Here is a 58,283-nt window from a genome sequence, read left to right as displayed (position 1 = left end):
ATATTTGCCCAAAATCAACCGGGATAGGCTCCAACTCACCTAAGCTCAGTAGTAAATGCAAATAGTGTTCCTTGGCAGCAGACCATGCAGCGATATCGCCCCAAAGCGCCAAAATCCTCCGCCTTGATTGATAAGAACTAAAGACTGCGGTGCATTTGATATGATTGCGTTGGTGTATTCCCATTCGGCAACTGGATAAATGGGAAAAAAAATAAATAAATCCAGATAAGCGTACCCCCCAAGTGGCAGTCACAAACACCGCAGAAGGAACATGTGCGGCTAACGCGGTGACGGCTTCACATTTCATGAAGTGTGGTTATTCATTTTCATGCCTGCGCTATGCGTTGCAGCACCCGTGTCCAAAACTAACATGGATCCAGACGGTTCTGTAGGAGGGAGCTTACAGACCACACAGAACATAATATTTTCACGAGATGATGATCTCAAATATAATAGAGTGGACAGACCACTGTCAATTTAAAAAAAAATAATAATAATTTCCCATTGGAAATCAACTGTGAGATGTTTTATTTTTATTTTGTGTGCATCTGATAAAAATATGCTTCTGTCCTTTAGAAATAAATATAGTATCCCTCAGACTATTTTCCTTCATTCCCTTACTAATTTTGAACAAGATTCCATAGCTGTTACTAAAAAAAAAAAAAAAAAGATCAGACGGACTAATTGGTGAGTGCATCGTTTGTGAGTCTACAATTATGGTCTGTGACCGTTGGAACGCTCGCTCTGACTTTCCAATCTTGAGGGATGAACAGCAGATTCCTTAAATGTGATGTCATTATTGCAAGCGTGGGATTTGTGCGCGCGTGTCTGTTTGTGTGTGTGTGTGTGTGTGTGTCTGCCAAAACTGCTGGCTACTAGCGGTTTCTCGGCTTGAGCTTCATTTTCCTCTACCTATTTAGCCTCTGTTTCTTTCCTGTGCTCTTTAGGACATTATATTAGTATCTGACATCAACAACGGGTAATAAGAAGAATGAAGAAGACAAGAAAATGCATTAAGAATATGGAAGCTGTGTGTTGCAAGCAGTAAGACTTCATCTTAATTTCATTTTAAATACTTAATCATAGATATTATTTGTTATAAAAGTTACCTTTTTTATGTATTTTTTTTTTACATGTCACAGGTTTGGCATACTGGAGTTTCACAAGTATGTTTTCATCAATATCACACACACACATACACACCATTAGTAATAACACATTTATAAAGGTTATCTCTATGTTTCTCACAGGTATTGAGCTAATGCTCCAACATTTTCGACTGATGTGCTTGGTCATGTTTAGGTTGTGATAGCCTGCTGTTCTTCCCCACCAAAGACTTAAAGCATTTCACCCCCTTCGGCGGCTCTTCATGCTCCTGTGTAAACCTGCAGCAGAGATGACAGCCAAGTATGTGTGCACACCCCCCCCCGATAATGGGAGTGTGCAACAGCGAAGGCAGAACACCTTCCACCTCCCGCCTTGTTTACCTCCGGGAATCACAGCAGCTGCTGCCTACCGCCTGCACTCTCGCAGCTCGCTATCCACCAGGGAGGAACACTTAGCACCGCAACCATGGGGAAGCAGGTAAGATCTGATAGAGAGCGAGAGGGAACGAGTGAGGGAGTGAGCACGAGCGAGAGAGCGAGAGCGAAATACCCACTGGCAGCAAGTTTATACAAATTAAGAGCAGGTCTTTTATCTCCACTTTACAGACTAACCAAGCTAGTGAGGCTGAGGTGACTGTGAGGACATAAATCCTCATGCATAAACCCAAATACAGCTGCAGCCACACTTCAACTCTTTTTATATCCCCTAATGCTTGAATGCTAATTTATGGAAATGATGACAGCCTACATATAAACACTTTGGATGCACAAATGCATTGATGCACAGTTCTGGCTCTGCTCTGGCTTGAAAATGTTCTGCAAAGTATTAATCGTAAGTGTTGTGTGAGGAGGGGAGGAATCGATTTGAAGTGAAGGAAACAGGATGTGGAGGGGGGGGAAAAAAACAAGCTCAGTCTTGTTTGTACCTTTACTGACTTCTGCTTTGCAGTAACAAATTTGCAGCATTAGTGAAGAAGTTTTGCTTTGGTCAGATCTATACAAAATAGCATTGGAATACAAGTATTAATACTGGATTATCACGGGATTTCAAACAGATTATGACTTCAACTGTTTGAATTGTCTGAAATGAGTTGTGGAAGAGTTAAAGCATAAATAGAAAAATCCCCACGGGAATTTGAAATTGGCCCGCAACCTGTTGGTAAAGCGATTTCTCAACAACCCCCCCCCCCCCCCCCCCCCCAAAAAAAACAAGGATTACCTTGCGCGAAACAATGAGAAACGAGATTTTGGTGGACTGCCGCTAAATCCAAGTGCGGGAAATCCGGTAAAGCGAAATGGAAAGAAAATGGCAGGCTGTTATCTAGATTTAGTTCCATACCTACATTAGTCAAGAAGCTTTGTTCTGGGCACATGCAGTTAGTATAATGTCGTAAGAAATTCAGTATTATGCAAAGTAACCGAACTATTGTGCGCGTCACTTCTTTACTCCAGCATCTGCTTTTGCAGTTGCTCGGACTCACCCTCCTATACTTCTGTTTTTTTTTTTTTTTTTTTTTTTTTTTTTTACGACATCACAATTCTTGGCAACACCGTTTGTAGCTCTGGAATGATATTTATAAGCTATATGCACTCACGACTTACTCCATTGGTTACACCTGCGCAGTGTAGTGCAGACCTACATTAAAGCTGGAAAAGATTGTGGTGTGCGTATCAATACAGAATATTTTTGTACAAATGTATAAAAGTGCAAATGTATTCATGATGAAAACTCTCATAAGCTAAGGTAACACAAGCTGACCCAGTATGAAGTGACTTCAATGTGAGCACTTTATAAGAAAAAACATTTCTACATGTTTGAGTGATTGTATTTACATGCTATAATGATGAAGCTGTCAATTTGAAATGGGAGGATTATTATCAGTTATCGTTTACGCAATGTTTTCAACTATTTTGTCAGTAATGTAAAAAAAATAGATATAATATCATTGGCAATGATATTGTTTCATCTTCTTTTACTCAACATGTATTTGTATTGATACTAGTATTGATATCAGCAACATCAGCCTCTATTTGACTTGGTATCATCGCTAGTCATGTTCGATACCAGCGATTTCCTTTCCTATTTGATACTCAGTAAAACTCGAGATGGTTCTCGACGATACAGATCCCATACCGACACTTTGTCCAAATACACCTAATTATTACATGCGTACGCATTATACACACTTCCCCAAGCGGATAGAAATGTAGTCACCATCAACTGCGCAGATCATTTAGATAAGATCTCAATAGTTTAGTTCCTTTCCACTGTGTTCTTGTTAATGATACACTGCGCAATACTGTGTTGACATTTTGACTAGAGAATCGATTCTGGTATCAGAGGCATCGATAATTCAGTATTGAGCCGCACATCACTAATCATAGCGTTTAGGGAATTGCCCAACACAGTTTTAATAAATATGTAAGTATTGGTATCTATATCTGTATCTTCAACACCAGCCACCATTTGGTTTGTATCGTATCGGTAAGGAGACTGACCAGTCCTAGTTTAAAAAGGTTTACTTCATTATTTATTGATCTCAGTATTGGTATTGATATTTATTTGGGTGACAACAGCCTGCAGTATGTTTTACTTGGTTTCTAATGGGTAAGGAAAACAGATTTTTTAAAATATCAATAGTAGTATTTACATCTAGATCAGCGTCTGTTATTAGTTAGTTTTTTTTTTCTTTTTTTTTAAAAAGTATAGTTAGTGAGATCAGTATTTTTATCTACATCATTTTTGTTGATTCAAGTCTTTTTTAGTTGGTTTCGTATCGGTAAGTGAAATGTCAATGACTAATTAAAATGTAAGTATCAGTATTGGTACCGAGAGCAGTATCAACGATACTTGCCTCTATTTTACTTGATATCATCTCGCTAAGAAAACCGCCTAATTGTAGTGTTTTGGTTTCGTATGTAATTATTGGTATCAATATCGGCAATATCAGACCCTTGTTTTACATGGTATCGTATCGTTGAGGAAACTTGTGGTGCCGCCCGTCATGAGGCAGTAGCCCGATAGTGTACATTCGTGTATATTGTACGATGAAATAGAGTCCTGAAGTACTATACCTAATTGTCGGTACAGTAGAGTGAAGACGTTCCATTTGAATACACAAACATTTGCGTGAGTGTGTCATTTTTCATTTAACGTCTCCACCTCTCGCTCCTAAATTCCAATTAATGGACAAAGAGCATCTCCGTCAGCAGCTGTCGGCTCTCCGGGAGCGGATGTTCGCTCGCCCTCATTGTCGAAGCCAAGAAGCGTGGATGGAAACGGGCCGCCCGTGTGCGTGTGTGTTTGCCGAATCGCCAGCTGTCCTCCTCGAGAACATTCTTTTATCAATAACACCGCTGCTGCAAGCGCTCATGCTTAATCCATTTGAAATGCCAGATAATTCCTCACAAGCCGAGGCCAAGGTGTCCTGAACCGCCTTGACGGAATAGTTTGTCGCCACGGAGACGGTCTTTGTTTATGTTTATACATGCAGGGATAATCCACAACACAACATAGATCAGCTCGACGGCCATTTCACCTTCAAGGAGCCATTTTTAGTCACCACCACGCTCCCATATAAGGCTTTCTCCAAACTCACTGATGTCGCCCGCTCTATATGGCAACATCTGGAATTGTGCTTTCGTACACGACTGCTCTGTTTTGATGTTTTTGCGCCTGACGACGGCAGAACACAACAGATGGTCGCGCCGCTTTCTTTTGGTTGTCGGAGGTTCGGCGTAGGTCACACGCAAAAGCAACAACAGCAGCGGTTCACATAGGGAACCGCATTTGGCACCGTTCACATCATAAGATGCCATACTTGGTACAATTGCCATCATAAAGGAATCATGTTTAGTACCATTCAGTCAAATGGCTAGTGGAGTCACCGTCATGTATTTGTTAGCACTATAGTGATGTACATTTTTATATAATGTATTGCGATGATATGCTGGGGTTTCAATGAACACCAGTGATTTATCACTAATAGAACCATAAGGCAGTAGAAGAATTTCTCTAAAGTGTCTCTGAATAGAGCGCAGACCTCGTCCAATTCTAAACTTTTAGCAAAAGTGGGGAAGAAAAAAAATGTCACTGATAAATAAAATATAAAGTGAAAACAGCCTGCAAAGGTTTGCTTGCATACACAGCTTATAAATATGCCGTGTACAGTATATGAATGTACTGTATAAATGTTTAATTATATAAATTATTATATATATAAACAATTTAATAATTTGAAGAAGTGATAGAAAGAAAGAGAGAAATGATAGAAATGATGATATTAAATCATTGGATAAAATAAAATAAACTTAAAAAAAAAAACAGCAACAGTATTATAAAATGTATCATTGTATAAATTAAAATAAGTTAAAGTAAATAAAAATCTTTGAAAAAGTTATTGGAAAAATTAACAAGTCTATAATTATATAAAATAGCAAATAAAAAACAGTTTAAAGTAAAATGTAACACAGTTTTCGGTTTAACATGATATAAATAAAAAAAATGAAATACAATTGGAATACGAACTTTGGAAAAGTCTGAAAGGCCACCAAAATCTTGTGATTTACTTTTGGAAGGTTGAGATTTAGAAATGTCCTTGCATTTTAATGAGAGCCCTGTAACCATTTCAAGTCTACTGTAATTTGCTATAATCACAAGTAATTGTGGATGCATTTATCGCACTGCTTCGCCTTCCCTACCAACTCGTGCGATGAGTTCATCTCGCTCGTGGGAAGAGTTCCGATAAAGGCATCACTCTTCTTCTTCTTCTTCTTCTCTTTTAAACACCCCTGAGAAGCTGCTGGAACCAATTAGAAAGTTCTCCAAGCAGCAAAGAATGCGGCAGGCGCCTTTCAAAAAGAACACGTCTTCTTTCCCCCCCCCCTCGCTGTGTTGTCAAGCAGTGTAATAATACACCCGAGTCGCTTTCACTCTAATTAGGCGTACAACTGCTTTTCTTTGTCCATACAAACAAATGAGGAAATTTGGCTTTGTTTGTTTCTCTTTGCTCTCTGCTCCTCAATCTGACCTTGAAGGCTGACAGTAAAACTAAATGCGTCTGCTACACTGCCCTTTTTAAGGCAAATTCCCCACATAAATGGATTTATTAACACTCCCGGGCAACTCTATAAGATTTATACATGGGTTTTCTGTGTGCCAGCAGTAGTTCATAAAAACTAATGTACTGAGTGGGATGACACAAAAACGACTTAACTTTGTGATGCATGGACAGGAGCAACCCATTTAATTTTAGAGCAGATTTAGGAGGTTGTTTCCCCCATTTTTTATTTTTTTTTTTAAGACTGAATTACTCATGAGTCCTAATGAAAAAAGTATGTACTTCAGGCATATGTGGAAGATTCGATTGGTAGCCATCCTACGAGATGACTTCTCAGTTGTTCTAATTTCAAAACAAATTTCTCATTGGGGCTAATGTAAAGTAAATTAATTTGGCTTTCAGGCTTCAACATTTTAGCATTCCTATAACTTTTATACAAGTATAAAGAGGAGAATTTTGAATATACAACCCCAATTCCAATGAAGATGGGACGTTGTGTTAAACATGAATAAAAACAGAATACGATTTGCAAATCATGTTCAACCTATATTTAATTGAATACACTACAAAGACAAGATATTTAATGTTCAAACTGATAAACTTGATTGTTTTTAGCAAAAAAAACATTCACTTAGAATTTTATGGCTGCAACACGTTCCAAAAAAGCTGGGACAGGTGGCAAAAAAGACAAAGAAAGAAAGTTGAGGAATGCTCATCAAACACCTGTTTGGAACATCCCACAGGTGAACAGGCTAATTGGGATCAGGTGGGTGCCATGATTGGTTATAAAAGGAGCTTCCCTGAATTGCTCAGTCATTCACAAGCGAAGATGGTGCGAGGTTCACCTCTTTGTGAACAAGTGTGTGAGAAAATAGTCGAACAGTTTAAGGACAATGTTCCTCAATGTGCAATTGCAAGGAATTGAAGGATTTCATCATCTCCGGTCCATAATATCATCAAAAGGTTCAGAGAATCTGGAGAAAATTGTAAGTGGCAAGGCCGAAAACCAACATTGAATGCCCGTGACATTCGATCCCTCAGCTGCATCAAAAACTGACATCATTGTGTCAAGGGTATCATCACGTGGGCTCAGGGACACTTCAAAAAACCAATGTCAGTAAATACAGTTGGGCGCTACATCCGTAAGTGCAACTTGAAACTCTACTATGCAAAGCTATGATTCATTGTAACTAAATACATTTGAAAGAAAATACAATTTTGAAAATCTTGAGTTATTTTTTTTTTTTTTAATTACACATTTAAACTTTGACAAAGAATTGGTTGAATATGGAATTAGAATTCAATTATTATATATGCTACTGTTCAGAAAATGAGATACATTTATTTTAGATTTTTTTAAATTAACTTTAGTTAAATTTAATATGAATAATGCAATTTAAGAATGAGAACAAATGAAAAGAAACACTATTCTGATATGAAAACTATGGAGCTCCTCCGTACAGAAGCCCTTCAGAAGAAACGTGCTTTAGATGCCCACCGAGCTGAAGTCTCGAGTGACCTCTTACATGATGAGGCTTTGAACTCCAAAGTTGGGGCATATTTTTCCAGAACATTTTGGTTCAACTCCCTATAGTGTGAAATTCGGGGCCTTTGACTTTAGAGGTTCCAATGTATCACACCCAGCACACGTCACTAAGACTCGCTGTCGCGTCTCCTCTCTCCTCTCTCTCTGGCTAACGGCACCTTTAATGTCATCAAAGCGTCTCGCTTCTGCTCGCTGCAGGCGAAAAGTCAATTACGGTGTGTGTAAATTGGCTCGGCTTTGATCACCCTCATTTATTTGGGATTGTTTGCTTTGATTGCATCTTGTTGATGCCGAACCCCACCTTTCCTCCGGAGGCAAGAAAGCAATTAAAATGTTGAACCTCAGTTACAGAGGAGGAGGAGAGGAAGAAGGGCGCGTCTTCTTCTCATTACTTAATATCAAGAGGAGGGGGCGGCTCTTGTTAAACACCCGGCGTCTGGGCTTAAAAGGACATCCTTGATAGCTAAAAGTCAATTAGGCTTCTGAGCATGTGCGAGATTCTGCCCCCCCCCCCCCCCCCCATGCTCTGATGATGATGATGATGATGGCGTTTCCCATATGATGCACACATGCGACAGCGCATCCCGAGCCCTGGAGACCGAGCCCATCTGTTTGTGAGGCTTATGCATCCCCCACCCCCCTTCTTCCCCCCTCCCTGCAATAGCATTATGTTCCCATTTGCTACCTCTTTGTCTTACCCCTGCGAAGAGGGCGTGGGGGGTTACGGGTGCAGAATCCGTGAAGCTAGCCCCACGGAAGTGACGCTTCCAAGGCCACATTTTCCGCTTGCGTGAGCCTCCGGCTGTGGCCCGGGTCAGGTTCAGGGTGGGGCATCGGTGGCGTACGTGTGTGCGTGTTTTGTTTAGTCTGTCATCCATGTGCTCTTGGAGTCGATGCTGAAGCTGAGCCCGCACATCACTTCCTCTGTGGATCACACCCATTACAGTAAGTCGGGCTTGCTTTTTGGCTCAAGAACAATGATGGCTTTTATGTGTGGGTGCAATTCTGCTCAATTGAATGTGACTCTTGCGATGGTGATTGTGAGGCCTGCGCCGTGTAATGTGAACTGTTTATACAAGGACGGTGCAAAAGTCAAGCTATGTTGTTTTAATGAGCATGGCTGGAGGGCTTTATTTGCATTTTGGGGAATAATATTAAAGACAGCTATGGGTATATTACAATGTATGTCAAGTGAAAGTGGAGTTCCCAACAAAATATAATTCACGCTTATGCAGAATTACAGAGAAACGGTGAAGAACCCACGCAGAGTGGGCAGAATAGAAAACTCTCACAGCTCCTCGGAACAGAAACAACGGCGCGCACAACGTTGTGGAGCGACCACGTCAGAGTGTTCTGGAACGCTAATCTCCATTAAAGACGCGTCTACGGCTGTGGCTAGCGAACATTTTTCGAATCGAATATTCCACTGATTATCCCATTGATTAATCAAGTAATCGAATAAAAATGTAGTTTGCATAATTAAACGCAATAATGTGCTTGTGATTCAAAGATATTATTTTCCCATTATTATTCATCGTGTAGCTATCAGAAGCCGGTCTGATCCCTTGTGATATCTTTATTTCTCCTTAACCCACATGGATCAAAGTTCACGTAGTTTTGTATTTTCTTTTTAAAAACATATTTTTCTTCTTCTCCTTCTTATCAGCTCCTTTCTAGGCAAATTTTCTGGCTTCTTTCCATTCTTGGTGTGCCAACTGGCAAGCGCAGCGTTTTGCTTGAGGCTGCGAATGGCCTTATTTAAGCTCTATGAATATTCATTTGTTTTCAACACTTTGACAGCCATGTTACTTATTGATTAGGGAGTATTTTTTTTTAATTTCTGTTTCTCCGTCTTTATAGGGATTATGATAACAAGCGTGTCAGCGCCCGTGATTGCGGCTCTTATGAATAAAAGACAGAATTGTTTTTGTCAGCTTTGCAACCTCTGGACTTGATTAGGAGTGAAAGTATGAGGCCTGAGCTCGCTCACGGTGACTCAAGCAAGAAAAAAAAACTATTTCTTCTGTGTCAAGACTTGATCGAATGTGACACAGTCAATGTCAAATGTTTGGTTTTACGGAGTATATCATATTTGTTTTGGTTTGGACATGTAATTGCTGCCTGGGCGCAGGAATGCACAAGAATAAAAGTTCTCTAGCCAGAGAAACCTGGCGTCGGACCACGTCGGGTTTCTACAGGGTGAGGTGGGGACAGCTCCCAAAACCGCAAAATGTAGGCGATCCCTTTTCCTTTTTTGAAAGTAGAAGCAGACATTTTTTTATGTTAGTCCAAAGACCTCCCCAGATACCCCTCGGGCGTCAAAGGCCACCGTGGTCCAATTGTAAATGTCAGCGGTCCAATTGCACTTTATTGCACTAAGATGAATCTGCCAATGAGATTCTGCTAGTCAATTCTTCACAGACAATTTATGGATGTTTATAGCTGCAGGGCGGCAATAGTGACACTTTCAAGGCAATTTCCTGGCTGTAAATTATTGGTGGTGACATGAATGAGAAGTGACTAACGTGTGTGGGGTTGTTTTTATATTGGCAAATTAGTGGGGCATCGACCACTTAGGAAGGAAAAACTACAGCACTCTTTCCACTGAGCATCTTGGTTCAGTTTGGTACAGTATGCATTTTTTTTTTTTTTTTTTTTTTTTTTGTATTTCCATTGGAAAATATCCAACCTGTACCATTTCACTTTTCAGGACGGCTCTCCTGGCTCCTATGGCTCAGAAGACGCCATAGCCCATCACTAGCCTATGCTAATGCATCATTACAGTAATTATTTGTATGAAAAACACTTTCAGGCCATAAATTTAAAACAATCAAATTGGAAAACCAGTAAGTATGGCTGATTTTCTTTCACCGCAACATAAAGTAGTTAATTCTGCGCCATTCCAAACCTCATTTGTCAGATCCTTCTGCACCACACAGCGGACGGCAACTCAGTCAGACACAAGCGGGTAGAACTCGGACTTGCCCTCTAAATCCCATCCACTGTAAAGAAAAACTTCTGAATCAGAATCAAATGGGTACACCTTGTACTATTCCAAAATAAATATGTCATAGTCCAACAAATTAAACACGCAATTCGATCATTTGAAAACTATCTATTGTACCAGAATGAGTACATTGGCGTGTTTTGGCTGCCGTTTTTCACTCTCCAAAAATGTTCTTTCTCGTTTAAAATGGCTTACTTTAACCAGGATCCCTCGCTCTACCATGGCCAAAGGTAGAACTGCGCCCGTCTCTGTGCCCTAAAATGTATAAATCCACACAGCTACCTCCTTTCTAGCTAGCTAGCCTGCTAACTCTCGTCATCTGACACGCTGTGTTGGATCAACTTTTTCCCATTCGTTCTGACGGGATCCCCCCTCCAGCGATGGCTCCTTTCCGGTTTTGGTTGTAGAGCTGCCAGGAATATCCGTGCAGCTCCTCATGCTTGGCAATCGGACGTCTAATTCCGCAGAGATCATCGTCTCGGTGGACCCGCGATAGACTTCGTCGTCGTCCCTACTGCGTACATGCGTAGAAACTATGCGCAGTAAGTCAAAATGTCGTCGGCCGAAAAAAACAGGCAAATAATTGTGAATTTTTTTTTTTTTTTTAAATAAATGTGGTGCGGCAGCAGCTAAAAAAAAAGGCCTCAGATTGATACTCTCACATGTTGGCACTACTTTTCCGAAAAAGGATTTTTCTCGACCGTGCCATCTGCTCGATGTGGAGGTGCACTGCACCATTTGTCCCCCCAACCGGGATATTTGGATGTTTTTGCTACTCCTGCTGCTTAAAAATCCACAAACGTGCTAGGATGTTTAAGGAGTCACATCACCGGAGGCCCTTCCTTAATTCATTCATTGTTTCCACAGGGGGAATTTCACTGCGGTCACTGGGAGCCGAGTGACCCCTCTTCAGGTATTGTGCTCCCCCTCCTAAAAGTGTCTTTGCAAACGTGTTTTAGCGAGCTCAAATTGGCCTGGTATGCTGCAAGGAGCCTGCCAGTGACAGACAGCAGGAGGCTGCGCCGAGAAACAAACAGCCCGCCGCGACGGAGCGCAAAGGTCCGCCAGTGAAAAGATCAGAGTGGCGTTTGGCTGCGGCTCCGAGATGCGTCGTCGCTCTCGCGGCGACACCATGGCAACGGGAGCTTTATGCGCTCTGCTCTCGCTCCCCCCGCTGAGTGTCCAGACTGCACTCAAAACCACTAAAAGAAGATGAATTCTTTAAAAAGGCACATTTGACATTTTTACTCACTAGTCCCTCTTTAGTGCATACAAGGCTATTATAAATGTTGGCGCAGGAGGCTCAGCTGTGTGTGTGTGTCCCCCACACACAACCCCGTGCCCACCCATCCCATTTATCATGTCGGGTCCCTCAGTGGCCAATCCCTGCTCCTCATCTTCACGTGTGATTGACAGCCTCCCACGGGAAGGAGGTTCTTTTAACACGTTCTCATGGGACAAAGTTAATGATCCCGGCCACCAAAATAATAGCAAAAAAAGAAAAAAAGCCTGAGAAGTCTGGTTGAAGCATTTGGAGCGGCCCTGGCTTCCTTGAGAGAGGATTAGAGGCAGTGTGAGGAGGCTTTTTTTTTTGGGGGGGGGGGGAGATAGAGCTGAGACTGAGGAAGCAGTTTGCGCAAAGAGGAAGCTTCGAAAGGCAATCTGGTGTCTTGTGAGGAGGAATCTCACTTTTCTGTGCTCATCTGTGGCCTGGCTACACGACTGACTCACAGAGAGGTAAGGGACCGTCTCACTTTTCCTCTGTGTGTCACAGTTAGAGTGCATTGTAAAGACTTTGCGGTCACCTTTTGCACTCTGCCGTCGTCGTTATGGTGCCAGCCGTTTTTGTGCAAAAACTGACACACTGCCATAGCATTCCACGAAATCGCACTTGTTTTGAGTGCACTCGCATATGTTTTCATACTTCGCTCGACCCCGCAGGCTACGGCAGGGTTTTTATTACACGTCACTCGCAGTGCACGGATGCAGTCGGCTGACATGACAAGGTCATTCTGAGTTGTTCCGTCCTAACTCCAAAAGTTACACAGAGAGCGAGTGAGCGAGAGAGAGAGAGAGAGTTATGCACGGGCTTCAAGCCAGAGTTGAGAAACCTCTCCAAAAACTATCTCCGTGCCAGTCTTGTTTGATTTGGGTACTTCTTTCCACGCCGCCAAGACATGGTGAACGGCTGCCAATGACTGGAGACAACTTTCAGACAGTGTGTCTGCTGTAATGGATTGCTGCGTGCAGTGATTACAGTGGGAACATGCACGGTTGCTGGATAAGTTCTATTCTATCCTCTATTGCTTTGTCACTCGTGATATACTGTAGCTTGTGCTCGCTCTATAGCGGAGGCCTGTTCACATGTGAATGTCATATTTTACATTAATGTACATCAGATTGCACTTTTCTGGGTTCATTTCTTTATTTTTTTTTCAATGCAATTATAATGGCCGTCAATTATCTGTGGATTTTCCCTATTCGCCGCGGTCCTTCATGGGCCTGTCATCACTAATGGTAATACAACAGCAAGCATAAAACAGCTGTTATGGCTATTCTATCCATCAGTAATGAATACGGGTCACCCCGCGCAAGGTCACATTGCGCTCAGGCCACTTGACGATTGGCCGAGAGGCGGGGCTCACCCTGGACACCGATCAATCACAGAGCTGACGCTTCTAATCAATAATACGTTAATCAACGTCAACAGCGTCCAGTGGCTTTTATAGAACAGACTGAGCTAGAATTTAAATGCGACGCTAGTCAGACCTATCAATGTTATTGTCGCAGTCACACGAATGTCTGTGCGTGTCTGAAATATTTTCTTGGATGATTTTTCTGATGAAATAATTGTTTTACGGGCGCGTCAGTGTGTCTGAAAACTCACCATCTTTTGTCGGCGTATGTATTTTTGTGAAAAGTTATGTATTTTGCGGGTCCCGAACGCGACCCCCAAAACTCACTCGTAACACACTGTAAAAAGTTAGTTTAGTTTAGTAGTTTGCGTACCGTGTCTAATGTGGGCAGAGCATGACGTCAAAGTTTGGTAGTCAGTCGGAGGATTTGCCATGAAGAAGTGGTGTGAGGGCCCGTTCGTAGCTGCTTGCGGCTTTCATTCTACTCATGTTTCCATCACATTTAAAAACTTTTAATATTCCAAATATGCAGCTCCATCCAGGATAAACAAATGCTTCTCACTTTCAAAATATTTGACCTTTTCTGTTCTGGCGACCACGGACAGAAAAGTACTGTAGCCTACTTAGGGATGGTCCAATCAGATTGTTGTGATGTCATCCCGACACTACTCACATCCAAGGGTGGGGGCGAGTGGTTACCAAGTCTGCCACCCAGTTGAGAGGTCCCGGGTTCCAATTCCCCCCATGCTCGCGTGGGTTTTCTGCGGGTGCTCCTGCTTCCTCCCACACTCCAAGAAACATCGCATGAGGTTCATTGAAGATTCAATTGTTCAGAAGGGTGAACGTAAGTGTGAATGGTTCTTTGTCTATACGAGCCCTGCAATTGGCCCCGCCCAAATAGAGCAGGATTAATCTTACAGCAACAATCAAACGTGACCATAAAAACAGTTGAGGTGGTTAAACCGATAGATGACATTACGCATGCCAACACGTCAAGCTCTATTACTGAAAATGATCAAATACTCGCGTCTGCTGATCAGGCTCAGTGCACAGCCATTGACTCAAGTACCCTATAATTTCCAAGCGCAACGATCAAGGCGATAAATACTTTGCAATTTAAAGTCTATCATCAGTGTCATCGTACACGTCTAGACAAATGTGCCCCCTAATGCACTCAACGGTGATGTCGATTTGGTTTATTTGAATATGACATAAGCATGCTCGTGGAGAGTTATGGCCTCCTTCCATGCTCTGCCCCCTCCTCTCTACTATTGGCCGGCGCTCCGATTCTCAGGCCCGCGTGCCTAAAAGCGGGCTGACAAGATCGAGAGGACTGAGAAGGCTGGCTGGAAACTTTCGATCCTCCTGCTTGTCACGGGAAGAGGAGTGGACAAAGTTCACTCAGTCGTCACTCATCTTGGCTCTGCGTGTGCGAGACCCTTTTGCAGCTGCTCTTCCTCGCTTATTGATGGATGCAATCATGAGTCGGGTAAGTCGTTTGTGTGCATTCATGCGTGATTTAAAGAAGAAAGAAAAAACATTGAGTCATCATCAGCTTGTGTTTAACCACGGGAGGGCCAGGTGGTGTTTACTGATTCCTCTGTGTTTTTGATCGGAACGCTTCCCAAAGGGGATGCGATGATTAAGCAGGAAGGCCGACGGGGGAGTTTTGGAGCATCAAAGCGAGGTGGAACTTTTCCACACAGTCAAAGCATCTATTTCTGGAGCAGCCTGCTTGTTAAAAAGAGCACATGCAGTCCCTTCCCATACGCAATGGAGCTTGTAAATATGTGAAGGCTTCCCCTTCTGTTGGTGACCGCCATAAAAGTTGCTTTATTGCCTTTTACTCCAAAAGCCACAAAGCAACCTTTCATGCATTATCTGCTGACCCACTAAATGCCGCTCGCTGATAAGACACCTTTGATTGGCACAGTGCCAGGGAGGAACGTCTTAATTTATTGACGATGACTTATAAGCTTGACGTGAACACAAGTGGGACGCATCGGTTGGTGCGCGCACTTTGTCCTGCTAATTGGTTACTTATCTCGTTTCTGTAAGGAGGAATGTTTGACCACAAGAGTGTGTTGTTCCCTTTGGTCGCCTCCGGGACAGGCGTTGCCATGGAAATGCACAAGGGGGTTGGTTTCTTTAAGGGTTATAATTAGGGTTAGGTCCGAATCTGTGAGAGCTGCAGGATTGGGATTTTTGTGCTGTTCAGATGCAATAGGTTAACACGTCTGCCTCACAGTTCTGATGTTCTGGGTTGGAATCTCAGCTCAGGCCCTCGTGTGTGTAGTTTGCATGTTCTCGCTGTGCTCGCGTGGGTTTTCTCCAGCTACTCCGGCTTCCTCTTAGGTTCCAAAAATCATTGAAAATCATCCACAGGTGTGCGTGCGAACGTGGATATGTGTTTGCATGTGCCCTGACGTTGGCCGGTGACGAGTCCAGGGTGTGCGCCGCTTTTCTCCCAAAAATCGGATGACTCCAGCTCACCCGCCACCCTAATGTGACAAGCGCCATAAATAATCGATGGAAATCGACCAGACTGCTATGTTGTCAGATACTAATGTATTTGTCTTTAGGCACTGTCAAGTAGCATATGGCTCATTTATCCGAGCTTATTTTGAATGCCCTGTTCCCACAATTGTATGTTTGTGATCAAGAGGCAGCTCAAGGTTTCGTACATCTAATCCAATTTCTTTTTTATTTCTGCTGTGTCATCTCCCTTCTTTATCATAAAAAAAATTGGTTAGGACAACTCTTGCTGTTTCCAACATTTATGACACTACGATACATTTGAAAACTATCGCAGCCTATTTTCAGGAGCATAAATGTCGCGAGTCGCGATCAAGTCAACACGCCAAAGAAATGGATGAATCGAGGACTGCAATGTGGTTTTAACCTGCAGTTGTTTTACTCGCGTATCCTAACCATCCACAGATGCCGCGCAAATGTGCGCCCAGTGCTAGTGGATGAGATCAGAGCGATGTATTTGGATGTTTAATAAGTACTGCTCTCATCTGATCTATCCCAGCTGAGTTTGGGCGGGAGGCGGTTTCCACCACCTGGTCTTCAGCCAATCGAAGGTCACATGTAGACAAACAATCATTCACACCCACATTCGCACCTATGGGCAATTTAAAAGTCTTCGATGAATCTAGCATGCGTGGTTTTTGAAATGTGAGAGGAAGTGGGAGAAAACCTACAAAAGCACACAGAGAACGGGCAAACGTTTGCAAATGTTTTAATTCAAACCCGGATCTCCTGACTGTGAGGCAGAAGTTCTAGTCACAGTTTCATCCAAATAATAAAAGTAATGGTCATATTTGCACCCCTCTAATAGTTGCTGTGCCCTTGGAATGGCAATCTGGAAAATAAATGCTTCCCTCAAATAAACTTTGAGGCCGAGGTGCTCGCCACTAAACCACAATTACAGTCACAATAATCATTTTATTTATTATTCTAAGCATTATTATTGGAATCTTTGTTAAATTACTTCTATTCATGTACATGTAAGTTATTGGTTTATTTCTATTAATTCAACATTTTATGGAATTAAATGTAGTATTTTATTGGATAATATTTGAAATTAAAGTACTTTTTATTTTACTTGTAACTGAAGTTTATAATAATAATAATAATAATAATGATTTATTATTATTGTTATTCAATAAACTCACAAGTGTAGTTGGGCTATACAATAGTTGCAGTTATTAAATGAGCCACATAGTGGCGCACTTTGATTATTTTCCTTTGCTCGCCGATGTTTGCCTTGTCCAAATTTCAGTGTGTTGCTCTTACAACAACTACACGTTGGAAGTCTCATTGTTGAGAGAAAGAGAAAAAAAAAAAAAAAGAAAAAGTTCCTTATGGTCTGGTGCACACGTGGTGTTTTCACATTGCTGGCACGTGCCAGGTCACGCAGAGGAAGTTTATGCAGTTGACCTCAACGACTCACAAAGAAGGCAGAACAAAGAATATGAAAGCTGTGTTTGGACATCAAATATTAACTACTGTATAATAGTTTTCAGATGAGGTGTTGTGGCTTGTTTTAGTTTTGTTCTTTCAATTGTACAGAGCATACACACAGTGTGCACTGAGTGCACTTTTGTCTTCTTCCTAACAAGCGCTGAGCTGACTCGTCATCACAAACATACAATTGTTTACAGTTACTTGGAACTGGGCCTTCAAAAATGACGAGTCACATGCTGCTTCACCAAGTCTAAAGACTTTGTTATCGGATCACCTGTTCTGGTAAATTTCCATTACAAGATCGTAAACATATTTAACGGTGAAGTATACTGTTTATCTTTTGCATCATTTCAAACCAGGACGCTTTGGTACAATGTGCATTTTATTGTGTTTCCTTTGTAAAGAGTCCAAAAATGTGTGAGGAAGCCAGAGTACCCGCAGAAAACCCACACAAGCACGAGGAGAACATGCAAACTCCACACAGGAAGGTAAGAACGCAGATTCGAACCTCAGAACTGTGAGGTACACGCGCTAACCACTAGACCACCGTGCCGCCTTGTTATTTTCACAGTCCTTCTTTTGTTCTATTCCCATATCGCAGCTTCCACAGAAGTTTAGTGGAAAGCAGGAAAGTGGTTTCTAAGTTATGCTTGCAATTTGAAAAACATAATCCCCTACGTACGTCTCGTTTTGAGTTTGGTGGAGGTATAAATTCCTGATATGCACCCATACCCACTTTTAAAGTTGTTTTTACACCATCTTTCTCGTCCAGCTACAAAAGGTTAGTGGCAACTGGTTAAGACGTTTTGGAGGTTTTGCTTTCCCACAACGTTTAATGCTGATCCACTTGATCCACAATTGTATGTTTTGCCCCTACTTTTCTTGTCCGTGGTCCGTATCACAACCATATTTGTTTTTTTGAGGTGCTTGCAACTCAGAACCTTTGTCCAGATAATCACCACATTTTTATGGGGGTTTTTTTTCTTCTCATTTTTGGTCCACAGCAAAATCTTCCAAAAGGTTTTGTGGAAATTGCCGTTGTTTAATTTTGATCGATGCGTGTTACTTACTGTTTTTCTTATCCTTGGTACAAATTGCAACCCTCCAAAACGTTTTGGGGAAATGGTAGATGTTTTTTTTTTTTTTTTTAAGAGCTATGTGTAACATCTAATCCTTGCATAAATCTTCATCCTGATCTACAGCACAATTGTATATTTTTCTCTCAGTTTCCTTGTCCTTAGTCCATACCACAGCCTTTCAAAGGGTTTTGTGGAAATGTAATTGCTATATTTTTCTAGCTATGCTTGTAACTTCTAATCCTTGGATGAACCTTTATCCAGACATGCATCACAATTTTATGTTTCCCCCTTACTTTTCTCACCATTGGTTTCAGATCAACCTTCCAATTTCTTTATTTTTTGGGTGGAAATTGTAGTTGTTTTCTTGAGGATTGTAACGTGTAATCATCGTTTGCACCTCTATCGCCCTTTGTCTGTGTCACAATTGTATGTCCTTCCCCTACTTTTCTCATCTTTGGTCAACATCGCCAGCCTCCAAAAGGTTTAATGGAAATTGCGGTTGTTTTTTTTTCGTATGCACGTTTATCTAGAGCTCGGTCACAATTGTATGTTTCCCCCCCCCATTTTGCTCATCGTTGGCCCGTATCGCAATCTTCCAAAAGGTTTTGTGCAAATCATAGTTGCTTTTTGAACGACGCTCGTAACTAATAATCATATTCATCTTTATCCAGATGGCACAATTTTATGTTTTTCCCCTACTTCTTGTTCGGGTAACCTTTTTTTTTTTTTTTTTTTTTTCTTCTTCTTCTTCCAGATATCCTCCCACTGTGTTTAGGTTGAACAGATTTTGCAAAATGTAGCAAATAACCAAACTGCAATGCAAGCATAGGATCCTCGGTGGCGGTAACAATGAGGCACGCCGGTCAGGAAGCAGGAAGCGCTCGTCTAATCTCAGCATTGCGTCGGGCTGCAGATCAGCGTACATTTGTCGGTCTAATGAAGCGCTGTGCCGGGCTAAAGCCGTAAATCACATTACAGGCCTGAGCGGGCTGCGGCGGAGCGTGGCGGCTTCACGACGTACCAGCAGGCCGGCGCGTTGGTCACGGCCGCGCTCATTACCCATTACATTAATGACGTTAGGTGTCTTCCCCAGGAAAAAAAAAAAAAAAAAAAGCAGCAGTGGAGCCCCTTCACTCTATGCTTTGCGGCCGTCATTAAAGCCTGATAAAAGGCCGCGTCCAAGCGGATTACGAAGTGCTTGAGCGAGAAATTGTCCCCCTATCTTTTGACATTGCCGTCGTTTCATCTCTAAACGAGCCATTACTTGCTAATCAAATCAACGTGCTAGAGATAAAGTTCATTTCTTGACAAAGCCCCCGCGCATTTGCAGCGAGCACTGCGTCACCACTGCAATGGCAGTCACGCTTAATTATATGCCAAAACATGTTAGCGCTACGGCTGCACGTTATATCCTCATTAAACAACGATGTAATAATTGTGTTGCTACAATGGCAATACGGAGGGCAAGTGTTTAGCCAGCCTGTCTCACTGTTGAGAGGTCCAGGGTTCGAGTCTTGGCTCAGGCATTCCTGTCTGTATGTTCTTTACACACATAAAGACAAGCGGGCTTTTTTTTGTCCTGATTTTGCTCCTTTTCGACCAAGGGCATCAAATGCCAGACTACTTATGTCTCATAACATTATCCTGTAAGATTATCCGGAGATCTGAGGTGCGTTAAGAGTGGATTTGTCGGGTCAGGCCAACCATCATAAATATTGAACGCGTGCAGTATTTACGAGCAAAAATCTTCATGTGTTTGGGGGAAGCTGACGTTCCACCGAGTCATGACGCCGTCAATTGTGATGTGAAAACAGAATGTAACCAATCAAAGAAGTGACCTTATTGACTGACAATAAAGCTGTCATAAATAAAAACAAACATATCTTACCCAGTGTTGTCTTTTTCTTGTACGTATAAAATTGGGCTCCCCAGATGGCAAGAAGTATTTTCCGCTTCCGAATAGTCAACTGGGATAGACTCCAGCTCACAAATGAGGACAAGTGCTTTTGAAAATGAATAAATCACAGATGTCTTTTCTTCCTTATCCACTGAGCGCTTCCTAAAAAAGAGGTACCATTTCTAGTACCGAGTCGGCCAGAGTTCCAAGCATTACCGAGCGAGATACCATATGGTTGTCGTAAAGTAGCGGTCTCTCTTTGGTCGAGCAAGTTTGTCATCACGGCGACACTGTAACGCTTCAAAATATACGGATATGAGCGTTCACTTTCACGCTTGCTGTGCCTTAGCTCTGGAGAGTGCAGTATTGTACTCCACAGTCTCCACTTGGTTGCGCCTCTTGAATAAAGTATGTCTGCTTACCAACAGCCACATGCTAAGAAGTTAAAACAGGAGAGCCTCATTCGCTTCCTTTGTTGTTGTTATTTGTTAGCTCGTCTCTTCCAAATGATGTGTTTAATGCAGTGGGTTTTTTTTTTTTCAAATTTACTGTGGTGGAAAACCGACTGCTGCCCCAAACTGAGGTGATGATAGCTAAGTGGGTACTGAAAAGTGGAAAACTGGCATTTTTCTGCTTCCGCATCCTCCTGTTTGAAGGCTGTTAGACATTATATACTTTTTATTTGGTACCTTTCTTTGTCTTTGGATTGAACATTTGTTAATAATTGTAACTATCTAACAGTCAATGTCTTTTCATGATTAAAGAACTTCACCTTGGCAAGCTTGCCATTCAGGCTGCAAAAGGGGCAGAAGATTTGATGTATATTTCCAGACATTTTCTGCACTTTATCCTCTACTGCGCAGACATTTTATTTAAAAAAAAAAAAAAAAAAAAAAAGTCTGGAAAACATTACAACCCTCATAGGGAAACAGGAGTTGATAACAACCATCCATTTTTGAAAGCACTCGTCCTCACTAGGATGGCGAGTGAGCTGGAGCCCAATCCCAGCTGACTTTAAGTGAGAGGTCGACCCTGGACTGGTCGTTAGTCAATTACAGGGCGCACCGAACAACCATTGGCTCTCACAGTCGCACCTACGGACAATTTAGTCTTCCATTAACCTAACATGCGTGCTTTTGGAATGTGGGAGGAAGCCCCACCGAGTTTCAAACCCAGAACCTCTCGACCGTAGAACTGTGGATCAAGGAAATTTAGTCAAGGGCTCATCCGTAGTTCCTATGGAATGGCAGTAACAACATTCACACGTTGGTCTCTCAGAATTGCTCACGTTTTGTTGAAAAAGAGAGTAGTTTTTAATATTGACTGTGACTGCGAGAGAGAGCGTGTGTGTGTGTTTCACGCCGGAAGAGGAGTCACTCAGAGGACCCCCGATGAGTGACGGCGGGCCGCGGGACACGGAAAGCTGACGGCACCTCCACTGGCGGGCCGACTGGGATGTGGCAGACGATGTCATGTCGTGTCAGCTTTGGCTCGGTGTCGATCACGGGGGAGAGCAGCTGGCTGGAGCTCGATGTTCCAATGTTGTGTTTTCAAGCCGTTTGTTTCGGTTGTTACGCTGCTCCAGATTGTGTTTTGGATTTGTCGGACATCGCTGTGTTTGCTGTGTGGATCCCGAGGGCGTTTTGTCCTACTTTAGACGTGACTCAGGTCCTTGTCTAAGCCTCCCTGGTGAGTCACGCGACATTGCGTTGGGTGGTATGCGGACCATTTACAGACACCAGCAAAAACATGGGACCTCCAGTGTCTCGTTTTGTACTTGTAATGCACAGTCTCCACTTTGCTGCAGTGGCACTTAGTCTCCTCTTGAGTACTAATCCAAAATAACAAAAATGAACACATGTGCTAACATTAGTTTACCCTGTAGCTGTGCCTTAGCTTCTGGACACTGGCGTATTGTAGTCTACGTTTCTGTTGAAGCCCATATTCTCCTCTTGAATAAAATCCAAAATAAAAATAAACACACATGCTAATGTTAGCGTACTCTGTTGCTGTGCCTTAGGTCTGGACAGTGCGGTAGCGTAACTCCATAGTCTCCACTTTGCTGCTGGAGTAGCCCTTAATGTCCTTTTGAATAACATCCCAAATAACAAAATAAACACACATGCCAACGTTAGCTTACTGTGTGGCTATGCCTTAGCTCTAGACTCGCAGTATTGTAATCCACAGTCTCCTATTTGCTGCTGCAACGACACTTAGTCTCTTGAGTAAAATCCCAAATAACAAAAATAAGCACACATGCTAGCATTAGCTTACCCTTGCCGCTGTGCCTTAGCTCTGGACGCTGTAATATTGTAGACTATGGTGTTCACTTGGTTGCAGCAGCCCACAGTCTCCTCTTGAATGTCACCCAAAATTAAACAAATAAATCAACATGCTAAGGTGAGCTTACCCTCTGGCTGTGCCTGTCACCACAATTCCACCACAAGTTTTTCCTCTACTTTTCTCAGGACTGGTCTGCAGCAAAACCCCACAAGACATTTTGTGGGAATTGTAGTTTTATGTTTTTGTTTTTGTAGCTATGCCTGCAACTTGTAATCACCGTGTGCACTTTTATCCAGGTCAAGACCACAATTTTATGTTTGCCCCTACTTTTCTCCACCTCGGTCCATTTGACATCCCTCGGAAGGGTTTTGTGGCACTTAAGCGTTGTTGTTTTTGTAGCTATGCTTGTAACTTGTAATCACTGTGTGCACCTTTATCCCTTGTTCTTGGACCACATCGCAACCCTCCAAAAGGTTTTTTCTAGCTATCCCTGTTACTTATTATTATACAAAAGTTGAATGGAAATCTATGAAGTAATATTTGAGGTTTGCTTCTAACTTTGTGGTTGGATACTCCCCGTATTTATTTACTGCGTGGATCCTGGGGGAATGTTTGTCCTCATCTCGCCTCTTTTGAGTCCATAGTGAAACACGAGGCATTGTTGTGCGAGGGTCAAAGGGACACCCACAGACGCACACAATGGAAAGCATGACACTGATATGGGCTGATATCACATAAATGTACCTGTGAGCCACTCTTTCTCACTCTTGCTCACTCTCTCTCATACACACACATACAGGCACACACTCCTCTTCCAGTGCCGGCCATCCCTCCGGCTGTAGGTGGAGCTGGAGCTTTCCTGGAATTGTCGGGCAACTTTTCCTGTTGTGCTGGCTCCAGTCTCGCTCGTTCGGCTCTGCGGCGGGTTTAAGGGGAATGTCGTTCTCGGGAATCGCAGGCGTGCTTCCCAGCTCGCCGACGATGCCTCCTCCGCTCTGGTGGTTGTGATTTTTTTTATTAGATTTTTTTTTTTCTTCCATTGTGGTCAAAGGTCTTCTTCCTTCTTCAAAAATGAATCGGCGGTGCACACCGGGGCGGAATCCATCGGTGGGTCAGTGGAGAAGCGTGGCACGGATTTGTGGCTTTTTCGGATCTTGTCAATCAGATACTCTAAAGATTCTTCATATAATTTATTATTGTCTGTATTTAGGGCAGCAGAAACCTGTTTGACAAATTATGGCACAGTTGTGCCATAATTTGACTTTTTATGCTGTAAAAATTGAAGTTGACTAGATGTCACCTGGGCATGCTTCAGCTTTGACTGTAGGCAGGAAAGTGACATCACTAGTGTAACAATTGCACACTTGTCTGCTAAAGTGCCTTTGTGTGTGTGTGTGCGTTAAAGAAACCAAACTGCTCCGAGGTAATTGCTGTCTCCTTCCCTAATGACAAGCTTTCGCCTTATTCGCACTTAATGAACGGGTATGTCAAGGGTTCACACCCGTGGAGAGTGGGTGTGAATGGTGGTGGTGGGGGTCAAAGTGCGCTATGTCCACTCACAGCTGGAGCGTCTGACCCGGCCCGGGAACAAAGGCTTTAGTGTGTGTGTGTGTGTGTGATAGTGTGGAGTGCACGGAGGCCCGAGCCGTCAGTAAAGCGGGCCAATCGGCTTCTGCTTGGCTGAGCTGTCAGTCCTCAACTGCGGCATATGGAGAAGGGTGAGAGGGGTGAAAGTACTTTATCTGGGCCAAATTTAAAGAGCAGATGATACAGTCTGGGGGGACTCTAAGAGGTTTTGGAGTGCTGAGGTCACGGCCAGGCAAGATCAATTTGACTGGTTTGGACATTTTAATTGCAATTTCATTCCCATATTTCTGGGGGGGAAAAAAGCATAACACTTTTCAAATAAATGCGATAAAGGTTCTTGAAATGCTGGGCCACAGCAAACAAAACGGTGTTACTGTCTGCCCACCTGAATCGTTGCCCAGCTTGGAAAAATGTGGGCTGACTCCTACCTAATAACATAAGCAGTGAGCTACGATTAAGTGTGGCAAAAATGAGGACTATCATCATAGTGTTTTTGGTATTGAGTGGTTGAAGTTAAGAAATGTGCATATATATACATTAGCAATCACGTGTGAAGTTCAAGGTCGTTGTAGTTTCTAAATGTGTGCTTTCCCGCGCTGTTACTGAATGTGTGCAGATAGCTGAGCGGCTTCCCTGGATTTCGCTGCCCTCTCCGCTTAGTTTGGCCTGAAGATGGAAACACTGGAATCCGAGCTGACATGCCCAATTTGTCTGGAGCTCTTTGAGGACCCGCTTCTCCTGCCCTGCGCTCACAGCCTTTGTGCCAACTGCGCCCACCGCATCCTGGTTTCGCATTGCACCCCCAGCGAGCCCGTCCAGTCCATCCGCGCCTTCCAGTGCCCCACCTGCCGCTATGTCATCAACCTTAACCAGAGAGGCCTAGAAGGACTCAAGCGCAACGTTACCCTGCAGAACATCATCGACCGCTACCAGAAGGCTTCCCTCAGCGGACCCAACTCGCCCAGCCAGCCCCGGCGGGAGCGAGCCGCCCCCGACGGCGGCGCCATGACGCAGCCCGGCGGAGAGCGGGTGCTGTGTCAGTTCTGCGAGCGGGAGCCGCCCCAGGACGCCGTGAAGACCTGCGTCACGTGCGAGGTGTCCTACTGCGACGACTGCCTTAAGGCCACCCACCCCAACAAGAAGCCCTTCACCGGCCACCGCCTCGTGGAGCCCCTGCTGGACTCCCACATGCGAGGGGTTATGTGCGTGGAGCACGAGGACGAGAAGGTCAACATGTACTGTTTGACGGACGAGCAGTTGATCTGCGCCTTGTGCAAGCTGGTTGGACGGCACAGGGACCACCAAGTCGCCGGGCTGGGGGACCGATACGACAAACTCAAGGTAAGACACTTTTTAGTCCAAAAAAAAAATCACGGGAAGCAGCTTTTCCTGCGATTTCCCCCCCCCAAAAATTTTTTTTTAAATTATTATTTTTTTTTTAGCCACGCAAAGCTACTTTCACTTAGTACAAACCATCTTTATACTCAGCCACAGTTTTATAGACAAGCAGTCAGTAAATGTGTTTTAAGTTGTATTGTAGTAAACTTTGCAGTTTACTTTAAAAAATATGTTGGTTTTTTTTAAATAACAAACCCCTAACATTATGATAAAATATTGTTTTCATAGTAAATATTGTGCTTTCCTTGTAAAATATGTAATAGCAAAATATTTAAATAATAAATGCAAAGTATTGCATTTTAATATAAACGTATATACCGTCATTTTAATATGCCTGTTAAAATATACGATTTTCGAGGGGAAATATTTTGTCTTTATTGCAAGCTATGTTTTCTTGGCAAATATGTTTACTTGTCAGAGTATACAATTTTGGTGGTAAAATATTACATCTTTATGGCAAACTATAGTGTTTTACATGGCACAATATCTTTTTTAACAAATTATAGAATCTTCAAAATAAAAAATATAGTGCTTTCATGGCAAAAAGCTATACTGTGCTGTCATGATTTTGTTTTCATATTAAAATATAGTGTTTTGACCATAAATAACATATTTCAATGGCCAAATGGTGTTTTCCAATCAAAATATTGTGTTTTCATGGTAAAATCTAGTGTTTCCATCACAAATATTTTTTTGCAATCGCAAAATATACTATTTATGTTGCAAATGTATTGTTTTCATGACAAAATGTTTTTTTTTGGTGGAAAGGTGTAGTGTTTGTATGGTAAAACATAAACATTCATGCCAAAATATACTGTTTTATTAGAAAATTCAATGTTATTTTCTGGCAAAAGTTTTCATAGCCAAAGTATCACGCTCCCATTGCAAAATATGTTTTTGTTCCAAAATATAGTGTTTTATTGGTAACTATTATATTCATCCATCCACTCACTGTATGGCTTATCCTCACATTTTCATGGTGAAATATTTAGTTTACATGCAAAAGTTTTTACAATTTTCTGCTTTAAAAATAAATGACTAAGTGACCAAGTGTTTGCAGTTTTGCTGTGGCATAACTCGCCGTCTTTTCAGAGTGCGTCACTTGGCTACGGGGGTCAGCTGTCAGCTGCAAGAGATGATGCACTCCCAATGATGCGCACCCTCTTGGACAAAAGTCCATTTTTAAATGTCAAAGCTTCATGCACTCATCAGACACTTGATTAGGTACGCTTGCATTTAATGAGATCTAATACAAAAACTGTCAAATCTATTCTGCCTTTACTAAGATGAAAATGCTGAAATTAAAAGTGTACAACTGCATTGTATCATCATAAATATTTTATGTAGCCCATTAGATTGTTCAGGTGTGCCTAATGTTATGACCAGTGTACGTATAATATCCGTGCTTCTGTGCTGAACTCCATCATTTAACATTGACAATGGTTAAAAAAAAAAAATAAAAAAAATTAAAGAAAAAATCCATATGTTGACATGAGATAAAATTCCGGGGCAGGACGGCGACACGTCAGGCCACATAGGAAGGAAGGAAGACCAGCCGCAATGAAGGTGTGGACCACAAAGCCCTGGCTTGTTTTAAAAAAAAAAAAAAAAAAAAAAAAAAAAGACATTCTTTCCGCTCATCAGTATGAAATGATTTTAGGAAAAGAGATGTCCATGTCAGGCGGCTGTTCAAACAAAACTAAGGAATTGCATTAGCGGGAGAGGTCGTATTGTAGGCTCACTAGGAAGAGGAAATGCTTGGACGTACTCTATCCGCCATGTTTTTTGTGTGTTTTTCTTTCCTATTGGCTGCCATTCTCTCTGTTTATTTGAATTGTATGATACTTCCACATGGCATTTAGTCTCATATGTTGGAAACAATCAGCATCACTTTGATGGACGTTGTTGTTGTTGTTTTTTTTGTCATATTCATCTTTTCTTCGCTCAGCCTCCTTTTCGTTGTACACATTAATAAATCATATGTAGTGAATATAAAGCCAATTTTAGATCACGCTCACCAGCACTCTCCGTATGAAGGCATAATGTGCATTTCAGGTTTACTTTATAGTTTATAGGCCGTTGATACCCTGGCCTGGATTGGTTCCCATCACAGAGCACATATAGTGGATATGAAAAGTCTACACACCCCTGTTCAAATTTCAGGTTTTGGTGATATAACAAAATTAGACCAAGATAAATAATAAACCTTTAAAACATGTTCTACGTTAAAGTGACCTATAACCTCTGTTACTCGATCGTAAAAGCGAAATGGGGTGGAAAAAAACCCCACTAAAATAATGTGGTTGCATAAGTGTGCACACCCTCTTATAACTGCAATGTGGCAAGAATTAAAGAATTACATTCAAACTCATGTCGCCATTTGAAGTGCATCTGATTAAACCCCAAAAAATCCAGCTGGTCTTGTAGACTCTTCCTGACTTTTACTTTTTTTTTTTTTTTTTTTTTTTTTTTTCCTTTCTAGCAAAAAAAAATGAAGGTTTTGTGTTAACATTGACTATTATTTTGAACTGTTCATAATTCCCCCGACCTTGTCTCAGGTCGCAGCTCCAGCTAACGAAAAACAACGCCAAAGCTTGATACTGCCAGCGCCATGTGTAACTGTCAGTATGGTGTTATTTTGTTAATGAGCAGTGTTGTGTTTGCTCCAAACATTTTGGAATTATGGCCATTGTACAAGCATCCATTTCTCCTTTAATTTATTTGTTTATTATTGCGGTTAAAGTGTGCGGTAGTGCAGAACTGAGCACCATATTTTCACAGTCACGTAGCTGACTGAATAAGGGAAAAATACTTTATATCAACTATTATTTTTCTCATAGGAAATCCTGTGAGAAAAAGTCCAACTGTGACCATCCCAAGTGTATCTGTCATACAAGTGTCAAAATAAATAAAGTGTCCAACAACTGTGTCACAGTTGACAAGCAATCATAGGGAGATTATTGTGTATGCCCGTGAGGTGAGTCTCTTTTCATACAAATGTAACATAATTTTGAGTTGTGCGTTGGCTGCTTTTATTGTTGATACTGAGCAGCCAGGACTGAGATGTGTGTAAGTGCTCTCATGTCTACGTCGTCGCAATACCTTCCATTTTTTTTTTTTTTTTGTTCGATGGTCATCATCACATTTTTTTTTTCATTTGCCATCCTGGTGACAAAAAAAAACCAGACAAACCAAGAAAAAAATGTACATAAATCAAACCTATCTGAAATCCTGCTCAATCTACGTTCAGCGTAATCCTCAGGTGTCTATTTCAACACTTATCACTCTGTCTGCGAGTCGCACCTTATTACCATTTGAATCTTACTGTACAATATATCGCTCCATTTAATTTTATGTAATGACACGTAATAAATCTTTAATTCAGTGGCGATCATGTTTCATAACGGGAGGAGAGTCATTATGGCAGCCAATTACAGCCGGAGATGAAGTTGGAGACACAAGCCTTTGATCGGCGGCGGCGATTAACAGGGCCAGGGTTTGGTCAGACAGATGCTCGGATAAGCTTGGCGGCCTCAGCAGGCGGCGTGATTGGCTTCTTTGGCACGCCCGGCCGTCGCGCCCATCGGCAGCCAAATGTGGTCATTCCTGGTCTCTCTCGCTTAACTCCGCTCCGGCATGTATTGCATTCAAAGCATAGCGTGGGGCCAGTGTGTGATTAAATATTCTCTTTAATGCTTTTGTTTCCGTGGCTTCCCCCCCACCCTCAGCATGCCTTGGACACCAACCTCAGCAATCTCATCAAGAGGACCAGCGAGTTGGAAACTCTGATGGGCAAACTCATCCAGACGTGCCAACACGTGGAGGTGAGACCATCAACGGTCAGGAAATAGTGTCTGAAGGCGGCGCTACATCATCATCATCATCATCATCATCAAACACTCATTAGCCTGTAAATCTATAATAACCTCCATCAAGGGCTCAAGGCTCATTTTCATATTTAGTTAGCCTGTCAGTTTTTTAGTCAGTCACTCAACGAGTTAGTCAGTTTGTCAGTTTGTTTTTTAGATAGTCAGTAGGTTAGGCTTTTTTGTCAGATTGTCTGTTATTCTGTTAGTCAGTCAGTACTTAGTAGTCATTTAGATTGTTTGTCAGTCAGCCAGTCAGTTTGTTCATATAATTGTCTCTTATTGTGTTTTTTAGTTAGTTACAATAGTCAGTTAGTTTGTCAGCCAGTTTGTTTGTTCATTCGATCATATGTTAGTCCCTTTGTTTGTGATATTGTCTCTTATTCTGTTAGTCAGGGCTATGTAGTCATCCAGCTAGTTAGTTAGTCAGTTTGTTCATCAGTCAGTCCATTTGTTAGCGAGATTCTCTGTTATTCTGTTAGTTAGAGAGTCAATTAGTCAGTCAATCAGTCAGTCAACTACACAGTCATGTTAGTTAGTTAGTCAGTCAGCTATTAAGTAAGTTGGTTAGTCAGTCGTTCGGCTGGCCAGTTGGTTAATCGGGCAGTTAGATCACCAGTCAGTCATTTTGTTTGTCAGAGTCAATTAGTGAGTTAATCAAATCAGTCAACCAGTTACTTAGCCAGCCTGTTAGTTAGCTGGTTGGTTGGTCAGTCGGTCAATTGTTAGTTGGTTAGTTAGTTAGTCCACTAGGTTGTCAGTGCATCAGTTGGTTAATTGGTTAATTTCCTATTAATTGTGATGAGAACACGTCGTCATGTGTAATGTTCCCAAAAATATTCAATGTTTCCGACATTTGGTTCACTTAACAACAGGGATGGCCATTTGACAAGGTTGACGAGGTCTGCGTGGATGTAGCTCAACTTCCCAGAGCTGACGTCATGTTGTGCTTCTTCAGACAGCAAACCAGTTCAGTGTGACAAAACGGCGCATCTACTGGTCGCAAAGTAGTGCACTCCTTTTTTGCCCCAGTTAGTTGCCTCGCTCAAAACAAGCTTCATTAAGAGTCGATTCCACACAACCCACAAATTTGGTTTATGTTAATCTCCCTTGTGTTTATCTGAGCCTTGTTTTGTTTCCCCATGAAATCAAATTGCATGATTTGTAGTCTGAGTGAGTCAACCCTCTTGTGTGGGATTTGTATAGGCTTAAACTACACTTGACTTGATGACACTCCATTATTGACTGGCGATTATCTGGACTTGTCTCCCGTGTCCAGGTAAATGCATCCAGGCAAGAAAACAAGCTGCTGGAAGAGTGTGACCTCCTGATCAATATCATACAGCAGAGAAGGCAAATCATCGGTACCAAGATAAAGGAGGGAAAGGTACTGTTTGTCGCCTTTTAAATCTTGATAACCTTGCCAACCCTCACTGCTGATATCCTGGAACCCAACAGTTGGATCGCTGCAGTGACACATGCCGGGTGTGCGGTTGCAACCTGGAAAACCTCCAGACTCCACTAGTTGTCATTTATACGCAGTCAGAATTTCTTTCCAGTCGTAAAGATACCGACATCATGAGTGACAGATGTGGAAATTGGACAAACTAAGGGCTTCAAAAAAAGGTTGAACACAAGCTTTTCTGGGATTTTGGTCAACCTCAGAGTTGTAGAAGTCAATTGGAAGCAATGCAAATGATTTCCAAATAATAATGAACAAATAATTTGCAGGCGATTAACATTAACATTTTAATATTCTTAACTGTCAGTCAGTTAGTTGACCCATCAGTCAGTCCTGTCGTTAGTCAGTTAGTTGGTCAGTCAGTCAATTACTCAGCTTGGTAATCAGTCAGTTAGTCACCTTGTCAGTTATCAACCACAGTCAGTCAGTCAGTTAGTCAACTAGGTTGTCAGTCGCTTAAATAAGTCAGTCGCTTAGTTAGTCAGTCAGTCTGTTTGTGATATTTTCTACTATTCTGTCATACGGTTAATTAGTTAGCTAGCTAGGTAATTCGGCTGTTAGTTTATCCACCAGTAAGTCAGTCAGTTAGTTTGTTTGTCAGTCAGCCCATCTTTTGGGTGAGATTATCGGGTATTCTGTCAGTCGGTCAGTTAGTGAGTTTGCTAGTTAATTGGGTAGATAGTTTAGCCACCAGTCAATCTGTCAGTTATTTTTTCAAATTGTTAGTGTGAAAATAAGTTTCACACTTTTTCATAAGTGGTTGAACCCTGACAGTCACACGCTTAATTTTTTTACAATCTTAATTGTCACACAAGTAAACTGTCAAATGTAAAAATAAATAACAATAATAATTTAAAAAAAAAACATTTTCTTAAAGGCTCCTTTTCAAATAACTACAAATAATAATAAATAATATTTTGTTGCAAATAAGCTACAAAAAGCCAAAGAAAAAAGCAAAACCCCATGTTTGTTGCATGGTTCAATTAAAAAAAATAAAATAAAAAATACAAATTTTGGTTCAGCTCCAGATAAAGCTCTGGGTCGAAACAAAAACGTTCACTTTCGAATTTTCACTTTTTTAATCGTTGCAGTCCACTAGCATTGGGGCAGTAAAGCGATGCGCCCCACGCGTTTGGTCAGGCCAGTGCTACTTTTGGAATAACCTTTGCAAAAATCCAAAGAAAAGCAAAACACTTGGAGAGTATCTCCTTTGATGCTCTCTGAACAAATATGTTGTGAGAGTTTTAAACAACTTTCGGGGTGAATTTGGTGAAAATTATGATTGAATTCCAAATTGTCCAAAACTTGTGAATTCAACTTTAAAGGTTCCACCATATATACAGTAATTTACCACATTAGTAACATGCTTGGGAAATTATTATGAGTGCTTCAAAGTGCTCAGAGAAGTACAGGAACCAATCCAATGGAAATGTGTTTTCATTCTTGCTGACCGACCCTCATTTGGCATATTTTTCACCTATGGATTCCCTTGGGTGGGTCAAGACCGTGCGCCTGAGGAAGCTCGCCCAGCAAATCGGCAGCTGCAAGCAGTGCGTCGAGAGGGCGACCGCGCTCATCGCTCAAGCCGACCACACCCTGAAAGAGACGGACCCCTCTCGCTTCCTTCAGTCGGCCAAAAGCATCTGCGAGAGGCGAGCATCCCGGCTAAAAGTGTCGATGAAAAAATGTCAACGCCTTATAGTGCATTCTTTGACCCACGACAGAGTCTCCATGGCAACGGCGTCCTCTCAGATCTTGCTGCCGGAAATAAACCTGAACGACACCTTTGATTCTTTTGTTCTGGATTTCACAAGGGAGAAGAAAATGTTAGAAAGCTTGGATTATCTCACAGGTAAGTGTTTTGACTTTATTTTGCTTGTATGTGGAATTGAGGTTTTTGTATAGATTCTTTTTGCAGATTTTTTATTTATTTATGTATTTTTTTTTTAATTATATTTTGGGTTTCACCATTGTGTGTGTTCATAACAGTATAATATTAAAAAGTGGTGTCTTGCTCAATTTTCATAAATTGTTGCCATATTTTTCATCAATGAGTGGACGCGAGGTAATAGGTCATCGTAGTAGTAGTAGCTAGGTAGAGCAACTAATGAAAAGCATGTCTCAATTCAACAATTATTTCACATTTTTTAATCTATTGATAAAATATTTGCAATTTTTGGAGGTTTATACATAAAAAAAAATCCCACAACTAAATATTATACACAAAGTAGTTATACACTACTACTACTATTACAAAGTAGTAGTAGTAGCAATACTAGTTGTAGTGGTAGTATTAGGTAGAGCGACTACACTCATTGTGCTTGTTTCTACATCCAACACATTTTTCTTTTTTTTTTTGTTCTTTTTTTATAGAACGTAAAACAAAACAACCAATAATCATTTATTTGGTTACTATATTCCACTTAATTGTTTTAATCGGAAATACAGTACATGCTTTTCATTGGGCACGGTGCTGTAGTGGTTAGTACGTCTGATTCATAGTTCAGAGGTTCAGAATTACAGTTTCATTGCATTTTATTTGAAGAAAAAAAAAAAGTGAGGTGGGATGCATTGCGGTTGTCTACAACCATGCATTTCGAGTTCCATAATCCAACTTTTTACTTTGCCAAGTGCTAAACGTCACCAAACAAGGTCATACGCGCAAAACAAAACATGTTTGTGTCTGTATGAATTTAGCTAGTGGGGTTGCGACTGCATCTGAATTACACTTGTTCGGTGTTAAACAAATCACAAAGACCTGATGCTAATAAGCGCTCGCTAATCCCCGCGACAAATTGTTTTTTGTTTGTTATTTTTACCCTTGCGCAGAGCGGAGCCTTTGATGATAATCTCTAAACAACATTTATTGTTTTTTTTGTTGTTTTTTTTCTCCCTTGCCGCAGCGCCAAATCCACCCGTAATCCGCGAGGAATTATGCACGGCTTCATACGACACCATCACAGTCCACTGGACGTCAGACGACGAGTTCACCGTCGTGTCCTATGAACTCCAGTACGCCATCTTCACCAGCCACGCCAATGTCGTCAGTAAGTTGTTGTTTTTTTTTTGCTTGTCGCTCGTGCACTTTTGGGCTTTATATTTTGTGTCGTGTGATTTCCTATTAACGGGTGTTTTGCAGGTTAAAGGTTTGTTTGTTAGTAAACAGGATTACGCTTATGCTGTCCTCGCCGACAACATACAGAAGGATATATTTTTCAGATCTGTCGTTCACTAAACGGGTGCAAAACATTGTTGTTGATAGGATTTAACAGAGAAAATTAGAAAATAAATAAATATTTCCTCAAATAACGGCCCTACTCTCATGTAACCTTGCGTGTCACAATTTTGAACAAAGAAACACTTTGACCTAAATAGATGCCTCTCTTTTTTTTGTCCAGACAAAATACGGGTATCAAACAGCTATGATCTCTGATTGATGAGCGCTACTAAAGGTTTAAAGGCAAATTGTATTCATTCAACGACTCCAATTGAGTGAAGCCGGTGTCTGACAAGAATATTTTACGGGAATTAGGTTGTCACCAGATTGTTTTTGCCAGAGCAACTTTCTGCTGTTCTGCAGGTTTGTGCAATTCGGCTGACAGCTGGATGATCGTGCCAAACATCAAGCAAAATCACTACACGGTGCACGGGCTGCAGTGCGGCACCAAGTACGTCTTCATCGTTAAAGCCATCAACCAGGCCGGAAACCGAAGTAGCGAACCAGGAAAGCTCAAGACCAACAGTCAGTCACTTGTCAACATGTTTTTCACACCAAAGATTCTCAGATCTCATTAATCAATGTCTCCATTTTGTTTTTTTCAAGGTCAGCCGTTCAAACTGGATCCAAAGTCCGCTCACCGGAAGTTGCGGGTGTCCCACGACAACCTGACGGTGGAGAGGGATGAGACGTCGTCCAAGAAGAGTCACGGCCAGGACCGCTTCAGCAGCAACAGCAGCTACGGCGTGACGGGGAACACTTACATCGACAGCGGCCGCCATTACTGGGAGGCGCTCATCGGAGGAAGCACGTGGTGAATACTCTCGGCTCGCTCGCCTTTGGAAAAACATGACATTTTTCAGTCAAAGATCTTTCGTTATGAGGAATACATTTTGCATCATATAAATAATGTCAAATGCCCCAACACATTTAAAAAATGTAATTCAACACATTTCAGAACGTCTGTAATTTTAAATTCAAATATTTCTGTGAGAACAACTAGGGAACAAAATTTACACAATCCCTTAAAAAATCAAATATTTTCAATTGAAATGTTTTTTGTTAGGAGGCTTAAGCAAAAAAAATAAAAATTATAAAAATAAGCCCACGTGCTAATGTTAGCTTACTTTCTTGTGTCTTGGCTCAGGACACTGACGTCATCGTACTCCACAGTCTCCACTTTGCTGCAGCGTTCCATTCTCTTGCTGCCCTTAATGTTCTCTCAAATAAAATCCAAAATGTCATAACAAAAGGACACACATGCTAATGCCTACCTTACCCTGTTGCTGTGCCTTAGCTCTGGCCACTGCAGTATTGTAGTCCACAGTCTCCACTTTGCTGCAGCACTCCAGACACTTGCTGCCCTCAGTCACTTCCCCTTTATTCTGTCCCTGTGTCTTGGCTCTCGAAATGGCTGTATTGTCAGTCTTAACTTTGCTGCAGTGGCCCTTAGTCTCCTCTTGAATGAGATCCCAACTAAAAAAAAAAAAAAAAAAAAAGTTTATATATAAATGTATTTACATGCTAATGATATCTTACCTTGTTGCTTTGCCTTTGCTATCAACACTGCAGTATTCCAGTACACAATCTCTACTTTGCTGCAGCGGCCCTTAGTCTCCTCTTGAATAAACCCCCCCTGCCCCCCAAATAAAAATAAAATAAAATCACACATGCTAATGTTAGCTTACCCTGATGCTGGGCCTTAGTACTGCACTCAGCAGTATTGACGTCACTTTGCTGCAGCGGCCCTTGGTCCCCAATTGAATAAAACGTTTCTCCTTGCCCTGGCCAACAGACACGTCGAAAACTGTATCCGGGAGACCTTCATTCTCCTCCATTGTTATTGTTTTTGAGTCTCTGACTGATGCGTTCAATGTGGCGTGCTTTTTTGCAGTTTCCTGCCATACTATTTTCAAGTGGACAAGCAAGATGCAGTGGGAAAGCGCCATAAGTGCTATTCCAGTTTCAGATATAGTCATTATTTTTCTTTTCTCTCTTCCGTCACGGAGGTTTGCGGTAGGTATCGCTTACAAGTCGGCACCAAAGCACGAGTGGGTGGGCAAGAACTCTGCTTCCTGGGTACTGTCCCGCTGTAACACCTCGTGGGCGGCGCGTCACAACAGCAAGGAGACGCCCTTGGAGCCCTCGCCCCACCTGCGGCGACTCGGCGTGCTGCTGGACTACGACTCGGGCTTCCTGTCGTTCTACGACGCCGTGGGCTCTCAGCACTTGCACACGTTCGACATCGCCTTCGCGCAGCCCGTCTGCCCCGTGTTCAACGTGTGGAACCGATGCGTCACCATCCTCACCGGACTGCCCATCCCGGACCACTTGGAAGGAAGCGAGTCCGCCAACTGACATGCGGAACGTTTGTGTGGACTTTGATTTTAGACACAATAAATGACTGTGTGTTTATTCCTCGTCAAACCTTTTCATGAATTGAACTTTAACAATTTGCATTTCTGAAATGATTTGCAAGCTTTTTACTTTGCACGTCTGTACATTATTCTGCTGGATCGTTCCAAAAGGGTATACCAACTGTTTTAAATTGCTGAAATATTTGAAATAGGCTGCATTTTTTTTTCTTAATCTTAATTTGTGCATTTGTATCCATGTGATGTAAAAATGTTTAGTTTTTTTTTAGAGGAATCATTATATGTCACTGTTCAAAAGTTTCTTGAGGGCTGTGTGGTAAATGTCTATTTTAATACTGTATGTGGTTGCAAACTTTTTAGCACTTTGAGAAGACATAAAGAGACCGTTACAATAAAATGCATTTTTAAGCCATTTGTACAAAATACTTTCCTTCTCTATTTTCAACAAATTAATTTGTCTACTTCAACGTGCTCGGGTTTTCCTGTAGAAAATAATGGGATTAACCTGCACGTATAAACTGTCGCCATCAGAAATCATTTATTACAGGCAATGTGTAAAGTGACATTTAATCACTCTTCACTGACATACCTGTATAAACAGAAGTTAACCACTGGTAATAGTGTGCCAAATCAATAAAACACTCTTTAAAGTCCTTTTAAGGTCAAAATAAATGTCTTTTCAAGTTGACACACCAACAGAAAAGAATGTTGTTAAAACCCTGCCAAATTTGTGTGAGTGGGGGGGGGGGAAATCAATGAAAACAAGGCTATGAAAATTATGAGACTCAATCCATTGTCTCTGCTCTCAAACACTGTGGAGTTGTCAGATGAATGCGGGAAGCCGCACCCCGCTGAAAAGTGGATGCTACTTCGTCCAGCAGCTTTATTGCGACTACACACGTTTGAGCTGTGATAATATACATACATACATGTACAACCTTTTAAAGTGAGTCTGACTAATTTATGCGTCTTACTGTGTATATCGTCATCCCCCCGCCCCATTTGTTTTTCTTCCCTCCTTGATGCTGATAAAAGCCAAAGAAAAAGCAATACCATTGCATTGTTAATCCTGAGCTGAGCACTGCTGAAGTAGGCTCATTATTATGATCGGTCAATCTGGGGGGAGGGAATTAAACAAAACAAAACAGAAAAGTGTGTGTGTGTGTGTGTGTGTGTGTGCGTGCAACTGGATGTGATGTGCTCTGACACGTCTTTTTCACACTGAACTCCACGTGACCTCCCCACGAGACCCCCGGCCGCCTCTTACGAGCTTGCCACCAGCATGCTTTTGGTACATTATCGAGCAATTATCAAGACTATACACATTTTCATTGCATTTTTTTGTGTGTGATGAACCTCCACCTTAAATGACGGCATTTGTCAACAGCAGCTTTGTGTACGTAAAAGCATATACAAATGAAACCAAATGACTCGTAATAACATAACTGCAAAGCTTTTATGATAAAAAAAAAAAAGAACAAATGTCTTGCCTACTAACGTTTATGTTCTTTCACCGCTTTCTCGTGTCATCTTGCACACCAATATCCTATTATTTTTAGAATTGGCAGTAAATAGCAATGTGCTGCGTCTTCAAAATGAGGACTGTTTGCACACACACACACAGCAGAAAATCTCACATGAAAACACGCCGCAAGGCTCCATTTATTCATTTGTATTTCGCTTAGAGATTCATTTGTTGGTTTGAACAATTCATTGTGAACTGACATGATTTAGTATTATGTGTAGCACAAAAATGAAGGATTAGAGGGCGTGTATGTGTGTTTCCATATTTCATTCATATCATATCCTCTACACTATTTGTCTAGTGCAACCCCACCCGAATTCCAAAATATTTGGACTTCATCCAAGGAGTTTTCAGATTTCCCAGTAGTTCAGATAGGTTACACCCAAATGTAGCAAGGAAAACTTAAAACAGCCAACATTCACCTCATCCATCCATCCTCCATTTTCGATGCCACTTATCCTCATTAGGACCACCAGCCTATCACAAAATTTATGAATGAATGTTTTTGGCAATGTGGGAGGAAGCCGGATCCACACATGATAGTTATCTGTCAGTGTCAATCAAAAGTGAGCATTATTATCTTGTAAAGGCTGAATTGGAATAAGGCATCCCCAATATCCCCCAAATATGTAGTGAATATCGGTTAGTCCTATATAGCGTCGTCATTGTATTCCACAATGCATCTTGAAGTGGTGAACAACCGATGTTATTATAATGTATTTATTTGTTCAATGATGATTAAAGAAGGTCCACAGCTGACAGTGATCAGCGTTATTATTTATTTGACTGGTAAAAAAAAAAAAATAGATGGTCGACTATGTATAAATATCCTTGTAGTGATTAGGGAGTAGGTAATAACTGAATAATTCCAAACACAGCCTTATGGTGTATATGTAATGTTTTGGCCACTGAGTGTGAAATAATTTCACAAATTCATAAAATGTGTTTTGCATTTAGATATATTTTGTGATTTCATATTTAATGATCTTTGGATACCGATGACGAACCGTAAACTGTTATGCGATTGGTTCACCCGAGCCTTCCTTCGCTAAGCCCGCCCACCAGCCGCACGAAACAGGAAGTAGCTTTCTTGTCGTTTGGTGACGTTCACGCTTCCGAGTGGCGTTATTTGGAATCCCACTCGTGTTCTTGGCAGGACGCGACCCGCTAAAATAAAAAAACTTTGTTATGGTTGGGTTTAGGCTAGGTTGGGGTTAGCTTGGGTTTATAAATTAGTGGGATTCATATAAATGCCAGTCACATACGTTTTCCCCGTCTGTAAATAGTAGGGCATGTCCGTCCGGGATACAGCAGCCAATCATATTGCAGCAGCGAGTGTCCTGCAGCCAATTATATCAGAGCAGGGCGTGTCGTGCCTAGAACACGGTGGGATTCCTAATAGTGACGATGGCGTCCACTGAGCAGCAGTCCCTGCTCGACTTGACAGATAAGGAGACCCGTGAGAAGCTGTCACAGTGGGACCGCCGCCCGGACGCCATGGCTCCCCTCACGGGCAAGCAGACGGACTCCGTTCTGGAGATACGAACCGCCGCCGAGACGCCCGCTCTCCCCACCGAGGTGAGCTCCGGAGCTAGCTCGCTAGCATTGAAGCTAAGTCCCTTTCTCATGACAGCCAGGTGCACTGAAGCCACTCTAATTGCCATATATTAACATTAATACATCACACAAGTGGAGCCTTTTACCTTCAACTTTTTCTAACTTTTATTTTATTCATTTATTTATTTTTAAAAGAGAACTTGAAATTAGTATTTATTGCGACTGTGTTACTGTGTAGTTACCCATCGAGGACCTGGGCAGTCTTTCGTCTCGCTCCCTTCAGTCTTCCTTCACCGCCACCATACCCCAGTCACCAGAGGACGTCCTCCACAAAGGCTTCCAGATGCTCCGAATGGACAACGACCGGATAGAAACTGCTCAACAGGTGAGCTAATATCGATTTTATACACGCAACGTGTCGCTACATACGTGCTGTATAAATAAGCATCACGACGCTCTGATTTGTGTTGCAGTTTTTTGCCTGGTTTGCCAAGTTACAAGCGAACATGGACCAGGAAGAGAGTGCAAAATACAGGTGTGACAATATATTGCATGCTCTTATACCGCGTGTCACTGTTTATTTTCATTGCGGGCCACTTCAGATGTTGCACAGTACACCGATTAACCTGATGCACACATAAGAGCTCGGCTGCCAAAATTAAGGAATTTAATGAAACAGCGTTGCTAGGATTGATGGGAGTCAAATTTCATAAAAAAAAAAAAAAACTACTCAAGGGAAGCGTTGATAGTGTGGTTTTGTGAAAATTGTGCAAAAAGGGGTTTTCATACCATTGAAGGCCTCCAATATGTGAGCCGACTTTTCCACTGCCACGCAGAATCCATTAAAAGGCAAGACTGGTCTAAAGTAAAACTGTCCTAAAATGTTAATTTTGGCCAGGTTCCTATTAGTTTTTCAACCTTTTTGTATTGAAATGCAATTAAAAGCATTTTTTCCCCAGAGTTAACAATATTCCTGTCTGTGTCATTTATTTGGTTCAGTCGTCCACTAAAATCCATTAAAATTAAACCATGTTACTTTTTAGGACAAATATTGTTCTATGATTTTAAAATGTGATTAATCATGACTAATTAATTCCAAAGGCTATGATTAATTAGATTTTTTTTTTTTTTTTTACTGTAGTCGAGTCTTACCCTGATTTATACACAACAAATAGATGGATAAATAGTTTTGAAATAAGTAAATCAAAATGGTTTGTTCAACTATTGTTTAATTTTAAAGGGGTGCTATATCTCAGTGTTATTAAAATTGCAGACAATTTGCAATCTTGGTACAGATTTTAGCACAAAAAAATGAAGTAGACAATGAAAGTACATGATTTGCTTTAGCAGGCCACATAAAATGATGTCACAGGCTGGTTTTACACCTCTGCTCTAAATTTTCCATGGGTGTAATTTTTTTTGTGTGTATATCTGCCCCACGATTGCCTGGCGACCAGTCCAGGGTTTACCCAGCCTGTCGCCCAAAGTCAGCTGGGACAGTGTCCATCTCACCTGTGAACTAAATGAGGACAAGAGTTCTAGAAAGTTGATGGATGAATAAATGTAACACACATTGCAAACCAGTAAGCAGTGTCTTTCCGTCACAATTCTGTTTGAATTGCAGGCAAACACGAGACGATCTGAACTGCTACCAGGAGCAATGTGATGCCATTTTGAAAGATGTCAGTGCTGCTCTGGAGCAGCTGGATTCCCTGCAGAAACAGTACCTGTTTGTGTCCAACAAGACGGGCACTTTACACGAGGCTTGTGAACAACTTTTAAAAGAACAAGTGAGCAGATAAACCAACAATTAGTTACTTCAAATAAAGTTGTCAAGTGGGGAAAATAGTAATATAATGCCTCCCCTTTTCCGCAATACTTGGACTAGTCTCACTACTTGAGATCCTGATATTGTGGTCAGTTTTTTTTTTTTTTTTTTTCTGTGCAGGCAGAGCTTGTTGACCTTGCAGAGAACATACAACAGAAACTCTCCTATTTCAATGAGCTGGAACACATAAACACGGTTGGCTCTGTTTATTCTTCTTAAAATATGATTTTATTATTGTAGTATTTTGGTATAGTTTTTGCCCAGGCGGCCACATGGCAAATTGTCTTTTTGTGTGTTTTTCCAGAAACTGAACTCTCCTACCTTGTCTGTAAACAATGAAGGCTTTATACCGATGCTGTCCAAACTAGACGACTGCATTGATTACGTTTCTTCACATGTAAGTACTTTGTTGCTTTTGTTCTTGTCTCATCATTTAAAACACAGTCATTTAGGTGGAAAACATGAACGCCTGCTGAAAATTGGATGTTCCTTATTGAATTGCATGTGTTCGCTATGAAGTTGGCAATTGACTATTTATTGACTACTGACTTTTGTGTTTTTTTTGTTTTGTTTTTTTTTTAAAGCGAAATTTCAAAGACTACCCTGTTTACCTGGCCAAGTTTAAACGGTGTCTCTCCAAAGCCATGCACTTGATGAAAGTCCACATTGTAAACAGTATGCAAAACCTCTCAAGCGCTTTAACAAAAAGGGTAAGACACTGCCATAGTTATATGATGTTTCTATATTCAGGGTGTTCCATTGTCTAAAAGCGGTTTTGTGCTTGTTACTCAGGATCCAATGGGTTTGGCAAACGCAGACAACGCCTTTACACTTTACTACGTTAGATTTAGAGCAGCTGCACCAAAAGTTCGAGTAAGTATTTTACTTGTTTCATGAACTTTCATATTAGGTAGGCTGCAGTCAATTATTATTATTATTATTATTTTTTCCTTCCAGTCGTTAATTGAACAGATAGAACAGCGGGCAGCCAAGATTCCAGAGTGAGTTCCCTCTGTATTTAACGGTATATTTCCATGCAATGATGTCAGTCCCATACTCTGAATGAACTCCCTTCCTCCTCCTTTTGCAGGTACCATCACTTGTTGGATGAAATCCACCAGTGCTACCTGGACCAGAGAGAGCAGCTCCTCAGTCCAAGCATTACTTCCACCATCACAGATCTGACCCAACAGAACAGCAAAGACCACTGCGCCCTGGTGAGGCACGACCAAGCTCAAAGCACATCTGCTCTTTTTAAAAGCACTCGCGTGACATTTTGCATCAGACGAGAATGCACCGAGACCTGAACCCTAACATATTTCCCGGCATGTCGATGAGTTGGCGCACATGATAAATGGCTCCAACCTGCCGACATTTGTGTCATCCGCCATGTTGTAGTGTGGTTCAAATGAACTTTTCCCCTTTATATGCAGGTCCGCAGTGGCTGTGCCTTCATGGTTCATGTGTGCCAGGATGAGCATCAGCTTTACAATGAGTTCTTCTCCAAGCCCACACCCAAACTGGAGTGAGTAGGGCCACCCCTTTATCCAGATTTCTTCTGAATAAACTTTGTTGTGCTTTGAAATACAGTAGAACTGGAGTTGTACAGATTTACAATCACGTGATCGGAAATCGGGGTCAATCACCTCATTTTCAGTTGATCCGTATCAGGTGAAAAATATCAGATTTTTAACAAAATTTCTTAATTTCAGAGGTCACAAAGCCACAGAATAATCCTGAGGTATGAAGACATTGCCGAATGGAACATCAATAGCTTAGTTTTATACTCCACAATGTAACGTTTCGAGTTTGTGTGTTTCTTTTTACGTTTGCTAATTAGCTACGGAGCACATTCAATGGAAAAAAGTTATTTGCACAAAGATTTCAAAATAATAAGTTTTACAACTGTAATATATTTCAAAAATGGTGGCATGATCAATTAATTATATTTTTAGTAAATACGTTTTAAGAGTTCACAGAATGTAACTCCAGACTTCTGTGTAACAAAGCAGCTAAAAAGATGTTTTAATGTTCGACAGCGAGCTGCTGGAGAAGTTGTGTTTGTCTTTGTACGACGTTCTGCGCCCTCTAATCATCCACGTCATCCACCTGGAAACTCTGTCGGAGCTCTGCGGCATCCTCAAGACTGAGATGCTGGAAGACCACGTTCACCACAACGGTGGGTGGAAACGCCAGTCCTCCTCGAACACACTCTGTTGTGGTGATAGACTCACCAACCACATTATGAGACACACCTTTATTTTTATCTTTTTTATTTTTACCTTCTGTCTCTGATAGGTTGTTTTTCCTCAGGCGTAGTGCTTTCTGAGGGGGGGAAAAGAAACTCCCCTTTATAAGTATTTTTTTTTTTTTTTTATAAATGTGTTTTAGACAAAATCCCTAGGAACCGGACTAATTTGTTTCCAACATTCAAGCACAAATAGACAGAGCTGCATCTGACATAATAAAAAATGTAGAAAAGTTAAAATTTAGTTAAATAATCATTAAACACAAATGAAAATACTTTTCAGAAGGCCCATTCTTTCCTAATTTCTATACAGGAGGTCCTCGATTTACGAACGAGTTCCGTTTCTACGCTGGCGACGAAACCCGAATTTCCGCATCAGTCGGATTTCACCGTTAGTCGAAATTTACGTCGAAATACTTCTGTTACGGGTATTGTCCCACGTCATTGTGACAGGAAGCTCAGTGTGTGTGGACGTGTGCGTCGATGTGTGAGTGAGATGGGACTGTGAAGGAGGAAGGAGTGCGCGCAGGTGCGAGTGTGTACAGTGGCAAGTGTAGTGACGGCGACTGGGGAAGAGTAGCAATTAGCGGAGGACCCGTTGACGTTGAATGTGCAGAGGACCTAATAAAGCCATTAAAGCAGCAAATCGGTGGTTCGTGCCTTTATTGTTGCCGCCACCCAGCTCGGCTGTGCAAAGAGAGAAGGGAGTTAACCCAGAGGAGGACAACCTCGGCCCTGGAGAAGGCGTCTCCCGACCACGTTCAGGTGACCGTAGCAGGAAAGGTTAACACTTCGTATAGAGAAACTAAAATACATTAAAATAAAAAATAAAAATAAGATTCTGTACTTACCATTACTGCTGAGAGTGTGGGAAAAAAGGAGGGCGAAAAAGGCAAAGATAATCCCGGTGCACAAACACAGACAAGCACTATGCACTAGCTAAGCAGAAATATTATGGTGCTGGGGACAAAATGGCGGACGAGGCACGGGCGTCGTAAAGTCGAAACGTCGTAGGTAGAGTACGTCGTAACTCGAGGACTTCCTGTACATGATATTTGAATTTCTTTCGGCTGAGAATTTTGGGTTTTATTAGCTGCATAATATATCGTCATTAAAATGATAAATTCAATCATTAAACATTTGTCTCTGTAATGAATCCATTTAATATTTGACTTTCACTTTTTGAATTGAACCACTGAAATAAATGAAATATTCCACATTGTTGTAATTTTAAATGCACTTGTTTGTGTTTTGAAACAGCTGGGCAGCTGGGAGCATTTGATGCCGTGGTCAAGCAGATGCTGGAGGACGTGCAGGAGAGACTCGTCTACAGGACGCACATTTACATCCAGACAGACATCACGGGCTACAAGCCTGCCCCGGGGGATTTGGCCTATCCTGAAAAACTGGAGATGATGGAGGTGAGGCCAGACAAGGAAGCTATCACTCTCTGGTTGTAAATTGTGCTCGTAACACTCCATGCTTCTAAAGTATGGAGCATCCTGTCACTCCTGTGTGTACTTCTCACCAGAGAATCGCTCAGAGCTTGAAGGAAGAGCAGATGAAGCAAATGTCCCAAGCGACCGTCTTTTCCGATGTTCAGCTGGAGGATCCGGACGGGAGAAGAAACAGTAATGCCGGTGCGTGTTGACGCATTAATTGAACACCTGGCGTCGTAGTCACGTGTCTGACCTTCTTTTACATTTACATAAGGACTTGCAGGGAAACCAGAAGCATCCCGTCTGCAGGCATCCGTCTCACCCGCCGATTTACACGGCATGTGGTACCCTACGGTCAGACGGACGCTGGTATGCCTGTCCAAGCTGTACAGATGTATAGACGTGAGTACCCTGTAGATACAATAGCAGAGATACTCTCGAGTTCCTGGAAGGCTCAAGAGATGCCGCAAAAGATCCTTCCGCTTCCGGTACAACAATCTACTCATTATTATCATGTCTCCTTGTGTTCTCTAGCCCCTATGGGCCTGATCTGCCTGTTACATTAGCACTGCTGTGTGTGCTGCCTTTCAAACGCAGTATTCAATAATGCAAAATCAGTCATAAAAGTTGGTGCTAAATTCATCTATTTGCATATCATCCTCCCAGAAGAGTTAACTCACAATTTACATTAGAATGCACCCGCAGTGAATTGAAAGAACACACCAAAACATGCCAAAAGGCCTTTAAAAAAAAATTTTTTTTTTAAAGCTATTAGATGTTCATAATGTTGTACTGATTTCCGCCTCCAGGGTCTCGCTGGGAAATCGGGAGGGTTGCGTATCTGTGCAATAGGATATCCCTGCATCTTTGTTTTTTTTCATCTTAATTCTCTTCCCCATTATGTTGTTTTTTTTCCCAGAGAGCTGTCTTCCAGGGCTTATCTCAAGAAGCCTTATCTGCCTGCATCCAGTCCCTGCTGAGTGCTTCTGATAGCATCCTTAAGAATAAGGTTTGGCGCATTCACTCGCTGAAGAGAAGTTTTGTACTTCCCCCCCCATTTTTCTATTATTTTAAAAACAGCTGGAAACTGCGCCGGTCTTTTGGATGCCGTCGCCGACCTCCCTCCTAATTCTATTTCATTGGAACTTCCCGCGGCAATGGGGTACTTAACTCAAGCAGCTGGGATGTCATTTAAAGTTTATTGTAATGGCGGCGTTATGATGCTCCGCAGACTGTTCAGTGAAACGTCCTCATATTTATGGGACGCTCTCACCTTCAAATTTGGTGTTAATATCTGCGCTGACTGGCCCGTTTCAACCTACCATTTAGAATTAATGCGGCAACATCAATTTCAAATGACGAGTGTCCTCCCCATGGCTCTTATTTTCATCTGCCAATCTTTAATAACAAGCTGAGCAATAAATGGCTTCAGATATACACCCCCCCCGGCCCCCCACACACAGACAGAATCTTATCCCTTTCCAGCTCTGATTATGCACAAGTTATTAATTAGCCGAATTTCCTTATCATCTCCAAGGCTGCATGCACTCTCCATGTTCTTGATTGCCTGGAAAGTCAGATGATGCTTTTTTTCGTTTTCTCTGGCAGTGTGGATTTTTTACGCCAGTGCTCTCTGTCTCTCTCTCGCTCATCTTCCACAGACACAAATAGACGGGCAGCTTTTCCTGATCAAGCACCTGCTGATCATGCGTGAACAGATTGCTCCATTTCACACCGATTTCGCCATCAAGGAGATCTCGCTGGACTTGAAGAAAACTCGAGGTAAGATAATTAAACGTTGGTGTTCAGCTCCATAAAGCCCGTCATTACATTCCCATGCTCATGAAGCAACTTGTGCCTCTCAGATGCACCGGTGGCAACAATTAATTTGAAAATCACACTGTCATCCAACACCTTACGCTAACTGCTGCCTCTCTGGGGCACATTTGCCCCACCCACCACCTACAGCCAAGGTCATATTTGATTTACGCCACTAGAGGGCACTCCAATGCTGCACCCTGATTTTCCTCATCTCTGCTCTTTGTCAAGACGCTGCCTTCAAAATCCTGAACCCGAAGGCTGTTCCCAAATTCTTCCAGTTTAACAGTCACAACGCCCTTCTCGAATTCCTGTTGGAGGTTTTTATTTATTTCCCCTTTTGTCCTTCCTTTAATTTAACATGTCATTCACTGTCTGCCAAGGGAGCTCGAGCTTGAAAGCATCATTTTCTCTGCTCCCCAGGGAACCCCTGAGATAAAGGAGCACTACATTGACTCCAAGAAAGATGTGGACCGACACCTGAAGTTCAGCTGCGAGCAGTTCATTCAGCAACAGACTCAGATCTTCACGGGGAACCTTGAGGAGTTTCTCACCAAGGTAACCGCTAGACGTGGCCTCAGGCAGAGACGGCACGTCCTGACCTTCAGCTCTCAGCTTTTAACTTTATTGCAATCCATTTGGACTGACACCTTTCTCACTTCACTGCAGACAAATTTCTTCCCTTCAGCTGGGATGTGCACTTGTGATGATCCTCTATTGTTTTCTTTCAACACAATTCTCTTCAAATCATCTGCGGCCCCCTCTCCCCACCCACCCAACTAATTTCCATTGTCCTCTTTTTTTTGCAAACAACACCAATTGTTCAATTGTCAAACTAACAAAATAGTATTTGTTTCGGCCCTAATCAGTTTGACTCGGTGAAGACAAATAATTGTGTACTTATTTCCAGTGCTGTCACTAACTCTGTTGTTTATGATGGACACAGGTTGCATCACTGAAAACCATGGCCATCGAGGGCGGCCCCACGTACATGCTGTTTAAGCAGCCGTGGGCTCAACCCGGTAGGTTGCTCGGGGAAAGGACACTGCCATCTCGCTGTGGCTCGTCTCAACGTGTACCTAGCGCGCTCCAGGCTGTCTGTATTTTCGTCCTTATTTTATTTCTCCTTTCCTTTCAGCAAAGCTCAACGATCTAGTGATGGCAACCTATCGGGTGATGAAGAACAAGCTGCCGAGCACGCTGCAGAGCATGTCCTTGTACTTGGCCAACAGAGACACAGAGTTCATTCTTTTCAAGCCTGTGCGGGTGCGTGCCTCAAAACAGCAGGAGCCCCCTTTTTTTTTTTTTTTTTTTTTTTTTTTTTTTTAACCTTTAATCATCAACAATTTAAAAGTGTTATATTCGGAGATGGAGTCGGCTTGAATTTGTCTGTGGCGGAGCATTAGCATATTTCAGTTAATCACATTAGTCCCACTGCTGTAAATACTGTAGTGAAAAGAGCCACTAATGACTGGCAAAGATGAAGGAGCATTGCTCTTCAGGTGTATAGTTCACTGGCAGAGTCATAATATGATTAATGAGAGGATATTCTTTTTTTTTTTTTAAATGATATATGACCTAACGTAACTATGTTTAAAGGTCAGTCTGGAAGGTACGTCTCGTCCTTTTTGAACCGATATTCAAACCTGTGTCAAAGCAACATATGTTTTTTTAAATATGTCAAATCCATGCGGTAACATTGACATTTGTCCTATTCATACATGTCATCCATTTTCATTTAGACTTGGGTTATAAAGCTTAGCAAGGTTGAAGGATCTAACCTGACCCTCTATTTCAAAGCAACTTACTGATTTGGAACGATATTGGACACAAGGAATCCAAAGTGGCTAAGATCAGATCAGGACATGGGAAGTGTCCTCTCTCATTCGGTGATCATTTTGAGGATTACAAACTTGGTGTGTCAATGGTTATCTGTCTATATGTGCCTTGCGATTAGCTGGCGACCAGTCCAAGGTAAACGCTGCCTCTCGACCAAACGTTGTATAGAAAATGGATGGATGAATAATACATGGTCTGATCAGTACAGGAATCTTATCTGTAGTCTATAGTGTACATGAAATTCTTAATGGTTTGTTCGCTGGGCATCCTGATACATTTGTCTTTATTAATATTTCAACTTGTGTGATGTTTTTCTGTACAGAATAATATCCAGCAGGTATTCCAAAGGCTACACACTTTGCTCCAGGAGGAGTACAGTGGGGAGGACCTCCAAATCATCGCATGTCCATCAATGGAGCAGGTACACACTGCTGTGAACAGAAGAGAAGCCACACCAGACGAGTTTTTAAATAATGCAGCTGCAACTCTCATTTGTGCTGAGAGCAGGTTGACTTACAGCCGCCTTAAATAGGCTACACAAACAAGTCTTCTTTCTTTTCCCAGATTAACCTGCTGCTGTCTGTGAATAAGTAATGATCTGAAGTCTTCTGCTTGTGATGTCGCACATTGAGCCGCGGGACTAAGAGGGGGCGACAGGAGCCGCACTCGGAGCTGCTACGAGCCTATAGAGCCAAAGATGTAGTCGGCAGTGTGCTGAGCCATGCGGCACGAGTCAAGATCTCTCCTTTTTGCTTTGTTTGAAACACGGGGGTGTGAAAGAACCGGGCTGCATCTCACTTAACACAGGGCTCTTGACTAACTTTTTTTGCACTGGTTGAACTGGTGCGCCTCACTTTTTTTATTTTATTTCCCCCCCCCCCCTTCCTCCCCCCTCTTTTTCAACCACATCACATTTAACACTGCAATTTTACAGGTTGACTTAAAAATAAATAAATAAATAAATAAAATAAAAATAAAAATTGCAGCCTATCTTTTCAGGCGATATTGAATGGTAAATGATGAACTAATAATCTGGTCAACAAAGTTTTTTATTTGAAGCACAATTCCACAAGACTGGTAACTTAATGCTTAAAGTGCTCCGTGTCAGAGCATTGGTTGGGAGTTTCCACCCTAAATCTGATAGGCCTACTAGGTCACTCACCAAGGCCTGTCACTATGAAAAAAAAAATTGGAGGGCAGTACATTTTCCCAAAAATTATCACAAAGTACGCTAGCAGCTCTTTCTGTTTGACAGCAGTGCGCACAGCCACGACCAATCAGATGTGGGTCCTGCCCTTCACTGTCTCTGATTGGTTTGGAGACCACAATGGGTTTAATGTGTGTCTGCTTTCAAAGTCGCAGAGATGTATTCCCCCCCCCCCCCCCCTCCATCAAATGGCTGGGCGTACCTGTGTGACCTCTTCTTTTTAATTTTTTTTAGATTTCTTTTTTTTTTTTTAGGCGCACCGTTGAGAAATTAGGGCCTATGTGCCACCAAATTAGTTACACTCTAGAGCCCCGTAGCAGCAAAAATGGTGAACGATAATGCGGACTTGCCCACAGTAATGGTACGTGGCCAGCAGGATGAATATATTGGAGTGTTCAGACAAGGACTCTTTGGGTGTGTGAATAGCAGAGCTGGAGGGCTGTTCATCAGTCATTCAGCTAACGGCCAGTAAGGCAGCTTGGCTTCTGATTCCCTTGATGGCAATTGGGAGGATAACGAGAAAAATACTGCAAAATCTTTTATTTGCATATTTTAGCACAGTGCTTGCAATGTGTAATAACTTTTTACCTGTGCTATCAAATGCTCAGGTTTGTGATCATAGTCAATTATGTTCAGATCTTCTGTTGCAAGGATGTAAAAAGGACAAATGCTATGTTTTATACTTGATTTTCTTTTATACCTAGTTTAAAATTAATACAAGTTGATGGGAAATGATGTATGGCGCTACAATGATGTGTACAGTTGTACTATTTATGAACATTCTGATTAAAACTTTCTTGACGAATGTGACTTACTTTGAACATTATGTCGCTAATTAGACTCTACCCTTTAGGGAGTGTACTTGTCAAACATGCTGTTTCCATCTTTGCACCCGTGCCATGACCTGTGGATTAACAGTCCGGAATCTGTCCGGTGGGAGACCAAGTGGTCAGGAGCGAGACATTGATCTCTGCACGTGTCTGCGCTCCAGCCCCCCGACTGAAGCGTGTCAGGTCTTTGCAGTGTCACACTTTTGATTCAAAAGACATATTAACATGATAAAACAAGTCAATGATTTATCCTGCCCTTTGCATCCACAGAAAACCTGCAACAGTGTCTTAAGGAATGTAAAGCTCAGGTATTTAATCAATTCAAATATGACTCCTGTATTGGGATCCTGTCTCACTTATGTATTTTATTGATTAAGTATTTAGTGGATTTTGTGATATTGACCGCTGGCATAACAACATGAGTTCAGAACATTCAGAAATGTCCTTCCATCCATTAATTTTCTATAGCTTTAGTCCTCATTAGGGTCGCGGGAAAGCCGGAGTCTATCCCAGCTCAAATTCCAAAATACAGTATTTGGACTTCTTTCAAAGTATTTCCAGGTTTCCTAACACGAGTTCAGATATCGGTTGCTGACCACTAGTGCACTGTGCTGCAGGTGTTTGCCATCCCATTAAAATGTTTAGAATATTGTTGATGAAAGAAATATCATAGTGATTGGAAGCTGTTGGAGATGATCTTCTCCAGCTTCCAGTTGCATTGCTCTGATTCCCTGTATAGCACAACAACGCCTGTGGGGCATATTTAAATCATATCAACGTATTGCTTTGATTTATTAACCAGTTTTATTTTTTTTTTTGGGGGGGGGGGGGGGGTTCTTCCTCGGCATGCATTCAATTTCTCAGAAAATTGCAATCACTATTAGAGCGCTGCTCCTGTGTTCTGTCAATCATGCTCCAATGAGAATATCCTTGGACAGGATGTTGGCTGGCAATTTACATAGCGTTTCCAATTTTTGAACACTGGCACCGCAATTGTTGCCTGGGAGATGGACATATTTGTCTTGTATTCCAGATTCTGGAACTAATTTGGCCACACACAACCTCTCAGCTCCTTAACAATTACGCTGTTGCAGGACGGCCCAAAAAAATGCAGCCTACGTAAGAAAACATAACGCAGGCTTCCTCCTGTCAGGTGACAATTGTCAATTTGTTATTCTTGGAAAATATCTTACCATCTGCCAAGGCTTCAATTAATATCGCTTTTCAAATTACGATAAAATAATGAATTATACAGCCGAGTAAAACAGAATTGTGATGCAGGGATGGAAAACTCAGTAATCGTCATTTTGATTCTCAAGCAAAATCACTTTGGGAATACTAATAAAAGAGGACAATGTCTCGCCAATTAGCAAGCATGCAGTAACCAAACGAGCGTTCATTAAATTAATTGAAGATAGAAGTCGGAGGACATGATATTACTAGCAGACAATCATCCTACAAAATGAGCCATTAAAACGGCTAAAGGGGAAAAAAGTTTGTTTTTAGCATCGTTATTGACCAGGATGAATAGTAAATTACACTGAACAGAAGAGTGCGGTCTTATGTGCAGCGCACTATTTTGGTTTCTATTAAAATTACAACATAACAAGAAAGAGTGCATACTTGTCGCTATAACCCTTTTATGCCTGCTTAATTGCGGTCTAAAAATAAGCAGCACAGCATTAGTCATAAGAGTAAAAACATCCATAAAGCAGCTAATCCATGCTGACATGCCCTCGGTTAAAATGTAAACAGTCATCTAGTGACAGTTGTCTCATTAACACATTTATTTTAAAAGCACTACTAAAGCATTTCATAGTCACTTTTATATCTCTGCAGATGACACTACACAACATTCCTTTTACAATAAGCTAACGTATTATTAGATGACCTACTATTACTTTTTCCATCATGCTTTTGTTGTAAGCTTTAGCCCTTGCACTGTATTCACCCCGTCATAAAAATGTTTAAAAAATCCTTCCTTCATTTGCGGCCACAAGATACACATCTTTCCCACGCTTGATTAGCTCTTTATCATAGCTAATTAATGCATGGCCATGAGATAAGAAGAGAAAGACACACACACCGACCGACTTAGTGACTCCCAGTGCAAGTAGGATGAAGCCCGCTTGTAGCGTCTAAGGATGTGCTCCTGACTAAATGTACTTGTACAACTATGTGCGAAAATGAATGTCCAATTAATTTTGTAATTAATTAATGGGCAAAAATCTCTATGAATGTTCTTATCTGCTGTTTCAATGCCAGTGTCATAATGAGCAGAATTATGTAAGCCACTACGGTAGTTTAACGTAACTCATAGTCGACTTCCCTTTCCCTCCATCGCGTTAGACGTGAATCATCAGCAATCGATTCTTAACGATCAATTAACCGACTATTACTTCCAACCATTATGAAGGATTGTCAGGGCCACCTTGAATAGAAAAATATTCACACTATGAGAATAGTCTTTTTTCTTTTAGAGAATACATTTGTTTTTTCAAGACAAATTTGTATTAGAAACTTTTTTTTTTTTTAATGTGTGACTTAATTTTCCAAGATTCTGACTTTTTTCCCCTCTAAAAAATGCAATTTTATTGTAAGATTGTCTTTTTATCTCAAAAAATGCGCTTTGTTTTTCATAAGATTAAAACACTTTTGTAAAAAAATATATGCATATATATATTCCCATCAGATTACAACTTTTTATCACAAAACCATACAATTGAAGTCTCATAACATCCCGACTTTTGTCTCAGAAAAATTTTACTTTATTCTGAAAGATTGTCTTTCACTCTCTTTTAAGATTACACTTTTTTCCCCCTCATATTGTGAAAATTAAGACTTTTTCTCGGAAAAAAATTAAACGCCATTCTTGTAGCATTATGAGTTTTGTCTCTGAAAAAAATGCAACTTAATTCTTGTAAAATTCTGAGTTTTTTTTATTTTTTATTTATTTTACTTTATTCTCACAAGAGTACAATTTTTTGTTTCTGAAAACAATATAACTTCATCCTGGTAAGATGACCACTTTCTCTTGGGAAAGTAATACAACTTCATTATCATCAGATTGTAACTTTTCTACCTGGAAAAAAAGACTTCATCCAACCTTTTTCTCAAAATTTACTTTTTTACTCTTAACCCCCCCCCCCCCCCCCCCCCCCACACACACACACACACACACACACACTTCATTCTTGCAAGATTATGGCTATTTTTCTTGAAAAGTTCAATCTCGTAGCATTGACTTTTTTTCCTGAGAAAATGTGACTTAATTTTCACAAGATTCTGACATTTTCTCTCTGAAAGTAGGTCTGTATTCTCGCAAGATTGTAACCTTTTGTTTATTTAGTTTTTTAAAGTGCAGCTTCATATTGATGACAACAAAAAAACATTTTTTAACCCCCCCCACACCCCTCTTCTCTTCATTGGTACGGCACTGCAATCTACAACCACAATAATAACTATACTTGAAATGAATATTTCTCTGACGGTGTCAAGGGTGAATATTATTCTTTTCCTCTGAGGATTGACACAAACACATTGAACGGAGATGTTTTAAGCACTATAACCTTTTATTATAAGTTTCTCCTTGAGAGACTCTGCGGACCAAGGACTTCCTTTTTGGAGGATATACAGTAAGTGTTGTACTATATCCTACTCGCCTCTGCCTGTGAATGCTCCAAGGAGACGAAACTTGCAAACTTTTGCCAAAGCCATCTTTCAAACTTAAGTTTAAATTGCTATTAATTTGTCATTGTGAATATATCTGCGGTATTTCAAGTTATTTTCTTGCTAGATTTCTGAGCCGTAATGCCGTTTTCCATGGAAAAGCTGCTCTCCCGCTCTGTGAAAATGGTAAATAGAGCCTCACGTTGATGAGACATGACAGATCCCACTGGTCTTTCGCTTGTGATCCGACCACTCTGAGGTCTTTGCACATATGATAACATTCACACGCATCAGGAAAATTTAGTTGCCTGACTTCTGCTAGAAATAGATCCAGGTAGCTTACAGGCCCTCTGAATTTCTTCTGAAACACTCATGAGCCAGGTGCCAAAGCCTGGTTCTATTTTGTCCTGATGCATAACTCCAACATTAAATCTGCAGAGGAATTGAACCATCAACTGACCTAATGGCTATTTGCACTCTGTGGCTAATTGACCAACTAATCCTGAATATTTATTTGAAGATTAATCCCATTATGACCCAAATGTGATACCAAGCATCTCATACTAATGCCATTCATTTGTTTCTTGTCCCGTGCAAGTCAAAGACCCCGATTGAGCTACAGAACACACAAGTCATTTTATAATATTAAATTACAGACAATGCTGCTGTGTGATTGGACAAGCTAACACAAATGTGATGCTCCATGATTTTTCGTTCACTTTTTATTATTATATTATTATTATAATATATATATATATATATATATATATATAATTTCTCTCCCAGTTCTGGTCTGCACTGTACTTAATGCTTTTCTCGTTAACTTGTTAAATCATCATTTTGATTGCAACACTTGTATTCGATCACATTAGCTCGTGCTGGTGCGCGCATGTGTGTGTACATTGCGTGTGTGTATACACAAGACTTCCAGCACATTCTTCCGTGTGCACATCTCCTGACCCTGAGGCGTGTACGCTCATGCCTTACGTGACCTCTCGTGTGTTTAAACGCCTCAACGGTAAAGTCCACGCGAGCCCATTGACCCCGCAGTCACGAGCCGCAATGATGTGCGAGAGCTGCCAAAGTCATTCAGGAAATCTTTGTCCCACGTGTAATGCTGTGTAATGTACATTGAATTAATGAACAACCTGGCGTTGATGTGCGACCACTTCAGTGAGCACATCATGATGTCATATGTGAAGTGGTGGTGATTTGTGGCAACGCCTTTGGTGCTAAGCACTCCGTCCTTGTCCTGCAAGACGCCTTTGTCGAGGATAATATGATGGCCACGTCCTCGGAGGGATAACATCATCTATTAAGATCATTAACATTGTACAAACCTTTGAAAGGGGAACAAACGTTTACCCCCATTAAACAGCTCGACCTTGTCCTTGATCGCGAGCTTTCAAAAGAAAACCCTCCGTGCACACAATTCTGGAGGGCAAAAACATGGCCGCCCTTCATGTAGAACGTTTTAACGCGCCGAGGAATGTTTTCATCAAATATCTGGTAAATACAACGATAAATCACTCGTCTGGAGGCATTATGAAAGCATGAGCGCTCCTCGGCTTCCCAGTCTGACTCTTCATGAAACATTCCAGTCATATTTTTGATATTGATCTGAGCCAAGTGAGTCTCGTCACTCCAGTCTGAGGGAGGATTTTCATTTTGATCACAATTTGACCCGCGCAGACAGATGAAAATGTCCTCCTATTGATGTTTTGTCTGGGAGAGGCTGCACACCTTAAAGAAACACTGCGGAGTAACTGAGTGTTTGTTTGTTTGTTTGTTTTTCTCCTTCCCTCCCCCTACACTTGTGACATTTACATTGCGTTTAAGCCACTGTGGTGTGTGCACATCGTGGAAAACATGCTACAGATGCTTTGCGCTCAATTGGACCCAATTTAGTTTCCCGCTTGAAGATACTCCCAGAGAAAACACAGCTCATTTTATTGCATATTAGTGTTTCATTCATTAATAATTCACTACACTAATTGCTATTATCTGTTGTATGTGTATTTTCACTAACTAATGAGTATCTGAAGGAAATGTGCGCAAGTAAGACATGGGTAGAAGCGAAAATAGTTAAGCTAACAAATGTACGTCCGGTTATGTTACTGTGCAATGGAAATAAATGGTGCCACTATTCTGCAATAGTGGAACCTTAAAGAGGAAGTTTGCAGTGTTCAAACTGTTAGCAAGACTTGAATGTAGCCTCACTTTACCAGTCCGACCCGAGTCTGACCAAACCTGTGCCCCTCATGAGCATGTGTGAGCACGACACTCAAACATTGCCATTCATAATGGCGTGCAAGTATGAAAGAGTGCATAAATAATCACAGGGAACACATGCAGGTTCAACAAAATAGCAGCGCTAGCAATGCTAAGCTAGTGTTAGCGCTGTAAACAAGCTGACGTTAGCCACGGCCGCTACATTGGTGGTATGACTTTTGTCAAAATGGAGTGTTACTATAACTGTTATCGGTTTAACGGTTTATATTTAAGCTTGTAACAATTCAAAATCAAAAAGAGGGGACACATTTATGTACCTGTCGAGCAGAAATGTTGCTAAATCTACTTCGCTTCTGAATCTTCACCTGCCTGAGGTCTCTTTGCCAGGCTTCTGTTCGCTAGTCTTATACCCAGTTGTTGGAAAATGAGGGATAACACTTTTTTTTTTGAGATTACCACTATTTGGTGGAGCAGTATGTGGTTTTCCAGGTCACTGTCTGGATTGACAGAATTTTGTCTCTTTTGGCCAGTTACAGAGACAAACAAGCCTTGTGCATACTTGAACGGTTGGCGCCATCATTAGCGCTAGTGTCCCTGCTCGCTGCAACATGTTTTCCTTTCAAGGAAACTACCCAATTTTGAATGACAATTTAGAACAGGTTCCAGGTGTCATAATAAAAAGGCTGTCATTCTTCCACAAAAATGCTCAAAGAATAAAAACGAATGGCAGACTTAAAATCTTGTCACACACTGGTTCAAATTACTTGGTATTGGGGTGTTGTTATGTCTCATGCAAAAGTCCAGGTTTTGCTGCTATGATGACCGGGGCAGAGCTAGGACGAAGTTTTGTGTGTGTGTGTGTGTGTGAAAACTTTGCCTTACAAAAAATACAACAGAGAAAAATGAGTGAATAAAAAAAAAAAAAAGTGAAACCAGGCTTTAAAATGGTCAAGAATGGAAACTTTCTTTCATCTTCCATGTGCTGTGGGCGTGTCGCTGAATGCTCTGAAAACCCCGCCCTGCGGAACTTTCAGTTGTAATTCGAATACGTGCCTTTTGTCCTAGCTCCTAAGCCAGGAGAGGAGAATTCTCTGGGATGCACACTGTAGACGCTCTCACAGGCTGCAGAGAGCCACAGTGTGGCGGCCAGGCGGCCTGGAGCCCCGGCGTAATGACCGGCAGCCACGCTGGGACAATTTTCCCTCCTTTGCCTCCACTGAAATTCAGCGGTCCGTGCATCACGCTGCCATGGCCGCCGAAAGGTGGACCATATGCAGCCACAGCAGTTGGAAGCCTGGATAATTTGTTTCTCCTTCTCCTCGCCCCGCGACGTCGCGGTTGGCAGCCTAAAGCCGTTGTGCCACATCGCCGGCGGCTACTCTAACCACTGGCAGGCTGGCGCTGGGCCGCCGGGCGGCGAAGACGTGCGGTTCGCCGCTGCCTCGCTACGCGCGGTGCGTGGGAGCGGCAGAGACACTGTAGCCCAAATAACATAAAACACAGGGAAGATGTTGTTGTTATAGGCCTAGTTTGATGGCGAACTGCATACTGTAGTGATAGAAGTGGGCCAAGTTATGAATTTTGACAAAACAATGTTTCA

General features: G+C 41.7%; 2 protein-coding genes across 11 annotated transcripts; both read left to right on the top strand.

Annotated features, from left to right (window-relative positions):
- The first annotated feature begins 1,295 nt into the window (after positions 1–1,295).
- On the top strand, positions 1,296–36,903 carry mid1 (midline 1). Of its 10 annotated transcripts, XM_061792511.1 has the most exons (11): positions 14,159–14,844; positions 17,525–17,609; positions 17,732–17,815; positions 24,790–25,514; positions 29,300–29,395; positions 30,717–30,824; positions 32,403–32,751; positions 33,803–33,946; positions 34,480–34,641; positions 34,723–34,930; positions 36,126–36,903. In XM_061792511.1, exons 4-11 carry the CDS (start codon positions 24,846–24,848, stop codon positions 36,472–36,474), a joined length of 2,085 nt encoding a protein of 694 aa, XP_061648495.1. In that variant the 5' UTR covers positions 14,159–14,844; positions 17,525–17,609; positions 17,732–17,815; positions 24,790–24,845; the 3' UTR covers positions 36,475–36,903. The 10 variants fall into 10 exon arrangements, with proteins under 10 accessions (XP_061648494.1, XP_061648497.1, XP_061648500.1 ...); XM_061792510.1 differs by lacking the exons at positions 14,159–14,844; positions 17,525–17,609 and adding an exon at positions 1,296–1,584; XM_061792512.1 differs by lacking the exons at positions 14,159–14,844; positions 17,525–17,609 and adding an exon at positions 12,332–12,456.
- Positions 36,904–39,388: 2,485 nt separating this feature from the next.
- cog3 (component of oligomeric golgi complex 3) lies at positions 39,389–50,757 on the top strand. The gene is made up of 23 exons (XM_061792503.1): positions 39,389–39,594; positions 39,812–39,958; positions 40,047–40,108; positions 41,198–41,363; positions 41,522–41,596; positions 41,706–41,798; positions 41,986–42,111; positions 42,194–42,274; positions 42,359–42,402; positions 42,492–42,618; positions 42,835–42,926; positions 43,441–43,580; positions 44,910–45,070; positions 45,181–45,289; positions 45,363–45,490; positions 46,008–46,097; positions 46,750–46,870; positions 47,138–47,226; positions 47,330–47,464; positions 47,853–47,928; positions 48,045–48,172; positions 49,068–49,166; positions 49,310–50,757. Exons 1-23 carry the CDS (start codon positions 39,424–39,426, stop codon positions 49,337–49,339), a joined length of 2,490 nt encoding a protein of 829 aa, XP_061648487.1. The 5' UTR covers positions 39,389–39,423; the 3' UTR covers positions 49,340–50,757.
- Positions 50,758–58,283: the final 7,526 nt, after the last annotated feature.

Source organism: Phyllopteryx taeniolatus, chromosome 12 (assembly GCF_024500385.1).
Source record: "Phyllopteryx taeniolatus isolate TA_2022b chromosome 12, UOR_Ptae_1.2, whole genome shotgun sequence".
NCBI classification, from domain to species: Eukaryota; Metazoa; Chordata; class Actinopteri; order Syngnathiformes; family Syngnathidae; genus Phyllopteryx; species Phyllopteryx taeniolatus.
The sequence above is the reverse complement of the archived record's forward strand: the minus strand, read 5'-3'. Positions and strand labels throughout refer to the sequence as shown.

What these genes read in the sequence shown, in the direction of transcription:
- mid1 (XM_061792513.1), top strand. Translation starts at nt 24,846, where the DNA reads ATGGAAACACTGGAATCCGAGCTGACATGCCCAATTTGTCTGGAGCTC. An exon ending in ACCGATACGACAAACTCAAG is followed by an intron (nt 25,515 to 29,299) that starts GTAAGACACTTT and finishes CCCCACCCTCAG; the next exon opens with CATGCCTTGGACACCAACCT. An exon ending in AGGAAAGCTCAAGACCAACA is followed by an intron (nt 34,642 to 34,722) that starts GTCAGTCACTTG and finishes GTTTTTTTCAAG; the next exon opens with GTCAGCCGTTCAAACTGGAT.
- cog3 (XM_061792503.1), top strand. Translation starts at nt 39,424, where the DNA reads ATGGCGTCCACTGAGCAGCAGTCCCTGCTCGACTTGACAGATAAGGAG. An exon ending in GGATAGAAACTGCTCAACAG is followed by an intron (nt 39,959 to 40,046) that starts GTGAGCTAATAT and finishes TTTGTGTTGCAG; the next exon opens with TTTTTTGCCTGGTTTGCCAA. An exon ending in GCAAAGACCACTGCGCCCTG is followed by an intron (nt 42,619 to 42,834) that starts GTGAGGCACGAC and finishes CTTTATATGCAG; the next exon opens with GTCCGCAGTGGCTGTGCCTT.